Consider the following 72,089-nt stretch of genomic DNA (forward strand, 5'->3'; position numbering starts at 1 on the left):
TGCTCAGATGGCAGTGGTAGAGCTGCAAGAGTACCAGAAGACCGCCGATCCGAGTGAATTGTTGCGAGCCAAGAAGCCTGCTTCAGAATCAGCTTTTCAGTCGTCCGGCGAAACAAAGACGGCCCACATTCACCCGACCGACCCCAATGCTGCCCCGACTCACATCTCAACGACGCTCGACTCCAAATAGGAAGAAGTGCTCGTCCAGCTCCTCCGTGAGAACTGGGACATCTTCGCATGGAAACCCTCTGACATGCCTGGAGTTCCCAGAGAGCTGGCTGAGCACCGTCTACGAGTCGACCCAAAATTCAAGCCTGTGAAAGAACATCTTCGACGGTCCGCCGTCCAGAAGAAGCAATCCATTGGCGAGGAGGTGGCTCAGCTCTTAGCAGCGGAGTTCATCCGAGATATTTACCACTCCGAGTGGCTCGCCAATGTCGTCATAGTCCCCAAGAAGGACAAGTCACTTCGCATGTGCATTGATTTTAAACATATCAATCGGGCCTGCCCGAAAGATCATTTTCCTCTCCCTCGCATCGACCAAATAGTCGACTCGACCGCGGGGTGCGAGAGATTATCTTTTCTAGACGCCTATTCCGGGTACCATCAGATCCATCTGTATGGACCCGACGAGATCAAAACGGCTTTCATCACTCCATTCGGATGCTTCTGTTACGTCACCATGCCGTTCGGCCTCAAGAATGCCGGAGCCACGTTCATGAGGATGATTCAGAAGTGTTTACTCACTCAAATCAGTCGGAACGTGGAGGCATACATGGATGATATTGTGGTCAAGTCACGGAAAGGTTCCGACCTGCGGACTGACCTTGCTGAAACCTTTGCCAACCTCAGAAGGTATGATATCAAACTCAATCCGTCAAAGTGCACATTCGGAGTTCCAGGTGGAAAGTTACTCGGTTTTCTCGTTTCCGAACGGGGGATCGACGCCAATCCTGAAAAAGTTGGTACCATACTCCGGATGAAGCGTCCTGTGCGTGTGCACGATGTCCAAAAGCTTACGGGTTGCTTGGCCGCTTTAAGTCGATTCATTTCCCGTCTCGGTGAAAAGGCGTTGCCTCTTTACCGACTGATGAAGAAGTCTGACAAGTTCGAGTGGACTCCAGAAGCTGATGCAGCATTTGCAGAGCTCAAAGCTCTGCTCTCCACCCAGCCGGTGCTTGCTACCCCAATCAGCAAAGAGCCTCTGCTGCTTTACATTGCAGCCACAGGACAAGTTGTCAGTACAGTACTTACGGTCGAGCGGGAAGAAGAAGGAAAGGCCTTCAGAGTTCAGCGCCCAGTCTATTATGTGTCTGAAGTTTTGACCCCTTCAAAACAAAGATATCCTCATTACCAGAAGCTTGTATATGGGATCTATATGACCACGAAGAAGGTTGCGCATTACTTCTCTGACCACTCCATTACAGTCGTCAGCGACGCCCCACTGTCAGAGATTCTGCACAACAGAGATGCAACTGGTCGAGTGGCTAAGTGGGCGATTGAACTCCTTCCCTTAGATATCAAGTTTGAAGCAAAGAAGGCTATCAAGTCCCAAGCAATCACAGATTTCGTCGCCGAGTGGATTGAACAGCAACTTTCGACCCAAGTTCACTCGGAGCACTGGACCATGTTCTTCGATGGATGTAAGATGCTAAATGGTTCCGGTGCTGGGGTAGTATTAGTCTCCCCCGGAGGAGATAAGCTCAGATACGTTCTCCAGATTCACTTCGATTCCTCCAATAATGAAGCAGAATATGAAGCACTTTTGTATGGGTTGCGCATGGCCATTTCACTCGGCGTCCGTCGCCTCATGGTCTATGGCGACTCAAATTTGGTGGTTAATCAAGTGATGAAGGAGTGGGACGTCAGAAGTCCGGCAATGACTGGTTATTGCAATGCAGTGAGAAAGTTAGAAAAGAAATTCGAGGGGTTAGAGCTTCATCACATCCCCTGACTGAAATATCAGGCGGCTGACGATTTGGCAAAGCTAGGCTCCAAGAGAGAAGCCATTCCCAGCAACGTGTTCCTGGAGCACATCCACTCACCGTCAGTCCAAGAAGATCATTTTACAGAAGAAGCCCCGCAGCCGAAAAGTGCCACAGATCCGACTGAAGTTGAAGTCTCTACTGTGGTCGACCTAATCATGGAAGTCTTGGCAATCACTCCCGACTGGACGATACCGTACATCGCGTATATCCTAAGGAAAGAACTCCCGGAGGACGAGGAAGAGGCTCGATAGATTGTACGCCGATCCAAGGCCTTCACAGTCATAAAGGGACAGTTGTATAGAGAAAGCGCGACTGGAATCGGTCAGAAGTGCATAACGCCAGAAGAAGGTCAGATAATCCTTGATGATATCCACTCGGGGACCTGTGGTCACCATGCGTCCTCTCAGACCATTGTGGCTAAAGCATACCGAGCGGGATTTTATTGGCCAAAGGCAAACGAAATGGCAAAGGAGATAGTCGACAAGTGTGGAGGGTGCCAGTTCTACTCCAACATGTCACACAAGCCTGCGTCAGCCCTGAAGACCATTCCACTCGTCTGGTCCTTTGCTGTTTGGGGACTGGACATGGTTGGTCCACTGAGAACAGGCAGGAGCGGTTTCACACATGTGCTTGTGGCAGTCGACAAGTTTACCAAATGGATTGAAGCTAAGCCTATCAAGAATCTTGATGCTTGCACTGCTATCAGTTTCGTCAGGGGGTTAACATTCAGATATGGAGTCCCGCATAGCATCATCACTGACAATGGGTCAAACTTTGATTCGGACAAGTTCAGAGCTTTTTGCGCCTCTCAAGGCACACGAGTCGACTACGCATTGGTCGCCCATCCCCAGTCGAACGGACAAGCTGAAAGGGCAAATGGTCTGATTCTCAAAGGACTAAAGCCCCGGCTGATGCGTGATCTCAAGCACGCAGCGGGCGCATGGGTCGACGAGCTTCCGTCAGTTCTGTGGGGATTGAGGGCCACCCCAAATCGGTCGACTGGAAGAACTCCGTTCTTTCTGGTTTATGGAGCCGAAGCAGTTCTGCCGAGTGATCTTCTTCACATCGCACCCCGAGTCGAACTTTATACCGAAGATGAAGCGGAACAAGCCCGGCAAGATGCAGTCGACCTCCTAGAAGAAGAAAGGGAAATGGCCATGATCAGATTGACCATTTATCAGCAAGACTTGCGTCGATTCCACGCCAGAAATATGAAGAGTCGAGCCTTCCAAGAAGGAGATTTGGTCCTCCGAGTGGATCAACAGAAACCACACAAGCTTGCTCCTACTTGGGAAGGCCCCTTCATCATCACCAGAGTCCTCCACAATGGAGCGTATCACCTCTACAATGTTGATCGCCAGATCGACGAGCCGCGAGCTTGGAATGCGGAACTGCTCCGCCCCTTTTACACTTGAGTTCTCCCTTGGACGAGATGTAATAAGAAAAATTTCTGCAGTTCATTTTTATCAAAGACAAGAGTGTTCCAATAATTGCTGTCACTTTTGTTTGTATACGAAATCCCCTAGTGGGTGACTTAGCTGCGAATCCGTTTCGCCTAAGTCCGAAAAATCCTACCGAGTGGCGAGCCAGACTCCCACTCGGGGGCTTAGCTGCAGCCCAGTGCTCGCCTAAGTGTTCAAAAATCCTACCGAGTGGAGAGCAAACCTCCCACTCGGGGGCTTAGCTGCAGCCCAGTGCTCGCTTAAGTGTTTAAAAAATCCTACCGAGTGGCGAGCCAGACTCCCACTCGGGGGCTTAGCTGCAGCCCAGTGTTCGCCTAAGTGTTAAAAAATCCTACCGAGTGGAGAGCAAACCTCCCACTCGGGGGCTTAGCTGCAGCCCAGTGCTCGCCTAAGTGTTTAAAAAATCCTACCGAGTGGCGAGCCAGACTCCCACTCGGGGGCTTAGCTGCAGCCCAGTGCTCGCCTAAGTGTTTAAAAATCCTACCGAGTGGCGAACCAGACTCCCACTCAGGGGCTTAGCTGCAGCCCAGCGCTCGCCTAAGTGCAGAACACAACCAATCCGCAAGGACGACGAGGCGCAAGTCAACTTCTACCTTCTCCTTCGGAGTTACGCCACAAATACAAGGTTATTCCGAGTGAAGATCAAGTTCCACTCGACGGACCAAACCATGAAGATATTCAACGAGAAATCAAGTTCAGATAAAGCCTAAAGGTCCCAGACCTCAGATCAAAGTACTCGAGCCCTCGGCTCGGCAGAGTTTAACGGTTACAAATCCACTCGGCATTCCGAGGCAAATTTAAAGTGAAGCATAAAAGTTTTTCATTCCTCAGGTGGAGGACTGGAAGGGGCGACGAACTCGTCCAAGTCGATCCCGTCTGCAATACGAGTGGCAGCAGCGATGAAAGTCTCCATGAAGTCTTGAAAGCTGTGCTTCCTGGTATTGGCAACTTGGATGGCGGCCAGCTTTTCTTCTCGCGCCTCCTTGCAATGGACGCGGACCAGAGATAGAGCGACATCAGCACCACATCTAGCAGAAGATTTCTTCCACTCCGCCACTCGACCCGGGACTTCATTCAGTCGAACCATCAGAGACTCGAGGTCGTTCTGAAGTGTCATCCCAGGCCAGAGTGATGTGTCGATCCGCGACATCGCAACCTTCAGTTGAGCAAGATAGTCAACAACACTGGTAACACGAGACTCCAGTCGGAGCACGTTCATAGCAGCCTCGTCCTTCACGAGAGAATTGGCGGGGTCCAAGCCTGGCTCCACTCGACTGGTTTCCTCTTCGAAGCTCTGGCAGAATTCTGCAAACACGATTCAAGAATAAGACGGTGGCCCTACACAGGCTTGGTAACTGCAAGACAGTCGGGTCGGAGTAATTACCTTCGAGCATGAAGAACAGCTTCTTGGCGAGTCCACCGAGATAAGCCTCCAGATCGTTCCTCTTCCCCGCCAGCTCACCCGCCTTGTCGTGCAGAGCCACGTTGTCGTTCTTCAGTCGGCTAACCTCTTGATTGGCTACCTCGAGAGAAGCTTTCAGTCTGGAGTTCTCCTGCTCAAGAGTTCCGACCGAAGCCAGTTTCTCTTCAGCAAGCCTCGTTTTGTTCAAGACCTCCTTCTGTGCTTCTGCAAGATCTTGATCCTTCTTCTTCAGAGCTTCTTCCAGTTTATCTGCGACACGTCGAGTGAAATCAACATCAAGGATGGACAAGAAAGAAAAGTCACTCGTCAAGAATGGGGAACCTCACCAGCCATACCTTTTGCTTCTTCTTGCGCCTTCTTCAAATTCTCTTGAGCAAGCTTCAAGTTAAGGTTGAGCTGGATCTGCTGATTCTCTAACTCAGTATAGCGAGCTACAAGTTCGCAGGATTTCTAAAAAAAAATCAGTCGACAGACGTCCAAGATAAGTTGCTTCCGAGTAACTAAGAGACAATGATGGCGTTTCTAAGACTACAGCCGAATCAAAAACATTCGACAGTAGTCTCGGGGACTACACCCAGTGGGTGCACTCAGCGTGCCCCCACTGTAAAAAAAAGTCGACTGCCCGCAGTCGACCGGATACAGTTCCATTCGACATGGCCTGACCAGACTGAGTGAAGAAATACAGCTACAGCAACACAATATAAAGACTACAGTCGACTGCCAGCAGTCCACCGTAGTCTCGGGGACTATACCCAGTGGGTGCACTTAGCGTGCCCCCACTCGTCCAAGAATTGGCAGACACACCCAGTGGGTGTACAGATATAAAGATCTTCGGAAAAGAAATTCTTCAAATAGCATATCATAACAGACCAAGTGTTGAGTCGACTGACCTGGACGTTACTCTGAAGAGCCGAACTCGCGTCATAAGCTGCTTGGTTGGCCTCCCGAGCCACTTTCACTTGTTCCATCATGATCCCCGCCTGGCGTATAGCCTCTTTTGCGGCAGCCGCTTGGTCCTCAGGGACGGGGTACGTGGCGAAGAGCGAAGGTGGATCCGCAGTCGACGTCGAGGGCCGCACACTCGTCAGAGGAATGGCGAAAGTCACAGAAGCCCGAGTGGTTTCACCACCGTCTCGAGCCACGGCCTCAGGCGCCGTAGTGGATTGTGGGGTCTTGCCAGCCAACGCCCCCCTGTTCCTTCTCACTCTCAGCGGCGCGTCGTCGTCGTCAGGGAGGTTAATGACATGAGAAGGAGCTACAAGGAAAAATTCAATCGACCAGAGTTGCAATAAATGTCCAGTCGACTCAAGGCAGAACATCAGTAATCGTACCAGGGTTAGAGGTAATAGCATCCTCCATCTCTTGATCGTCGTCCTTGGCGGAGAGCTCAGAAGTAGCAGCACTGCAAAACTCGAAAGTCAGTCAGTTGGCTCAATGAATCGACCAAGGATCTGTCCACGGTCGACAATGGAAAACAAGTTTTATTATTACCCAGAAATGGTGGGGACGGTCATCTTCATCTTGGGCAGAGCCTTGGGCGGCTTGGACGGCGTCGCGCGTGGGTGCTTGGGAGCCTTTCCGGTTGGCGTAGGAGAAGAGGTCCGAGGGCGTTTCGACGACTGCCCAACAGGAGCAGTCGCCTTACCACGTTCCCGCGCTGGATCGTGTGTGAGGTTGGATCGCCTCTCCGGGCGGGGGGGTTCAACCTCCTCCTCCTCCTCTTCGCTGGAGTCGACGTCGTCGTCTCCCTCTCCTTCGCCATCGAACTCCCACTCGCCTTGATCGTATCCACTCTCACCTCCGCTCGCCTCCCCTTCCTCAGTTGGCTCCTGTGCCCCGTTGGGTGTCGAGTACATCTCAGTAGTTTCCTGGAAAACAACAGACAAGACAAAAGTCAATCGACCAATTCAAAGAAGACCAATGAAGAAAACAAGATCTCAGTCGGGAGCATAAAGTCAGACCTGGTCCACTTCGTATGTGTTGTCGAGTGGAGAAACCCTCCTGGCTCCTCGGGGGTTGTCTTTGTTTCCTGTGATGCTCGTCAGCCACCCCTCCAACATCTCATCAGTGACCTCCTCCGGGTGGATCCGAGTGGTGTCTTTGAGACCCGAGTACAGCCACATTGGGTGGTCGCGAGCCTAGAGCGGTTGGATGCGCCTCCGAAGGAAGACCTCCAGCAAGTCCATGCCAGTCACGCCATCGCGGACAAGCTGAACCACTCGACCAACCAGCACTTTGACTTGGGCCTTTTCTTCTGGCGTCACTTTCAGAGAAGCAGGTTTCTGATCTCGGTCGAGAGAGAAAGGGGGAAGCCCAGTCGACTGTCCTGGGGTCGCCTGGTCTTTGCAGTAAAACCAGGTCACCTGCCAACCGCGGACCGACTCTGGGAAAGTGACAGATGGAAAACAACTCTTTCCCCTCGTCTGGATCGCCAGGCCCCCGCACAGCTGGATCACCTGCGTCCTTTCGTCACTCGACTTGGCCTTCTTGACCGATTGGGAACGGCAAGTAAAGATGTGCTTAAAGAGTCCCCAATGGGGGCGGCAACCCAGGAAACCCTCACACAAGTAAATGAAAGCAGCAAGATACACGATAGAGTTGGGAGTGAAGTGGTGGAGCTGCGCTCCGAAGAAGTTCAGAAAACTCCGGAAAAAAGGATGAGGAGGCAGAGAAAACCCTCGATCGATATGGGTGGCGAGAAGGACACACTCACCATCACGAGGTTGGGGCTCGACTTCTCCCCCCGGGAGGCGCGCAGCTTCGTAAGGAATGACTCCCTCCTCAACCATATCGTCGAGATCTTCCTGCCGAATCACCGACGGCATCCAGTCGCCCTGGATCCAGCCTCTGGGCAGAGCAGTCCTTGAGGAAGATCCGCCCCGAGCGGACTTCTTCCCCTTCCCCTGCGCCGCCGCCTTCTTCGCGCGCTCCAGAGCAGACGTCTTGCCCTTCACCATCGTCGCCGGCAAATCTCGAACGGGCCTGCGGCGCTAGGGTGAGAGCGGAGGTGGCGGAGGACTTTGCGAAGGGAGAAAGAAAGGAGAGAGCACTGTTTGGAAACCCGAGCCGGCGGCTTATAAGGGGCCGCTTCTGAGTGGCTGACTGGTAGGCCCAGGCTATCCCGTCAAATCCCGCAGCAGACGTGTGCGCAGTACGTGGCGAAAAAGGTGGCGCAGAAATCGAGGAGCTTCCGCCTTATCACATCCGATTACTGCGGCCGCGCCCGTCTCGCTCGCTTCCCGATGTTCAAAACCCGCGAAATCCGCGGGCTGCGGAACAACTCATCAAACAGAAGATCCCTCTCGCGCCGGCACTCGGTATTTCACAAGTAAGGAAATTCACTCGACGAGAGACCAAGAATGGATCAAGGTGACCGAAAGAAGTTGACAACGTCATCCGTGGCGATTGATCCAGTGCAAGACATTCATATGACGCTAAGAACCAGTCGAAAGGATCCCCAACTCCTTCCCCACTCGAACCTCGATCCATTCGGGGGCTAATGACGAAGCTATGTACCTAGGGTAGGGGCATGGACCTGTCCTAAGGGCCCTACCCAAGGACATCCCTGGAAGAAGTCACCTTTCAATCGACTTGAAGGTACCCACTCGACGGGTTCAAGACACTCGACCAAGAAGCTACCACTCGACCACGAAGCCAACCACTCGACTGCCAGGAGATCTAAAGTCACTCTGCAGGCAAACGGTCGGCTATTAAGTAGTCTTTATGGTCATTATAGCACTTTATTACCAGCGTTACCAGTAATGCCCCGCCTTAATGTACATTGAACCCTTGGTAACGTGGGCTGGCCGGGGTCCTAGCGCACTCTATATAAGCCACCCCCCTCCTCCGAGACAAGGGTTCGCACCTCTGTTATTCACACGCATATAATCCAATCGACCGCCTCCGGGCACCGAGACGTAGGGTTGTTACTTCCTCCACAAAGGGCCTGAACTCGTACACCCTGTGTGTTTACAACCTCTCCATAGCTGAGATCTAGCCTCTCCATACACACCCCCCTACATCACTGTCAGAGTTAGAACCACGACACACTGCGCGTCCGCCATGGAGGGTGGTGGCGAGGATCTGTCTGTCCCGTCTTGCGCAGGGGGCTTTGGATCCGGGGCAGCGGCCTCGGGTGGTGGAGCGACGCCGACCTCAGGTAGGGGCCGTCGCTGGTGCTGGCTGTCCCCCTTGGCCACCCGGGTGGCAAGGCGGTGGCAGGTGGTGGCTGTGGGGCGCGGTGGCCGCGGGGGCGCCCGCTCCGAATCTGACGCCTCTGCCCCAACCCTTTCGACCCCTGTCAGATCTGGTCTCCGGCCGCCCCAGGCCGCTGGCGTCGCGTCTGTGGCAGGGGTAGGGGAGACATGGGGCCTGGAGAAATCCAAGGCTGGCTCTGCCGGCCACGACAACGGTGACGCCTAAGGGCACCGTCTCCTACTTGTAGGCGCCGTTAAGGTTATCCCTTTCCCCCTTTGCCTGTCTCCCCTGCTCGTGCGCCGGGGTGAAAACCCAAATCCCTCTGGATTGGGCGGCAGCGATGCTTGCGGCACCGTCACCTTCATGGAGGTGCTGCCTTCGGTGAGCATGCGGTGGTGTGAGTTCGGTCTGATTGGTGGGCGTTTGGCGGCGACATGGTTGGAGTTGGTGGTGTCTTGGTGGTTCCCTATTCGCCTTCTGCAGTCATGGCGCCGTCTCCAAGTTCAGTCATGTGGCTTCCCTCCATTGTTGCTCTGTCATCAGCAGTCCCACCGTGCATTCTGCTTCTCCTTGCGTGTTGGTTCCTCCCAGTGCCATGTTTCCCTTTGTGGAGCTCAGCGACGCGTGTTGGTGGTGCTCTGGTATGGCTTTCCGGGTGGCAATGGCGTCGGTTGTACACCCATGCTCTTGGGAGAGCGTTTGCATCATCCAACGGATCTGCGCCTCGTGCCAGGCGAGGGGCTAGGGAGCCCCTTTCGGAGATGTAGGAGGTTGTCTACGATTCCGCCGGAGCCCATGGAGCTGTCAGCGTTACTCTCACCTGCTAGTTGGGTCTTCTCAAGGCCTGCTGGTGTCTCGGCGGGCTGGATTGCACTCGGTGGAGGGCTTCATCATCTTCAAGCTGTTCTTGTACTTTAGTTTCTTCATCTTTTCTTGTAGATGGTAGGAAGGGCCTATTAGCTGCTTGCACAACACTCTGTATCCTTTTAGCTGTTTCTTTGTTATGACTCTGTAAGTTGGTGGTTGCTGTAATCCTGACCGGTTGATGGCTTTGTTAATTCAAAGCCGGACTCGACTTGAGCCCTCGTTCTAAAAAAAAGATATACCATTCATATCTAGCGCAATCGGCCGGCTTTCCTATTTTCGAAACAACCGAACAAAAAGAGTCACTCCCCGCATGACTGAGTATCGCAGTGCCCCCCCCCCCTCCCAAACACAACTGCCTACCTCTTCTTGCCCCGCTACCCTCAACATTGAATCGAAACATGATCTAACAAAGAAAATAAAAAGTCACAACATCTATTGGATTTCAAGTTCAGTTAGTTGCCTCTTAAAAAATAGTAATGTTACATCTACAGAAGGTTATTTATTTATTTATTTATTACAAAGAAGCTGATGTGGGGGATTATGATTGGTAATAAGTGATGAAGGTACCCACTCTAGTTAGATTTTTTTTTGGGGGGGGGGGGGGGGGGGGGAGGTATAGTTTGGAAAGTTAAGTAAACTATTTGTAATTCTTTGTAGGTCTAACATTATTGATTGAAAAAGGATAACATGCAATTAACCTTCAAGCGTGGTACCCTTCTCGTAATTTGTCTACAACAAAACAGGCAACTACTTTCTTAAAACGGCTTTGCTAGTTGAGTTTTAGTTTGGCATCATTCACCAAATGAGCCGTTGGATGTTTTTGAGTCACGAGTCGTGCTTTTTCCAGTTGGTCAACGTTGTCCTTGTTTGGCGCGGTCCATGTTATTTTTTTTACTCGCGGTTGTTTTCTTCTGTGTTTTCATAGGCCCGTTTAATTATATAGTTGAGACGTTGTTAGGTGGTCTACGGATCTGGATGTAATTTTTATTATTTCTGGTATTTGTTATATTGTTATGATTGAAGATGAATATATCAGAATTTTCATGAAAAAAGAAAAGAAAAAGATGTTGCAGCCTTGCTCACATCAAAGCGTGGATAGATTCGTGCGGGATTGCTGAAATGACTTGCTCTATCTGTGCAGCCGAGACGGGCATGTGTATCGCTATTGTTATGTGCCTTTTCTTTCTACTTTATTTTCATTGTGCACATTAGTTTTTTCCTGGCTGAACCATGTTTTTTTGGCCATTTGCGAAGAGATTAGATGAGTTAGCCTATTGATTGATTAGCCAAACAAACCGTCCGTGTTCATCTTTTTATCATGCTGTCTTTCCCTGCCTTTTTTTTCTTAAGTCAATTTTTTATTTTTTGTTTTCTTGTTTCTCGTCTTTCATTTTTCTAGAAAAAAATCATTTTGTTTTCTACTTTTTTGAAGCAATTGCCAACCTATAAATTGTAAGAGTTGTTTTATGTTGTACTACCCGCTCTTATATTACTGTTAACTTTTTGTTCCAGTTATTGGATTTAATGACTAGTTGAGGAAGAATAGTATTTTATTTTCCATTTTCCTTATTTCTTTGAGTTTCAGATCTGGAGGGTAGCAAGACCAAACGCACACGCTTCTTCTTGGGTTCAACACTCTTTCTCATCGAAATACATGTACCTAGGACATTGAAGTGGCTAAATGACCACAAGCCTAAGAGCTGTGAATGATATGCATGAAGAATTCAACAACTTCACCAAAACTAAGTGTCGGACTTGGCGGAATGACAAGATGCTAAGCACATAGTCACTCCTCAAAACAAGCAAGGTGGAATGGGCAAGTTGTGCAAAATAAAGCTTGACTTCTTGCGCAAGACTTCAAAATGGTTGAAGGTTTGGACTTTATTATATTGATATAAGCACCCATAGCTAGACAATAAGATTTTAGAATCTTGTTTCTTATGACAACTGCCATAATACCATCTTAAAAGTGGATGTCAATATTGTTTTTCTATGTGGTAAAATAATTGAACTTGTTTATGTCGAACAACCAAGTTATGTTTCTAAACTTGACCATACGCCAAGCATTCCTTTAGAAGTTAGCCACAAAATTCTTCAATAGTGAAAGCATTAACCACACATCAAAGTAATTAATTTCAACTATTACATGTATGTGTTCTTTTCTTGGCACACTATTCAGGGTAATATGTGCAAAAGATTGTGAATCTTATTATGGTCCAAGATCGCCACCACATTTCAACCACTAATAGAATGATAGATATCTAGACATTGCTTGGTGTAGACAGTTGATGTTTCTTAATTGTGCACCCTCTTTCTTCTAAAATAAAAATGTGCATATCTCATGCTCTTAATCGCCTGTAGAAATCAGTAGTCATCTTTACTCCCTCCTAACAATGGAGATCACAAAAAGTGTTAGAATATTAAGTTTTAAAAAATAAATACTAAGTACATATAGTGAATCAATAGAAGATGACGTAACAACCTTGAGTGACACTATTGGTTTGTAACCAAGTTGTTGAGCAGCATTGTTGCAGTTGAACGTTCTATTCAGCGTCGCATACTTAATGCTTGCGGAAGTTAGCATGCCAGGTTGACGCATTCCATAGTGAGAGAATATATTATGGTAGCTCCAATCTACCAGATATGTTATTGGCTTGAGAAAATACGAAGGTATTCTTAATCTGAATCGGCTGCAAAAGGAATGTCATGAACTTAGCTTTCTATGTTGTCTGTTATTGTCGTGTTAGAAATAGATAAATTAGTGTCCTAACTAAAATGTAAATGTAATGTTACATTATGTTGGTAATAGTAATATGTATATGGCCAATAAATATAGATAACAATGAAGAAATGTGGCTATTTATTCAAAAAATGCAAGACAATACATGTACTATTTTTTACAACCAATCCACAAATATAATTTGTCCACACATTGTTCGGAAAACCATAATTTAGAGGGATAAGATAATACAAGCATGTCTCCACCTATTTAAGTTGCTTAGGTATGTTGTTGATAAAAACTGTAAACTAGGAAAGTAAAAGGGAAGTATTACCTTTTGTATCCAAGTTCTTCCAAAATCATATAAACAAAGTCCCACATATTTACAGGCTCCATATTTGTTATAAAATAGGCCTGTAAACAAATAAAAGATGTCACGAGAATAATAAGGTGAATTACATATTTGTAGCTCATTGATAAATATATTTACTTTGCCTCCACTTCTCTTTGCACCGTCTATGGTAGAAAGAGTTTTTTCAGCACATACATGACCATGCGCTACATTCTCAACATATACAAAATCATCACAATTCTTGCCATCACCAACAATGATCTGCACCAATAAACACTAGGTCATTTACTTCAAACCGAAATACAACAAACTTTATTATACTTAAAGTTTTCTTCTAAACATTATTTTCTTGATAAGTTATTCAAGTAAAAACCTTTCCCTTCAATATTGTATATCCTATTACAAAGGCGCCCTCCAGTATTGGACCCATCTCTAGAGGCATTTGCTAAAAAGCTTAATCCAGTTCAGTAGCCTAGAGGCCCAGATCCACTGCCCCTTGGGACATGCCTTCTCCACCAAGTGTTTGTGGTTAGGTAATCGTGGCTTCCTCCATCCCAGCTGGCATAGAGGTGCATGCTCAGTGTTTCCCTACAGTGAAACTGAAGTAGCTGGTCGTTGCTGCAATTGGTGGTGTGCTACTTGATGGGATGTATCTAAGTGTGTATGGGGCATTTGGTTGGCTTCCACAGAAAGCTGCCTGACTCAGGCATTGGATTTTGAAGGCCTGAGGTCAGGAATGTTGCCTGAGCAAGGAGCTGCCTATTAGGACTCCATCCAAATAGCCCCTATGTGTGCTTGTAATTTTGATGGCCAGGTAGTTTTCATTTGACTATGCTCACGGCCTATTTACCTTGGTAGATTGCAGTTGCCTTAGTTTTGACTGGGTCCTTCCAATGAACCAAATCCTATATACTTAAGAGAGTGATCATCAATAACTTATTTATCTCAACATGCAAGCATGCCACATCACCATATAATTATGGATGGGATAAGACCCACCGCAACATGCAACCATTCATTAAAAAAGACTCACCAGCACATGCAACCATGCATTGGAACATATATTTTTATCACATTATTTTGCTTCTATTCAATAAATATTTTACAACTATACATAATCAAATATAACATGTCATATGTATTTTTAATTTTGGGTAGTCACATGTTATAATCTAAATATTTATATTCCACACAATCAAATTCATTGAAATGTATTGCAATAGGTTACTGCAGAAATGCGCAGGGTATCATCTAGTTTTGTAAGACTTTCTACCCACTTTTCTTCATAAAAAGGCTAATGCCATTCCATGGCCCTTTCTCCATTGTTCTTGAACAGAAGTATGGTGTGTGTGCTTATTCGACTATGTCCTATCTCAATGCGTGAGGTAACTGAATTTTTCCACCATATTCATGAGGAAGCTACAACTAAGGTTGCACATCGCAAACTTCTGTTTGTGTCCAAGACACTCTAATTAACAGAGGTGGTACACAACAAAGATTGCTGCAAATATTTAGTTTTAGAACTATGTATTCAGTGATTTTCTTATATTATGTGCAATAACATGTACTTACCATCATTCCTCCATAAGATACTAAAATTGGCACTATCGTGTCTCCAGGACCAAAAATGCTGCCAGGACGTATACAGCAAGTGACAAGCTCATTTCTTCCGTTGGACTTTATCACCATCTTTTCTGCTTCTGCCTTTGTCTCTGTGTATGCGTCGGGAAACTGATAAACAGAAAACCACATGGTAAATGTAAAAGCAAAGAATAATAAGTGATATGTATAAAGTTGATGATGAAGTAATATGAAATGGACGCAGTAACAAGCAAATCGACTAAATTAAACTGACTTGTTCAATTATGTGGGGGCAAAACCATACCTTATCTGGATACGGTGTAGATTCGTCTACGCCAAAGAGGCCATGAACTCCATCGAATACAACTCCACTGGAACTAGTATATATGAGTGTTTTAACCTTGCATGTGTTACAAGCCTCGATGACATTCCTTGTACCTGTGCTAAAATAAGATGTTTAATTTGTGAGTGAATTGAATCTAACAGCCCCCCTGCTCAAAATAGGATTACTTCTACTCATGACGTACCCTCGACATTAACCTTGTAATGAAGTTGGAAGTTGTTGTTGGTATGATCCGCCGCAGCAGTGTGGAAAACAGTATCTACCCCTTCCAAAGCTACAGGGCATAAGATCAACTAATTGGCACATAGGAAAATGTCACTCGTGTAGCCTTGTTGTCAAAACTCCATGAAAATTACGTCTTGTTGGAGTTCAAGAAAAATACATTTTTTAACACGCTTGCATTTGGTAGTGCCTTATAAAGATGCTATCAACCACAAGTATACGTTCGGAAGCAAAAACAGGGTGTCTGCCGTATCTCTCAAAAGATCGAGTGGGCGTTCAAGAAAAGTAGAAGTAAATAAATACTTCTTCCTAGGATGTGTGTGTGTGTGTGTCAAAATAATACGAGTACCTTTTGTAAGCTGGGCTAATTCGCAGACGTCGACAGAGACGTAGGCGGCGCGGCCATCGCGGAGGGCAGCGCCCAGGAGTCCATCACTCTCGGCAGGAGACAGGGCAGCCTGGGGGCCAAGGTCGGTGATCCGCACACACCAATCTCCCGAGCCGAGCAGCGCCGTCACCAGGTGACTCGCCATGAATCCCCGCCCACCGGTCACCGCGCACAAACGACGTGGTTCCCGGCGGTCGCAGCCGCCAACCGGGCACATATCCATGGATGAGCTAGCTAGTGGGCAGTGGCACTGCTAGCTACCGTTAAGTACTTGCTTCCCTCTGTCTTGTGTATTTAGCCGCCTTAGCAGCCAATGTTAGCCGAAGGCCTAGAGCCGGAATTCCACAGGGAAAACACCAGTGCAATATAACAGCTGCTCGCATTTAAAAAAAAGGTGGATTACCTCGGGCCTCTGCATCACCATGATACACACAGCCATCTTTATTAATTATTCATCAGAGTTTGACAAAATTAATACAAGGATCAAACTGAAGCCCCCTTCGAGGCGAACAAAGTCGGTACACCTACACCAATACAGATGTGCCTTGTCCGCATAATAGACACGATCTAATCCACATTAATGTTCTAGATGCGAGGAATATAATAGCCCACATTAGCTCAATGGATTTCCCAATTTTCATTTACTTTTCCTTTCCCTGTACATTCATTCTTTACAAACTACAAAATTAATAAAAATGCACGTAATAGGATTCTCCTGCTGTTTTACAGTAAAAAAAAATGGCCACCTTAGCTGGAGCCACGTGTAGATTGATACTCAATTCTATTAAACTGGAGCTAGTAGTCAAATTACCAAACAGTCTATCTAAATGTGCCTTAATTATTGCACATCTAAGCGAATCAATCAAACATAAAAAGAAAAGAAAAAAATACTCGTACAAATATCCGAATAAAATTAATGACATAAGACTTAGTGCAATACTTAGGGCACTTGTAGATGTGTTTTAACAAGACCGTACGATTGAGAATCCCACAACCAGCGCAAGCACAAATTGGGTGCTCGAGCACCCGTTTATTTCAATCCCAAAATATCTCCTGAAATTCCATAGTGCTTCTACTACTTCAACTAATCCACTACTAAGACTTCCTGTAGTAAGGGCATCATATATAGGTATTATTGGTGGCAATTGCATAGTATTAATTTAGAAAAGAGAAGATGCTAGTACTCGATACTAACGTGGAGATAGAGATAACTACTCAATAAAACTTGACGTAATGCCGGGAGGCAATTTGTGGCACGCAGGTGCTGGGAAACCGAACCTATTTTTTCTTTTGACTTTCACATTTGAATCTATTATATCACTTAAACCAAAAGTCCAGTTTAAGTTTCGGTTGCATATTCGTACTCCTTGTGACGAGGGATTTGAAATGAGACCACTTTGGGTATGTTTTGAGAAGTTTTAAAAACTTCATCAGATATCAATTACTGAAATCTAATATAAACAACAAATTAATTAAGTTTAAAAAACTAAAACTTAGAATCGTGCAGGGTATCAAACAAGTTTGCAAATCGTGAAGCAATCATGCAGCCAGGCACGGCTAGGCAGCTGACTGCCCTTGCGGATTAACTGTGTGCCCTTGCGGATTTCTGTGTAATGTCGCCCAATTGTTATACTGTCTCATGCTTGTGTGCATTGATGTTCATATGGTACTCCCTCCGTCTAGGTGTGTAAGCCATTTTACGAAAACCAAATAATCCCAAAACACTTAGGCACGATACATTAACTCTCATCTCGTTTCTTTTTTCGTGACATATCAACTAATAAGAGATGCGGACAATGCATGCTTTAAATGACTTGGGACTACCAAACACGACATGCAATGATTAGTTCATTGCATGCAATGTTATTAATTAGCAAAAAAACATTAAGTTATCTCGTTTCCCCCCTCCACCTTGTCGCGGTGCGCAACCTAAGATGACTTACATACCTAGACGGAGGGAGTATAAGATTTGCTATTATATTGTGCTTAGTTGGTAAATAAAAGTGAGGTTGATTGCTAAATACTAAAAGTTAGACGTGGGTCTAACGCAGAAATAGTCAGCATAATTTTCTTATTAGCAGCCCACGTGGTCTACAAAGTCAGCAGCCACATCCCTCTCTGTCATGATCGTGGTCTGTGTACCGAAGATTTATTTGTCGCACTCGTGGTTACACGAGATTCTCCAGTTAGGTCGCACTCGTGGTTGACCCATGCATGGACTGCTATAGCATGGCGTAATTTTCTACTCACGGCACGAGCGAGGAAGCTACACGCGCGTAGGATTTTCCAGTTTGAGCTTAGACTTAAATGCATGCAAGCTACTCTTTGATGGACTAAAAGTAGACATAAGGCAGTTTCATTGCATGTGGGGTTTGTATACTTATCTTTCTTAATTAAAAATAAATAAATAAAAGAGAGTTGCAAGTCAAGTTTGTATTGAGTGGGAAGATGCTTTCAGGCATCTCCAACATTGACCCGCAAATTTGCTCTAGTATCCGTCCGTGGACAGTAGGACCAGTCCGTGAAAGCGGATACGCACTAGTAGAAAACAGGGCTATGGTCCAGGCCGGCTCAGCCCATTAGTCCCGGTTCAGTCTAGAACCAGGACCAATGTGGGCATTGGTCCCGGTTCGTGAGCCCAGGGGGCCGGCCGGGCCACGTGGGCCATTGGTCCCGGTTCGTCTGGACCTTTTGGTCCCGGTTGGTGCGACGAACCGGGACCAATGGGCCTCGCTCCTGGCCCACCACCATTGGTCCCGGTTGGTGGCTTGAACCGGGACCAAAGGCTTCCCTTTAGTCCTGGTTCAAGTCATCAATCGGGACCAATGAGGTGCCTATATATACCCCCTCGCGCAAGAGCAGAGCACAATGCTTTGTTTTTTCTGGCCGAGGGGGAGAGGGCTTTGCGGTGCTCTAGCTCACCTCCTATGCACATGAGGTGTTCGATGGAATGCCCGAGCCACACTACTTAAGCTTTCTCCTTTCGAAGCTCGACCTCCAAGCTCCATTTTCCTCGAGATTTGTCTAGATTTAGCGGTTCGTCACGCCCCGTCCCCATCTTCACCGCCGTCGATCACCCGCGCCGATCTCATCACCGACACCACCGTGGTGAGCCTCTTGTTCTTATCTTCTTTCTGAAAGGAAAAATATTCTTACTTGTATGTTTAGATAGATACTTGTATCATTTTCTTACATTTATTATTGCATCTTATATAGTGCAATGGTTTTGGTATCCGCCCCCGTCGGCCCTCGTCCTGTCTATGATTCGGATTTGGTATGTATATTATCTTTATAACTATTGGTTCATTTATTGTTTATGAAAATTATGCCGACCAACGTGACATAGATTTTATTTATCTAGGATGTATGTGAATCGGAAATGCCAACCGACCCTATTGTCGAGAGGTTAAATTTAGTTGAAGAAGAAAACAATTTGTTGAAGGAAAAAATAAAAAAATTGAGGAGGAGAAGATGATATTGGAGTTGCATGTTGCGGATGTCGTCGATGATCACAAGATCAAGATGGATGCAATGCGCTTGATGATTAGAAAGATTAGAAAATATGCCATTCATACCGAGGCTTGGTATCATTATGCCATTGGATCAATTGTTACCTTGGTTGCGATTATGATCGCATTTGTTTTCGCATTGAAATGTTTTACATAGTTTCAATGTATGGTTTAATTAATTAGATGCTCTGGAGAGCTATATGTTATTAGATGAGAATTATGTATGCACTTTGGTTTTAATGTGATGATGAACTTCTATTAATTTGGACACTTAATTATATATAATCCACGCAGATGAACCGGCAATGGATGTACGGTGACAGACACACCCAATTGCGAAGAAGCTGAAGTTCGATCGCATGTTAGAGGATCACAAAAAAGGGTTATACCCCAATTACGAAGATGGCAACACAAAGCTCGGTACCGTACTGGAATTGCTGCAGTGGAAGGCAGAGAATGCTGTGGCTGACAAAGGATTTGAGAAGCTACTGAAAATATTGAAGAAGAAGCTTCCAAAGGATAACGAATTGCCCGACAGTACATACGCAGCAAAGAAGGTCGTATGCCCTCTAGGATTGGAGGTGGAGAAGATACATGCATGCCCTAATGACTGCATCCTCTACCGCGGTGCATACAAGGATCTGAACGCATGCCCGGTATGCGGTGCGTTGCGGTATAAGATCAGACGAGATGACCCTGGTGATGTTGACGGCGAGCCCCTCAGGAAGAGGGTTCCTGCGAAGGTGATGTGGTATGCTCCTATAATACCACGGTTGAAACGTCTGTTCAGAAACGAAGAGCATGCCAAGTTGATGCGATGGCACAGTGAGAACTGAAAGAAATATGGGAAGTTGAGAGCACCCGCTGATGGGTCGCAGTGGAGAAAAATCGAGAGAAAGTACTTGGATGAGTTTGCAAAGGACCCAAGGAATGTATGGTTTGCTTTAAGCGCGGATGGCATTAATCCTTTCGGGGATCAGAGCAGCAATCACAGCACCTGGCCCGTGACTCTATGTATGTATAACCTTCCTCCTTGGATGTGCATGAAGCGGAAGTTCATTATGATGCCAGTTCTCATCCAAGGCCCTAAGCAACCTGACAACGAAATTGATGTGTACCTAAGGCCATTAGTTGAAGAACTTTTACAGCTGGGAATGGAAACGGTGTACGTACGTAGGATGAGCACAGACAGGAGGAATTTAACCTTAAGGCGTTGCTGTTCGTGACCATCAACGATTGGCCCGCTCTCAGTAACCTTTCAGGACAGACAAACAAAGGATACCACGCATGCGCGCATTGTTTAGATGACACTGAAAGTATATACCTGGACAAATGCAGGAAGAATGTGTACCTGGGCCATCGTCGATTTCTTCCGACCAACCATCAATGTCGAAAGAAAGGCAAGCATTTCAAAGGCGAGGCAGATCACCGGAAGAAGCCCGCCATGCGCACCGGTGATCACGTGCTTGCTATGGTCAATGATTTACACTACGTAATCTTTGGAAAGGGTCCCGTGGACTAGCTGTTCCGAATGACGCTGAGGGACGCGCACCCATGTGGAAGAAGAAATCTATATTTTGGGACCTACCCTACTGGAAAGACCTAGAGGTCCGCTCCTCAATCGACATGATGCACATGACGAAGAACCTTTGCGTGAACCTGCTAGGCTTCTTGGGCGTGTATGGGAAGACAAAAGATACACCTGAGGCACGGGAGGACCTGCAATGTTTGCACGAAAAAGACGGCATGCCTCCGAAGCAGTATAAAGGTCCTACCAGCTACGCTCTTACGAAAGAAGAGAAAGAAATCTTCTTTGAATGTCTGCTCAGTATGAAGTTCACGACTGGCTTCTCGTCGAATATAAAGGGAATAATAAATATGCCAGAGAAAAAGTTTCAGAACCTAAAGTCTCATGACTGCCACGTGATTATGACGCAACTGCTTCCGGTTGCATTGAGGGGGCTTCTACCGGAAAACGTCCGATTAGCCATTGTGAAGCTATGTGCATTCCTCAATGCAATCTCTCAGAAGGTGATCGATCCAGAAATCGTACCAAGGCTAAGGAGTGATGTGGCGCAATGTCTTGTCAGTTTCGAGCTGGTGTTCCCACCATCCTTCTTCAATATCATGACGCACGTCCTAGTTCATCTAGTCGACGAGATTGTCATCCTGGGGCCCGTATTTCTACACAATATGTTCCCCTTTGAGAGGTTCATGGGAGTCCTAAAGAAATATGTCCGTAACCGCGCTAGGCCAGAAGGAAGCATCTCCATGGGCCATCAAACAGAGGATGTTATCGGGTTTTGTGTTGACTTCATTCCTGGCCTTAACAAGATAGGTCTCCCTAAATCGCGGTATGAGGGGAGACTGACTGGAAAAGGCACTCTTGGAAGAGACTCAATAATATGCAGGGACGGATATTCTTGGTCTCAAGCACACTACACAGTTCTACAGAACTCTACCTTGGTGACCCCGTATGTCGATGAACACAAGAACAGTCTGCGCTCCAAACACCCGGAGCAATGCGACGACTGGATTACATGTGAACACATCAGGACTTTCAGCAGTTGGTTGGAAACACGTCTCAGAGGTGACAACACTGTTTGTGATGAGTTGTACTTGTTGTCCAGGGGACCATCTTTGACTGTATTGACTTACAAAGGATACGAGATAAATGGGAATACATTTTACACGATCGCCCAAGATCAAAAGAGCACCAACCAAAATAGCGGTGTCCGCTTTGATGCAGCAACCGAGAGCGGAAAGGATACATATTATGGTTACATAGTGGACATATGGGAACTTGACTATGGACCTGATTTTAAGGTCCCTTTGTTTAAGTGCAAATGGGTCAATCTGTTAGGCGGCGGGGTACAGGTAGACCCACAGTACAGAATGACAACAGTGGATCTGAAAAATCTTGGGTACACTGACGAACCGTTCGTCCTAGCCAATGATGTGGCACAGGTTATCTATGTGAAGGACATGTCTACCAAACCGAGAAAAAGAAAAGATAAGGAAGCGAAAACATCATACGATGAGCCAAAGCGCCACATAGTTTTTTCAGGAAAAAAGGACATCCTGGGAGTGGACGGCAAGACAGACATGTCTGAAGATCATGAAAACTTTCATGAAATTCCTCCCTTCAATGTCAAGGCTGACCCAAGCATCCTGATAAACAATGAAGATTATCCATGGTTACGGCGCAATAAGCAAATAACACAAGCGAAGAAAAAGTGAAGACTTTCTCCTGCAACTATTATGATGATACCATGCCAAATTTGTAACAGACGAACATGCTACCATTGTCCGTTTTGTACATGCACATGCTATGTGGGTGAAATTATGATACCATCCCAACTTTCAACTTTTTCAGAGTTCATTTGAAATGCTTTCATGTCTTATGGTTCGAAACTTTGATACTTCGAAAGTGATTGTCCAATTTGTACACGAAGTGCATCAAGTTTTTGTCGTAACCCTCTCTACTTTTTGGAACATGCTATGTGGGTGAAATGATGATACCATGCCAACTTTCAACCTTTTCAGAGTTCATTTTGAAATGCTTTCCAATTTCAGAGTCATTTAGCTCAAAGAATGAATTAATAGCAAACAGAATAAACTACAAAACTTTTATGAAAATAAAAACAATCAATTAAAATGTTATGTTATGATCAACTAAAATAAAACTATAATATCCTTCAATAGCAAAAATAATATAATTTTTGTGACCTAAAATCAAACTATAAGTATTTAATTGTAAGTATAAATAAAAAATAAATAGCAAAGAAGAAAAAAAATTCTATTTTTATAGTAAAGTTATTCATAAACTAGTGATTCACACAAATTTTTAAAAATTCAAATTTAAACTATTCAAAATTTAAAACTAATGGCACTAACAGAAAGTTTATAATTTTTGTGACCTAAAAGCAAAAAGAAATCACTAAAAAACTATAAGTATTTAGTTGTAAGTAGAAATAAAAAATAAATAGAAAAAAAATTCTATTTTTATAGTAAAGTTATTCATAAACTAGTGATTCACACAAAATTTTAAAAATTCAAATTTAAACTATTTAAAATTTAAAACTAATGGCACTAACAGAAAGTTTATATTTTTTGTGACCTAAAAGCAAAAATAAATCACTAAAAAACTGTAAGTATTTAGTTTTAAGTAGAAATAAAAAAATAAAAAACCAAAAAAATTTAGAAATAAAAAGAAAAAACCAAAAAAAATGCCACCTACTGGGCCTCCACGGCCTGAATACGACTAGAAACCCTACATGGGCCAGGATTCAGGCCCGCAGAAGGTCCAATAGGCCCACAGGCAGTAGCAAGTTTAGGCCCGAAAGCCTGCATTAGAGAGGAGCTCGAATGGGGAGGCACACCAGCGCTTATAAACCAGTGCCGACGCCCTTCAGCTAGCGATGTGGGACTAAACTTTTGGGCGCGGGGCAGCACAACACTAGTAGAAAAAGGGTCAATCCTGAAGCACATTAGTGCCGGTTTATATTTGAGCCGGCACTAATGTATACATTAGTGCCGGTTCCAACGGCTAGCCGGGCCGCTTTCATTAGTACCGGTTTGTGGCGAACCTTTAGCACCGGTTCGTGGCGAACCTTTAGCACCGGTTCGTGCCACGAACCGGTACTAATGAGAGTGGTGGCAGGATGTTGTCAGACAGGCGCCCCTCCAGCCCCTTTAGTACCGGTTCTTGGCACGAACCGGTACTAAAGGTCGTCCTATATAAACCCTTCGTCCACCAGCACTCTGTTCTTCCCCCTTTCCCCTCTCCGGCCCTCTCCTCTGTTCTTTCCTTCTTCCTCTCGAGTTCATCACAAAATTTGCCCAAAATTTGTCAAGATTTGAAGACCCTCATCCATTCAAATGATCACAAAGGTTAGCAACTTTGTCCTTTCATCTCTCATTGCTAGATTAGCTCTTGCATTGGTTTATATAGTGATTAATTTGTGAGTTTAGTAATTTGGGAGGATATATATATATATATATGTGCTAGTATTTGATTTATATGCAATTTGAGGTCAAAAATAACACTTAGTTTGCATATGTAGGTGTGGTTTACTTAGTGCCTTCTAAATCTGCATCGTAGCCACCGTCGATCGCCCGCACCATCCCGTCGCCGGCACCACCTTGTGGTGAGCCTCTTGTTCATGAAATTTTATATAAAAATTGATGTGTGTGATTTGGATATATAGTTACTCGTATAATTATCTTACCCGTACGTTGTTTGTTATACATATAGTGCCATGGTTTTGATATCCGTCCCCGTCGGCCCTAGTCCTTTTTATGATTCGGATGTGGTATGTATATTCTCTTTTAAAACTAGTTGCATTTCGTGTTTATGACAAATTATGCCCATCAAGTTGACATAGAAATTTTTTCTAGGAGGTATCTGAACCTGAAATTCCAACCGACCCTATTGCCGAGAGGTTAAATTTAGTTGAAAGAGAAAACGAGTACTTGAAAGAAAAATTGAAAAGAATTGAGGGGGAGAAGATGGAATTGGAGTTGCATGTTGCCGATGTCGTCGATGATCACAAGATCAAGATGGAGAAAATGCGCTTGAAGATTAGAAAGATTAGAAAATATGCCATCGATAGTGAGGCTTGGTATCATTATGCTGTTGGATCCATTGTTACCTTAGTTGCGATCTTGATCGTATTTGTTGTTGCATTTAAATGCTTTAGCTAGAGAGTTATTTGTTTGTTGCATTTAAGTGTTGTATGAACTTTATGTATGAACTTGTATTAATTTGGTCTATTCGGTGTTGTGTAATGAAGATGAGCCGGCAATGGATGTACGATGACCGATGCTCTCCCCAGTTTGTTGAGGGCGTGCGTACTTTTCTGCTTGCGGCTGAGGCAAACAAGCGGGCGGATGGTTTTATGCCTTGTCCATGTGCTCGCTGTAAGAATGGTCACAATTACTCTACGTCAAGAACCATTCACGTCCACCTGTTTAAGACCGGTTTCATGCCCCATTATAATGTTTGGACCAAGCACGGAGAAAGAGGGGTTATGATGGAAGACAATGAAGAAGAAGAGGACGACGACAGCTATCCTGGCCATGGGTTCCCTGAATACGATGATACAACAATGGGGGAAGAAGCTGAGCCGGTAATGCGGGAAGAAGCTGAGCCGGCAATGCGGGAAGAAGCTGAAGAAGAGGCATCAGATGAGCCCGTTGATGATCTAGGTCGGGCCATTGCCGATGCAAAGAGAAACTGCGCAAGTGATTTGGAGAAGAAGAAGTTGCAGCGCATGTTAGAGGATCACAAAAAATTGTTGTACCCGAATTGCGTAGGTGACAAGAAAAAGCTGGGCACCACACTGGAATTGCTGCAATGGAAGGCAGAGAATGGTGTATCTGACAAGGGATTTGGAAAGTTGCTGGTAATGATAAAGGATATGCTTCCAAAGGACAACGAATTGCCCGAGAGTACGTACGAAGCAAAGAAGGTTGTCTGCCCTCTAGGGTTAGAGGTGCAGAAGATACATGCATGCCCTAATGATTGCATCCTCTACCGCGGTGAGTACGAGGATTTGAACGCTTGCCCGGTATGTGGTGCATTGCGCTATAAGATCTGCCGTGATGACCCTGGTGATGTCGAGGGCCGACGCCCCAGGAAGAAGATTCCTGCCAAGGTGATGTGGTATGCTCCTATAATACCACGGTTGAAACGTTTGTTCCAAAACAAAGAGCATGCCAAGGCGATGCGATGGCATAGAGAAGACCGTACGAAAGACGAAAATTTGAGAGTACCCGCTGACGGGTCGCAGTGGAGAAAAATCGAAAGAAAGTACGGGAAGGAGTTTGCAGATGACGCAAGGAGCGTATGGTTTGGTCTAAGCGCAGATGGCATTAATCCTTTTGGGGAGCAGAGCAGCAACCATAGCACCTGGCCTGTGACTCTATGTTTGTATAACCTTCCTCCTTGGTTGTGCATGAAGCGGAAGTTCATTATGATGCCAGTGCTCATCCAAGGCCCTAAGCAATCCGGCAACGACATTGATGTGTACCTAAGGCCATTAGTTGAAGAACTCTTACAACTGTGGAATGGAACAGGTGTACGTGCGTGGGATGAGCACATGGGGGAAGAATTTGACCTAAAGGCGTTGTTGTTCGTGACCATCAATGATTGGCCTGCTCTCAGTAACCTTTCAGGACAGACAAACAAGGGATACCGCGCATGCACGCACTGTTTGGACGATACCGACAGTATATATTTGGCTAATTGTAAGAAGGATGTGTACCTGGGACACCGTCGATTTCTTCCGAGCAGGCATCCCGTAAGAAAGAAAGGAAAGCATTTCAAAGGTGAGGCAGATCACCGGACGAAGCCTCGCCACCGTACTGGTGCTGATGTACATGATATGGTCAAGGATTTGAAGGTGGTCTTTGGAAAGGGTCCTGGTGGACAACCTGTTCCGAATGACGCTGACGGACGCGCACCCATGTGAAAGAAGAAATCTATATTTTGGGACCTGCCCTATTGGAAAGACCTCGAGGTCCACTCCACAATCGACGTGATGCACGTGACGAAGAATCTTTGTGTGACCCTGCTTGGCTTCTTGGGCGTGTATGGGAAGACAAAAGATACACCTGAGGCACGGGAGGACCAGCAACGTATGCACGGAAAAGACGGCATACATCAGGGTCACGCAAGCTACGCTCTTACCAAAGAAGAGAAGGAAATCTTCTTTGAATGCCTGCTCAGTATTAAGGTACCGTCTGGCTTCTCATCGAATATAAAGGGAATAATAAACATGGCAGAGAAAAAGTTCCAGAACCTAAAGTCTCATGACTGCCACGTGATTATGACGCAACTGCTTCCGGTTGCATTGAGGGGGCTTCTACCGGAAAACGTTCGATTAGCCATTGTGAAGCTATGTGCATTTCTCAATGCAATCTCTCAGAAGGTAATCGATCCAGAAATCATACCAAGGTTACAGAATGATTTGGTGCAATGTCTTGTCAGTTTCGAGTTGGTGTTCCCACCATCCTTCTTCAACATCATGACGCACGTCCTAGTTCACCTATGCGAAGAGATTAACGTTTTGGGTCCTGTATTTCTACACAATATGTTCCCCTTTGAGAGGTTCATGGGAGTCTTAAAGAAATATGTTCATAACCGTGCTAGGCCAGAAGGAAGCATCTCCAAGGGCCGTCAAAATGAGGAGGTCATTGAGTTTTGTATTGACTTTATTCCTGACCTTAAGCCGATTGGTGTTCCTGGATCGCGGCATAAGGGCAGACTGGATGGAAAAGGCACGCTAGGAGGGGAACAAATAATATGTATGGACGGACATTCTCTCACTGAAGCACACTACACAGTTCTACAGAATTGCGCCTTGGTGGCTCCGTATATGGATGAACACAAGAATTTGCTACGCTCCAAACACCCGGAGCGGTCTGATGACTGGATTACACGTGAACAAACCAGGAGTTTCACCAGCTGGTTGCAAGCACGTACCATGCATGACACCTCTATTGAAGATGACCTGTACTTGCTGTCCCAGTTACCATCTTCGAATATAATGACTTTCAAAGGGTACGAGATAAATGGTAATACATTTTACACGATCGCCCAAGATAAGAAGAGCACCAACCAAAACAGTGGTGTCCGCTTTGATGCAGAAACCAAGACGGGAAAGGAAACATATTATGGTTATATACAGGACATATGGGAACTTGACTATCGATGTGGTTTGAAGGTCCCTTTGTTTCGGTGCAAATGGGTCAATATGACACGAGGCGGGGTAACGGAAGACCCGCAGTACGGAATGACAACAGTGGATCTCAACAATCTTGCGTATGCAGACGAACCATTCGTCCTAGCCAATGATGTGGCACAGGTTTTCTATGTGAAGGACATGTCTACCAAGCCAAGAAAAAGAAAAGATAAGGAAGCGAATGCATCGTACGATGAGTCAAAGCGGCACATAGTTCTTTCTGGGAAGAGAAACATCGTGGGAGTGGATGACAAGACAGACAATCAGAAGATTATGAAAAGTTTGATGAAATTGCTCCATTCACAGTGAATATTGACCCGAGCATCCCGTTAAATGATGAAGATTTTCCATGGCTACGACGCAAAGGGACACACGCGAAGAAAAAGTTTCACACCCAAAGATCTGGGATGTGATCGGCTTAGCTATCATCACTTTCTTCTGTGTTTCACACCCAGGAGGGAATCTCTGTAATAGTTAGGGTAGCTAGTTATGTGTTTTGGCATTTGAAACGCGAAGAAATTTTATGTGCAAGCAAATTCTTTCATGCATTTATTGATTTTTTCAGCTAAATGACTCTGAAATTGAAAAGCATTTCAAATGAACTCAGAAAAGTATGAAAGTTGGCATGGTATCATAATTTCACCCACATAGCATGTGCAAAAAAGTAGAGAGGGTTACCGCAAAAACTGGATACACTTCGTGTACAAAATGGACAATCTGTTTCGAAGTATCAGGGTTTCGGACGAAAACTCATCTGTTACAAAGGCATTTCATTTTTAAATAACTTAAGCATTACCAAATTGAATATAATGATAAAACACACTAATATTAAACATAAGAAAAAAGAATCACTGGAAAATGTATTTTTAAAGTTAAGTTATTCACAAACTAGTGATTCACACAAATTTCAAATAATTCAAATTTTAAACTATTCAAATTTAAAAACTACCGGCACTAACTGAAAGTTTCTAAAAACTATCAAAAATATTCACAAAGAAACTCTAAATACAGCAAAAAACAACTAAAAATAAATAAAACAAAATAAATAAAGAGAGAAGAAAAAACTAAATGAAAAAAGCCCACCTACCGGGCCACAGCGGCCTGCATACGACTAGAAACCCAACCTGTTGTTGGGCCAGGATGTAGGCCCGCAAGCCCAATAGGCCCCACAGGGCAGAGTAGAAGAGGTAGGCCCAGAAGGCCTGCTTTAGAGAGGAGCTCGAGACAGCAGCGGCGGCGGGGCTTATAAGCAGGTGTGAGCGCCCTTCGGCTAGCGAGGTGGGACTAAACTTCTGCGCCCCTCGCCTGGCAGCGCACCCCCTTTAGTACCGGGTCGTGGCACCAACCGGTACTAAAGGGGGGGCCTTTAGTACCGGGTCGTGGCACCAACCGGTACTAAAGGGGGGGCCTTTAGTACCGGTTGGAGCCAGTAACCGGTACTAAAGGGGGGTGCTCCCCCCCCCCCCCCCCCCGCTTGGCCTGGCCAAAACAGGCCTTTAGTACCGGTTGGTGGCTCCAACCGGTACTAAAGGTGTCCCCTATATAAGAAGCACTTCGAAATTTTTCAGTTTCTCATCTCCCACTTCTCTCTGCCGCCGCCCCGTCCCGCGCCGTCGCCGCCCCCGTGGCGCCGTCCCCGTCGACTCCGCGACGCCCCCGTCCTCGTCGCGTCGTCCCCGTCGACTCCGCGGCACCCCCGTCGCCGTCCCGGTCGCCGATCCCCTCGCTTCGCCGTCGCCGTCGCCTTTGGATCGACCTCGCCCTCGCCGTCGCCGTCGCCTCGACCTTGCCCGCGCGCACTGTGAGCCCCTCCCCCGGCCCCTCTCCTCCCTCCAATCGATCGTAGCACGCACCGGCGCCGGCGCCGGCGCCGACCGTAGCGCACACACACGCGCGCGCGCACACACACACTACATGCACACACACTCACACACACACACACACTACACACACACTAGACACGCACACACACACAATTTTTCTGTTTTTAGCTTTTAGTTTTTTCTGTTTTTCATACAAAGTTTTAGATGAATTAATTAATTAGATTAGATTAATGTCAAATAGTATGTAGAAATGTTAGTTATAATATATATAATGTCAAATTTTATAGAAATGTTAGAAATTTTGGAAATGTTAGTTTTAGCTAGCTAGATGAATTAGATTAATTTCAAATTGTTAGACGATGATCGATGTTTTTTTATTTTCTTATATTTTTAGTTATAAAATTTAGAATTTGCATATATGAAATCATCACAATCCATCATTTAAAAAATGTTACTTTACTTTTGCGGCATATAGTGTTTTGTTGTCGACGATGCCCGGCCCGCATCCTCGCCGTCGACACGTCCGCGACGACGTCCTGCTTCAAAGGACCCATGTCCGGGACTGGGCTCCGCCGGGCTGGCACTGGGAGGTGCTACCTTCAGGGGCGCGACGCTTGGTGAGGAACCCGGCCCCGGGTCCCGTCGTCGACCCTCATCTCCTTTGGTGGCATTCACGTGGGCCACTTTCGGTGCGGAGGGAGCCGGCCCCGCCGGAGGTGGTACGTCGCCGTGTCAGGGAGGAGGACGAGCACGTCCATCACTACATGGCTGCTATGGACGTCAGGTTCTCCAATACCTGGCAGGTTCTTTGGGGAGATCACCCGAGCTATGATCCAGTGATGGTTCCTTCTCTTTGGGTGTCCACCGCCCGCACCTCAGGAAGCGCGAGTGGCCTAGATTACTCTGTACTATTCGATCTTTATTAGCTTGCTAGCTAGCTAGCTAGTGATGTATTCAATATTATATCTATTATTCGAGATGATGTATTCGAGATTATATCTATTATTCGAGACGATGTATTCGAGATTATATCTATTATTCGAGATTATACTAAATTGTTTTATATTTCTTTTGGCATAGTTAAATAAAAGCTATGGCGGACAATACCGACAGAGAGAGAGAACAAACCATGCTCGATATCATACGCGGGCCAGATGATGATCAGAATGAAGAAGATTTTGACGGCTCCGAATTTCTAAACAACACCGGAGAGGGTGATATGATATTCGATCGCGACGACCGAGAAGATGAAGTCATGAACTACGACGAAGAACATGTTGATCCTTAAACAACAAACACCGGCGAGGTATATATATATATATTTATATAAGCAGGAATCTGGTGATCATCGCATGTTTTAAATGAGTTGAAGATATATTAACGAATCGATCTTTCTTCTTTCAGTCATCCGGATCGAGCAAATCTTCAGGCAAAAGGACGAAACGAGGCCCGAACAAAAAGTTGAAGGAGGGCGTAAAGTACAATATCGAGGCAATCAGACCTAATGGCGAACCATTAGCGCCTAAGAAGATCGCGGACAAGTTCTTTCGTCAGTGCGGAGTTATTGTGAAGGACCAACTCCCGATCTCCCTTCAAGAATGGAGAAAGCCAGCAAATCCACGTCCAGATGTTACTTTTGTCGACGAGAATCAAAAAAATCTGCTTTGGGATACTCTCATGGAACATTTCACCTTACCAGATAATTTCATAGAAGCAGACGTGCGGAAAGTCAAGGACGCTGCTCTTAGGAAGATGGCGGTTGCATTCAAGAACCACAAGAGAATGACGTGGGAGAAGTACGTCAAGGGAGGAAGGAAGACTCCAGTATTCAAGGGGATAGTAGAGAATCAAAGTGCTCATTGGGACGATTTCGTGAAATTCAAGGATTCAGAATTAGCTAAGGAACGGTCGAGAATAAACAAGAAGAATGCCGAAAAAAAGGATAAGTTCCATAAGCTGGGGCCAGGTGGCTACGCGGTGGCAATGCCTAAGTGGGATAAGTCTGAGAAAGAGATGGAGGATGCAGGTGTCACTCCGGTTAGTAAGAGATGGCCCCCCAGGTGCAGGACTTGGTTCTATGCGCATGGGGGGGAGTTGGACCCGAAGACAGGCAATGTTTCGACGAAGGCATGTCTGAACGGAGCCGACGATGCGCTACTTGTTGCAATAGAAGAGGCTCGATCGGGGGTGTTCCAGCCCAACAGAGAGAACGACGAGCTTACGCGTGCCCTGGGAAATCCTGAACACCCGGGAAGAACACGAGGCAAGGGCGCTATTCCATGGTATGAGGGGTTTTCGGACTGGAACGCCGACTACAGAACCCGTGCGAGAAAGAAGATTGCGGAGGAGAAGAAGAGGAAGATGGAGGAGGAGCAAAGGAAGCTCGACTATGAACGCCTTCAAGGCCTAGAAGCAAGTCAAGCGGAATTGGCAGCTAAATTCCAGCGGCAGCAGGAGCAGATCGACTCACTTAGCCAGCAAAGGGGGTCTCAGCAGCTGCAGCAGCTAGCGGATGATCCAGCATTGGATACCACCGCCCCATCCATGCCGAGAAGCAGCGTGGGTTCCGCCCCGGGCGACGCAGTAGTGCTGGATAGATACCCCGTGGATGACATCACGGAGAACACTAACTGCGAGCTACACTTCAAAATGAAGAACATATCCATGAAGGTGGCGGACGCCGTTGCTTTTTCAAATTCCCCCGAGGCAACCTTCCATTGCAACCCGATTCCAGCGGGCTATGCTCGTGTCTTGGTTGATGAGGTGGTGGACCAATATTCGGGGCTAGAGCTTGACATTCCTGGAGGTGATGAGGAGCACACACTCGGAGATGCCAAACATCGTATCATCCTATGGAGAAAGGATTGCATTATTTTTCGAAGGCCACCGACACCGCGTCACCCGACTCCTCGTCAAAGTCTGCCACCGAGTCAGCAGACTCCCGCTCCTCCAAGTCCACCAACGCGTGAGGCCACTCCTCCTCCAAGTCCGGCAAAGTGTCAAGCCACTCCTCCTCCAAGTCCGACACAGCGTCAGACGTCCACTCCTCCTCCAATTCCGGCACAGCTTCAGGCCACTCCTCCTCGTCCAACTCAGCCCCGTCAGCCGTCTCCGCCGCCTCAGCAATCGCAGAAGAGACACCCCGCAGCTATGGTGCGTAGCGGTACCAGTCGAGGTCATAGTACAGGAAGTACAGGCGGAGGCAAGCGATATAAATATGGTCCAAACCTCACTACTCCTCTTCCTGTGAGGGCTTACGACAGGACCGAGGAGCAAACCAATGCCATAGTGCGGGCAGAAGTCGACGCCCATTTTGGACCGAAACCACCACCGCCGCCAAGGGAGAAAGTGCCTGTGGAAGTAGTTGACCACTTCATTCGTATGGCTCAACCACCAGCTCCTAAGCCTGTTGACACAGACTATGAGCGCCACATCAGGAAGTTACATCGACAACGTCTACAGAAGGAGGCGAGCTCGAGCTCGAGCAAACAACAAGCAGCTGTCGAAAAATGCGGGAAAACCGTTGCCCAGCTGGGAGAACAGGCGGCGCAATCGACCCCCCCCGCTTGTTGTGCCGACAACACGTGACAGTACGCGCGCCCAATATTATTGTGGCCAAACAGTTTACGTTCCCGAGGTGGGTGATGTGGTAATAACCCAGGAGCATATAATGCAGGCTGAAGAACTCAAGATCACTGTTGGACAACTCCTCGAGATCGAGGACATGCCTGTGATTACAGAGGAGGAAATAAAACGGAAATATGTCCGGGGCCAACCTTTGGTCAAGCCAGAAGATGTCAAGAAGCTCCCAACGAGAATGTATGAATTGCATCAATGGTACATGGACATTACCAAGAGATCCAATGGAGAGTCCCTCATGGTGTATGTCAAGAAGGATGATTACTACCATGAGAATGCTGTGGCCGTTGAGTATTCTGAACTGTTTCAGTTATACAATCAAGACGCACTCGACAAATCTATCGTCAGTTGCTATTGTCTGTAAGTGATTTCTTTCTGTAATTTAAGTCTCAAGCTAGCTGTAGTGATCCTTTTGATCAATCATTACCTGTAATTATCCTCACTATATTCTTTTCTGTGGTATTATGCAGGATGAAGATGTATGAAATGAGAAAAGGTGGACGCTATGGCATTGGGTTCATTGACCCAAACACCGTTAATCAATACACATGGAAAATGAGCAAGTATTATGAAAAGCAGGTAGAGGACAGCATGCTAGAGTTCTTGAAGCGCCTCAAATACAATGAAGATATACTACTTCCTTACAACTTCGAGTGAGTCACACTTTCTTGTACTACAAATTCTCTGTTTTTGCCTACTAGCTAGCTACATGTTTTTGCTTACATATGCCCGCTTAATTAAGACATGCAAACGTGTGTGCATGCAGATTTCACTGGATCTTGTGTATCATTAAAGTTGACGCCGGAATAGTTGAAATACTGGACTCGCTACTCAAAGCAAATAGTGACTACAACATCTTGTATGGGATAGTCAACATGTAATTTCAATCATTATTAACTATATATCTCGGCCTATTTACTTCGTCATTTCATGATATGAACTATTTAATAACCCCTTTATTCATTTTCTTTGTCGGCGGGCAGGGCTTGGGCAAGGTTCATCAGCGTCACGGAAGGCGAATGGAAACCACAGCTGAAATGGTTTCGATCCAAGGTAAGTAATTAAGTAGTACTAGCTAGCTAGCTAGCTAGCTGCCATCTCTTTAATTATCATGCTTGATTAATTATTATCTGATCAAATTAAATTCCATTCTCGTAATAAAGGCCCTGAAGCAGGTGCAGGGGACTAATCTGTGTGCATACTGCGTTTGCGAGAACATTCGCATGATGGCGTCCGAAAGGAGCAGATCTCAAAGACAGGAATGGGTACGCTTGTCAGAACACTATTCACAATTTTTACACCATTATCGATATCTAGTCACACAACTAATACACATGCATATTGATCTCCTTCTTAACAGTTCAAAGAGGTGCGGGACAAGCTCCTAGAAACGGAGCGTGTAGAAGCACTTCAAGAGGAAATAGCGGGATTTTTGCTCGACCAGGTCATAAATCCGAAGGGAGAATACTATTGCCCGCTACCGCCCCCATCGAACATGTCATGAACCACTTCCAATTGTCATCGTGTGCTCCGAAGGCACCAATTAGGCTAATGCCACTGGCTCCGAAGGCAACATGCATATGTAGGAGAAATTGTATATAGCTATACATGTGTGTATGTGTAAATTAATATGGTGGTTTGTGAGACATTGATGATATATATATGATTGGTTCTACTAGAAATTCTATTTATATATATATGCATAACGTGTACAATGTGTAGTACCGTAAAATACCAGCAAACGAAAAAGAATTAAAATGGAAAACACAAAATTAAATGAAAAAGAAATCATAAAACCAAAAATCCCCCAAACATTTTAGTACCGGTTGGTGTTACCAACTGGTACTAAAGGGCTCCCGGCCCCCGGAGCTGGCTCGTGCCACGTGGTTGCCGTTTAGCAAAGGTTCGTGCTGAACCGGTACTAAAGGGGGGGGCCTTTAGTGCCGAAATGTTAGTGCTGGTTCCGAAACCGGCACTAAAGGGCCTTACGAACCGGTGCTAATGGCCCCTTTTCTACTAGTGCAAGGCCATTGGTCCCGGTTGGTGGCACCAACCGGGACTAAAGGGGGCATTGGTCACGGTTCGTGGCACCAACCGTGACCATTGCCCCCCTTTAGTCCCGGTTGGTGGCACCAACCGGGACTAACGGGGGCATTGGTCACGGTTCGTGGCACCAACCGTGACCATTGCCCCCCTTTAGTCCCGGTTGGTGCCACCAACCGGGACTAAAGGGGGCATTGGTCACGGTTCGTGGCACCAACCGTGACCATTGCCCCCTTTAGTCCTGGTTGGTGCCACCAACCGGGACCAATGGCCTTCGCTTCCCGCCCTTTGGGCTGCCGAAAAGAGGCCTTTGGTCTCGGTTGGTGGCACCAACCGGGACTAATGCCCACCTTTGGTCCCGGTTGCTGCCACGAACCGGGACTAAAGGCTCTGCTATATAAGCCCACACTTTGGAAATTTTCGCCAACTGCTCGTCCTCCTCGTCGCCGTCGCCGCGCCCTGCCCCGTCGCCGTCGCTGCGCCCTGCCCCATCGCCGTCACCGTCGCCGCGCCCTGTCGCTGTCGTCGTCGTGCCCTCCTGCCCGTCGCCGGCCGCCCTGCCCCAAGCTCGCTGCCGTCCGCCCTGCCCCGAGCCCCACCACCTCGATCGTCCCCGTCGCCGTGTGCCGCCCCGAGCCCGCGGCCGTCCCCGTCGCCGTGTGCCACCCCGAGCCCGTCGTCCCCGTCACCACGTGCCGCCCCGCGCACGCCGTCCCCGTCGCCGGCATCCCCGAGCCCGCCGTCCTCCTTTCCCGTCGCTGGCCTCCTCTCCCTGTCGCTGCCCGCCCCCAGTGAGCTCCCCCCTTTCCCATCCCCGTCGCCGACGATGCCACCCATTGCCGCCGCTGCTCTTTTTTCATATATGGAAAAGTTACATTTTTAGAAAATCATCTATATATGTTCAAAAAAGTTCTATATGAATGTGGCTATATATATATGTTCAGAAAAGTTCTATATGTATGTGGCTATGTATGTGTATGTGGCTATGTGAATATGCAAAGAAGAGGAGATGAAGAAGATGATATATTTTCTTATTCGTGGGTGTGTCGAGAGGGTCATCGATAACTTTAGTGAATTTTAGGTTATTTTCATTTTAGGTCATTTTAGGTCGTGGGTGTGTCGAGAGGGCGGCCAAGTGGTCGAGGGTCATCGAACATGAGAGGGAGGATGATAGATGATGATGAGGGGGGGAGGGGGGACGTCGGACATTCATGAGAGAGGCGGGGAAGAAGGGGAAGAAGAGGGAGAAGAAGAGGGGGTCGAGAGGGGGTCTAGGGTCGCCGAGGGGTCGAGGGTCGTCGAACATGAGAGGAGGAAGAGGATAAAAAAAGAAGAGGAATAAGAAAAGAAAAAAGAGGAGAAGAAAGAATAGAGGAGAAGATCTCCTCTATTCTTTCTTCTCCTCTTTTTTTTCTTCTTCTTCCTCTTTTTTTTATCGGGAACGAGGGTCGTCGAGGGTCGTCGAGCGGTAGAGGAAGAAGAGGATAAAAAAGAAGAGGAAGAAAAAAAAGAGAGGGGTCGACGGTCGCCTAGGGGTCGAGGGTCAAGAGGGGGTCTAGGGTCGCCGAGAGGGGAGAGGAAGACGAGGAGAAATAAATAAGAAGAAGAAAAAAGAAGAAAAAGAAGAGGAGAAGAAGAAAGGAATAGAGGAGAAGAAGAGAAAAATAGAATATATATTCTATTTTCTCTTTTCTCCTCTATTCCTTTCTTCTTCTCCTATTTTTTTCTTCTTTTTTTTCTTCGACACGTGGGGGGGGGTCAAGAACGTCGGACATTCATGAGAGAGGCGAGGAAGAAGGGGAAGAATAGGGAGAAGAAGAGGAGAGGAAGAAGAGGATGTCTTCTCCTCTATTCTTTCTTCTCTTCTTTTTTCTTCTTCTTCTTCCTCTTTATTTTATCGGGAACGAGGGTCGTCGAGAGGGTCGCCGAGCGGTAGAGGGGAAACCCTAAATAGAAGTATCGTCGGTGTGAGATACATGTACCGTCGGTGTCGGACACTACATCCACATCCCACAAGTGGCGCGGGCTTCGACGCCCACGTCACTTGTGAGACGTGGATGTAGTGTCCGACACCGACGGCCACATGTATCTCACACCCACGATACTTGCTAGCTATTTAGGGTTTCCTCTACCGAAAAGAAGAGGAGAAATAAATAAGAAAAAGAAAAAAGAAGAAAAAGAAGAGGAGAAGAAGAAAGGAATAGTGGAGAAGAAGAGAAAATAGAATATATTCTATTTTCTCTTCTTCTCCACTATTCCTTTCTTCTTCTCCTCTTTTTTTTCTTCTTTTTTTTCTTCGATCTTCTCCTCTAGCCATTCCTTTCTTCTTCTCCTCTATTTTCTTCTTCTTCCTCTTCTTCTTCTTCTTCTTCTTCTTCTTCTTCTTCTTCTTCTTCTTCTTCTTAATTTTTATCGGGAACGAGGGTGTCGAGGATTGCCGAGGGGTCGAGGGTCGGGAACTAGGGTAGAGGGTCGAGGGTCGTTAAGGGGTCAAGGGTCGAGGGTTTTAGGGTCGAGGGTTCGAGGGTTCTATAGGGTCGAGGGTTCCAGCAGGGTCGTCTAGGGGTCGAGGGTTCCAGGGTCGTCGAGGGTTCGAGGGGTCGAGGATCGCCGAGGGGTCGAGAGAGGTTTCCTAGTGTCAAAGTATTAAAGAAATCCATGCCTTCATCATTAGCCGGAAGTAACCAGGGCATGTTGGTACGAAGTTCTGCAAAGTTGTTCTGGAATGGAGTCCCGGATAGAATAATCCGCCTTTTGGTACGAATTCAGCAAAGGCCTTCCAAATAGCGATATTCGGAAGGCTCTTGCTGAACTTTGTACCAAAAAGCGAATTATCCTATCTAGGACTCCGTTCCAGACCAACTTTGAAGAGCTTCGTACCATCATGCACATGTTACTTTCGCCTGATGATGAAGACATGGTTTTGTTGAATCCTTTGACACTACGCAACCTCCCGACCCCTCGGCGATCCTCTCGAACATGAGAGGAAGAAGAGGATAAAAAAAGAAGAGGAAGAAGAAAAAAAAGAGGAGAAGAAAGAATAGAGGAGTTCTTCTCCTCTATTCTTTCTTCTCCTCTTTTTTTCCTTCTTCTTCCTCTTTTTTTTATCGGGAACGAGGGTCGTTGAGGGACATAGATGTAGTGTCGTCGTTGTCGATATATACCCCCTCCCGGTAGCTTGCTATGATTAGGTAGCTAGTTGTACGTTTGGCACTAATATATCCATCTGTCATGTTTGAATAATAATTGCCATGTTGTAAATATTTGTAGGGACTATGGACATCGCTCGAGACGAAGCAAAAGAAGCGTTGTTGAGGGAGATAATCGCAGAAGGAAGTGATGCCGTCTCGTTGTTTCTCAACGACACCGATGGTCTGGAAGGAGAGGGTGAACAAGCTGGCTACGGTGACCTAATGCCGGTGTAAGAAGAACATGAGGACGGCTCCGGTGACCCAATGCCGGTGCAAGAAGGAGACCGTGATGACGGCTCCGATGACCGAACCGAGTCCGGCCAGGTATATATATTAGTTAAGCCTATGCTGACTAGCTGATTGATGCATTCATTGTTTTGGTATGTACACATATTAATTAAGTCTTTGTTCTTTTTTCTAGCCCTCTGCATCGAGCACAACTTCGGTAAAGAGACGAGGCCCGAAGAAAAAGTTGAGCTCGGATGAAAAGCTTGAGATCACAGCAATCGCGCCCGACGGCCAACCTATTGAACCCCTCCGGACAAAGAGCGCATTTGTTGCTCAGTGCGGGGTTCTGGTTAGGGACAAGATCCCGATAAGCATCCAGCAATGGTTTAAGCCGGCTACAGAAGACCCTGAGGTGTCTTATGTCAATGATATGCAGAAAAATGATCTTTGGACTGAGCTGAAGTCAAATTTCACCCTACCGCCAGAGGATAATCCAGAGAACCCAGTTAAAGAGAAATTAATCAAGTCTTTTGCTCTGAAGAGGATGGCAAAACTATTCAGGAGGTGGAAGAAAGAGCTAAATAAGTTTGTCGAAAATAATGAGACACCAGAATTCAAGGGAAGATATGAGAAGATCAGAGATCACTGGCCCGCATTTGTGGCCCACAAGACATCGGAAAAGAGTAAGAAGATGTCGGAGACAAACAAGCAAAATGCTGCGAAGAAGAAGCTTCACCATCGCACGGGGTCAGGTGGCTACCTCGTAGCCCGGCCTAAGTGGTCCAACATTGAGAATGATCTGGTTCATAAAGGGATCGAACCAGAGACAAATGACTGGCCAGACCGTTGCCGGACTTGGTTCTTCGGGGCTGGCGGAACCTTGGACCCTGAAACAGGGAAGTGCATTTCGATGAACGATCAAATGGACATACCAGTCAGTAAGCTTAAGCAGTATATCGAAGCAGCGCAGGAAGGGACGTTCTTTCCAGACAGAGAGAACGACGGGCTCACAATGGCCCTCGGGAATCCTGAGCACCCTGGATGGACACGAGGCACGCCAGGCTCCATTCCGTGGAAGGTTGGGTTTCCGGACGCAGGCGGTTACAAATCCCATGAGAGGAGGAAAAAAGTGCAGCAGACCCAAATGCAGGCGCTGCAAGCAAGGGTAGACGCGATAGAGGAACGAGAAGCAAATCACAGCAAACGTACTGCCGAAGCCTCCCCCGAAGCTACCCCGCCATCTCAGCGCAGAAGCAGCGTGGCTTCCACCGAGCTGCTTCAGCCGGAGCATGCCTTGACGGCTCCTGCCAGCTATCCCGTGGATGCTATCACGGAGTCTCAAAATTGCCACCTTATGACGCAATGGATGAATTTGAAGGTCAAGGCGGCTGTTGGCTCTGTTTATCCTACTGAACCCGGCGCAACTTTTCACTGCCGGCCGATTCCAGAAGGATATGCTAGGGTGATGGTGGATTAGATAACGGAGGGATTTGAGGACCTCCAGCTTGACCACCCTATCGGTGAAGGGGAGACTCGGCTGGGGTCTGCTCTGAAGACTCCATGCTTATGGCGGAAGGAGCTCATCAACCTTCCGAACTGGACGCCTCCGCCTCCTCCTCCTCCGGCGAGTCAGGGCACTCCGCCTCCTCCACCGCCTCCTCCTCCGGCGAGTGACGACTAGGGCCCTCGGCTGGCTCCTTCTCCGGCGCGTGGCGGCACTCCGCCTCCTTCTCCGCCTGCGCCGACGCGCCCGAGCAGCCAGCCTCCTCCTTCTCTGCCTCGTCAGCAAGGGCGGAAGAGACCTGCCGCCGCTCCAGCTGCTCTGGCGCGTCGTAGTCCTTCTCCTCCGCCTCTTAAGAAAGTAAAGAAGACAACCGCTCCGTCTGCTCGGTCGGCGTCTAGCAGTACAACCAGAGGCGGGAGGACATACAGATTCGGTCCTTCTCTGAAGACTCCAGAGAAGTTACCATACGAGAGGACCCAGGAGGAGAACGCCGAGATCGCGCGAGAAGAAGTGAGGAAATTCTTTCAAGGGGTGAAAGCAAAGAAACATCCACCTCCGGAGGAGAAGGTAGATCAGGTGAAAGTGAAGCGCACTCTGGCTGCCCTGACAAAACCACCGAAGTCTGATCCGCCGAAAGGAAACTATGACCGCATTATTGGAAAGGAATTTGCCGAAGCGGAGCGGTCTGGAAGTACTGTCAGTGATCAAAGGCTGAAAGAACGACGAGCTGGGAAACAAATTGCCCGGCTCGGCGAACAAGCGAAGCAATCATGCCCCCCGCTCAAGGTGCCTAGCCACAACGTCGCTAATGATCCGAGGATGGTGCCCGGTTATAGCAATCTTGCAGATTACCTGCCCGACGAAGTACATTATGAACCCATGGAGATGCAGATACAAAGATACGAGTAAGGGAAGCCTCTCGTCAAAGATGAAAGATCTCTATCAACAATGATGCGAAGATTGCATGATTGGTACTTGAAAATCTGCAGAGACTCTGGGGGGAGGAGTACTTTGTATTTGAAAGTTAAAAAGGAGCATGACCTCGTTGGAATTGATCTGTTGCCTGTTCCATTTGAGGAGTTCTATCAGTTTTTCAATCAATTGGCCCTCGATAAAACAACGGTCGCCTGCTACTGTCTGTAAGTAGTACTACTTCTATCATTAAGTTTCTCTATATAGCTTAGCTCTTTCATTGCATGTATTTATAATCATCCTCACTATATTATGCAGATTGAAGATCGTCGAATTGAAGAAAAGACAAGTCGGTGATATTGGGTTCATTAACACATATCTCATAGATGCAACTCAGGTTAAATTTCATGCCGCAGATACCGAGGCCAGCATGCTACAATCGTTGATAATAAATGAAAACAAAGATATAATACTCTTTCCTTACAACTTCAAGTGAGTGTTACTGTCTTGTGCGTATTCGATTTCCCTTATATATTAGTCAAGGTTATAGTAATGTAATTGATGAGTTATGCATGCGTGTGCAGTTTCCACTATATTCTCCTACATATTAAGCTTGAGCAGGGACTAGTAACCGTCTTAGACTCAAGACGAAAAGATCCCAAGGACTATGCAGACATGACTCAAATACTCGAGAAGTAAGTTAAATCGATCATTATCCACCATATCAGCAACTTTGTTCATTTCCTAATATATCAAGTAATTGTTTTCTTTATCCGGCAGGGTTTGGAGAAAATTCACCAGGAAAGCTCCGGGACTGCCGAAGGAGCTGCAATTTAGACACCCGAAAGTAAGTACTAGCTATAGTAGCATTTTAAGCGCATCCACTAGTCATTCAAGCGCTAGTTTCATCAATACCATTTGGCATTCTTGCTTATCAGTTTGATTAACCTCTATTTCTTGTAAAGTGGTTGTGGCAGGAACAAGGGAATGCTTTCTGTGGATACTATATTTGCGAGTCCATCCGCCACACGACCTGTGAGCGGGGCTACACTGACGAACAATATGAAGTACGTAAATAACAACATTCACAATTTTATTTTATTACCATCATTTGTGTTGAGTTTCATTCATTCATATATATATGTATTGACCCCCTTCTTTAAATTAGATGTTTCGGAAGCGGGATGAACTCCTAGCACCAGCTCGCATGCGAGCAATTCAAGAGGAATTGGCGGCATTCTTTCTTGACCACGTGATCCCTGAAGACGGAGAATTCTATGTTGACCCTGAGTCCGTATGATTATATTTGTAAGAGATAATTATTGTATATATGTAGCCGGTAGTGTCAGATAGATATACGAGAACTTGTTGTTCGACCAATCTCTCGGAGAAAGAGAGGTGGTCGATATCACTTCTCTCTGTACGCATATATGTTCATCATGATCTTCTGTTTTCTTCGTTTGCTTACTAGCTAGCCAGCGTGTCTAATCCTCTCTATACGTATGTATAGTACGTAGCGTCGACCAAGCACGGACATAAGAGAGGACACTTCTCTCTATTAATTATAGCTAGCTAACACAATATATGAAACACCTAAATTAACCCCCCAAAACCCCCAACCCCCCTCCCTCTTTCAAAAAAAAACAAAAACCCCAGCCACAGAAATGTTGACGCGTGGATGCCTATTGGTCCCGGTTGGTGCCACCAACCGGGACCAAAGGGTCTCCTGACTGGGCTCTGCGCACTGCCCACGTGGAGGCCCATCAGTCCCGGTTCTGGACTGAACCGGGACTAAAGGGTCGAGGCATTAGTACCGACACTTTAGTCCCGGTTCAGGAACCGGGACTAAAGGCCCTTACGAACCGGGACTATAGGCCCTTTTTCTACCAGTGACGGGAGTCGACCTTCTAACGCTGCCGCATACAATTCAACCATTGTTTGAACTAACCGGACGAAATTCATGCAAACACGACGGATTTCATCAATGTTTGGATAGAAAATAGCACAAATCATCCATACATAGCATGCAAATAAAGTCCAGTAAAATAATATTCAAATTAAACAAGATTAACCAAATATTCAACTAGCTTTTCTTGAACGAATCATGTTGTCCCACACATACTGCCCCTTCAGTTTCATCCAGCAGTGTATACATGTAAATGATTGTCCCTCTATCATGTGGTACATTACGACAACGCGTATGGGCTGCATAATGTGTAGAGCAACATTGCAAGAATGAATGAATCAACACGTTGAGTAAGAAGAAGCAAAACTTACGATCTCTTCGGCTGCTGCGCTCAATGGCCAGCTGCCCTCCAACATATCAACGGTGCCACAAAACTTGGTGACTTTGTTTGGATCATGTACCATCGATACAATAACGATCTCACATTGCGATCATGGATGATGTGTATGTTGTAGGGTCCAATGTGCTTTTGCGCGTGAAACGAATCATGCATGCACTGCCAGAACGGCCCCCTCTGCTCCTGCCTACAAAGTCCGCGAATATGGCCAACCAAGCATCGCACAACAACTCATCCATCATGGTCGAGTAGCCCGCCATCCTTCGTACTCTAAAATAATGACATGGCGTCCGAAAATAAGCTAAATGGCATTTGACCAAACATCTATCGGGTGTGATGACTGCTATGGATGAATCCGAAGGGGGGGGGGTGGGTGGTGTACCTGCCTACAAACAGGGTTCTGGGTGGATGATGCCGTCGTAAAAGGCGAGCGGGCGCGTCGGTACTTGTTGCGGAGGTCCGGCAATGCCTGTGTGCCGGCCGAAGAGGTACAGTGGCGCGGCGGAGGAGGATGATGCGGATGCAAAGTAAGGGGAAGAATGGCCGGATTGGAAGAAAATAGGACCGGGAGGGGGGATTTAGTGGCCCGGGGGTGTCAGAGTCCTAGGTGTATGTTGTACGGACTCCAACAAAGCCACCAACTCTCTATTTTGCGGAAAAAAATGCGTCTAGACCGGTCGGTGGACCGACACAGGCCCGCGTTGGAGGGCACCACACGTTTGGACCATGCAGTCCGAACGTACGCAGGCAGTTTCAGGGTCAATGTTGGAGATGTCCTCAGTTAGTGCACAATCTAGTCAATGGTACTATACTTTCTACCATGCAAATTTTATTAATAGTACTAACTGGGCACAATTTTCTACCCTTGTAGACACGGCACGAATCAAGAAATTCATGTATCTGAGATTCGTTTCAAGTTTAAGCTTAGACTTACACGCATGCATCCTAGTACTATTTTGTGGACTAAGAGTAGACACAAGTCAGTTTCACTGCACGTGGCATTGCTTGACATACCTTTCTTAAATAAACAAAAGAAAAGGTCGCATTTGTGGTGATTGAGAAGATACTTTGAGTGTGCAGCTAAGCTACTAGGCGAGAAAGCAATCTGGTCAATACACGGCACAAGCGAGGAAACTCGTGTACCTAGGATACGTTTCAAGTTTGAGCTTAGACTGGCATGCATGCAGGTTACTCTTAGTCTTTTCTTTTGTGGACTAAGAGTAGACAGAAGTAAGTTTCATTGCATGTGGCCTAACAGTGGGCATATTATTCGTATTGGTTTCACATTTAGTCACTGCCAATATTCTGATTTTAGTCAGTGAATGATTGGTCTATATTCTCTGCACTATTCATAATGCACGTGACCATGTAGAGGCTGCGCCATTTTCGATTGCTACTCCAGTGTACAGAATGTCACTTTGGTAGACGACCTCTAGTGAGCCCTATATTTTAAATAGTGTCAAAATAGTTTTCTTTTTAAGTTTTAAAATATTCCGAAAAAAATCAACCTTCATATGGATGTACATTACACACGCAAATTCTGATGATGATGACATAAGTTTTTGTTTGACATGGATAGCCATATGAGTTACACAAAAATGACAAAATCCATGATTTTGAAAAGAGAAACGGTGCATGCATTATTCACTATTTAGAAATCACCATTGTGTTATTTTTATATAGCTCACATGTTTACTTATTTCATATCAACAAATTTAACACGTGTAATATACATTCATGTGTTCATATAGAATTATTTTTGGAATATTTTGAAACTTTAAATCTTTTTTTAATTATTTAAAATAAGGTCCTCCAATACACCTGTGCTTTAAAAATCAACTGTCGATTCATGTTTTCAACATGCATTGCTACTAATCGTGCCCGACTTGGATTAGTGCTACTCAAGTGAGTGAGACCAAGACTGCGAGTGACAGCACGTGAACGACGACTTGGCTTGCTCTTTTCTTTCTTTCTTTTTTAATGTTCTGATTGCTCATTACTGCTACTCCAGTGTCGTTTTCGATTACTAAGACATGCATGCGAGTGTGACGTCCTTGTCTCCTGTATCGACTTCACGGTCAACAATGCCGCCGCAAAGAAGAAGGTCACAGAAGAGGCCGAAGCCGCTGCGGCCTTAGCCTGGCCTATTGAAGGATATAATTTGTTCATCCACTATTTGCTTATTCATATGCTAGCCGTATATGTTATGCTCATAAATGTTTTGGTTCTATGCTATATACATACACACTCGGTGTGAGTTGCATACCGTGAATGTCATATTTATTATCTATTTGTGAATTAGATTAATGAAAAATGTGCTAATATAACCAGCACCTTGTATATATGGATGAAGGGAGTAAATAAGAGAGTTTGTAGTGAGTGGGAAGATGCTTTCAGTGCACAGTTGGGTTGTAGGTGGATAACAATCTAGTCAATGGTACTATACTTTCTACCACGCAAATTTTATTAATATTGCTAACTGGGCACAATTTTCTAGCCTACTAGACACGTCACGAGCGAAGAAACTCGTGTAACTAAGTTCCGTTTCAAGTTTAAGCTTTTTTTTTTAAACGAGGCAAAAGATTTGCCATTTTCATTGATTAAGCAGAAGAGAGTGGCGCGGTTAATTAGAGGAAAACCGGGCAAAACCTAGATTACAACCCCCACGGGGCACGCACGGACGACCTGGCCACAAATGCCAAACAATCGACCGAAGTGTCGAGGACATGGCAGCTCCGATTTTGCTGAAGAGCTTCACGTGGGAAAGTTGCAAGCCTCGCACCGACCTAGTCCAAAGCAACACCAGGGGAGCACCGCCCGCTGAAAACCACCCTCATGGAGTCATTGTTGCCGCCGTGGCACCACCAACCGCAGCTCCGACTTCTCTGTAACAGCGCGAAACCAGCATAGGCGCACCCATTGGCGCACTGGACCGTCGACATCAGAAGGACAAGCCGCGACCCAGCTCTGCTCTCCACCATCGTCGTCGCCACACGAGTCGCAACGCCAAACCACCCACATCACCGGACGGACACCAGCCGACCGCAATGCTGTGCACGTCCAGCCCGCGGGAAGCACCAAAGGAACCAATATCTTCAAGACTGCGCCCTAAAGAGGGAAAACAACGCTGAAGACGACGCCGCCGCCCGACCCTGCAGCAGGATCATGGCTTTCACCTGAAGATCTTGATTCGGGAGTTGAGGATGCGCAGATCTCCCCGACGACGCCTCCAAGGAGGATAGCGACGCCCACAGGCGCCGTCGCCGCCGGCCGGCAAGCACCGGCTAGGCTTTCACCCAGAGTAGCACAACCACCACTCCCACGCAGTACCTCCGCTGGTCCACGCACCCCAACGCAGCGAGCACGCCAACGCTACACCGGGCCACCTCCTTCCTCGTCGCCGACAAACGCAGACGAGCCAGAATAGACCAATCCCAGTCAGATCTGGCACCCACACTCGCTGCACCGCTGTGAGCCGCCCACAACCATCGTATCACCTGAGCCGGAGGGGAGGGCTGCCACCCCGCCCCTGATCCGCCAGGCCGAGCCGCCGAACGGCCCCACGAAGCCCTCCACACCGAGCCACCGACGCAGACGAGCCGGATCCAGCCGCAGCCGGCCAGATCCACAGGCCGCCACCTCCTGCACACGCAACGCGCTGAGACGGCAGGAACCGAGAAGCGCAAGGAGCGCGTGAAGCCGATGCGACTCGACGCCCAGGCAGACCACGGCAGCGCCGGAGCAGCCACACGGCGCAGCAGAGAGGAGCCGAGCCTCCCCCACCGCGAGACCCCACCGCCAGGCAGAGAGAAGGCCCCGCCGTCGCCGTCCGCCGCGCGGGCTTAGCCCGGCGGCGTCCTCCGGCGACGGCGAGGTGAGGGAAGGGGGCGGGGAGGGGGCCGGCGGCGCTGGATCTGGGATTCCGCCCGAGCCGCCCAAGAGGCGACGCGGCGGACCTTTCTCTTTCAAGTTTAAGCTTAGACTTACACGCATGCATGCTAGTACTGTTTTGTGGACTAAGAGTAGCCACAAGTCAGTTTCACTGCATGTGGCATTGCTGGACATAACTTTCTAAATTTAGTAATTAAACAAAAGGAAGGTCGTGCTTGTAGTGATTGAAAAGATGCTTTCAGTGTGTAGCTAGGGTACTATTGGAGAAAGCAATCTGGTCATCACGAGCGAGGAAACTTTCAAGTTTAAGCTTAGACTGACATGCATGCAGGTTTACTCTTAGTCTTTTCTTTTGTGGACTAAGAGTATACAGAAGTATGTTTCACGGCATGTGGGCTAAGAGTAGACATATTCTCCTTATTGGTTTCGCATTTAGTCAGTGAATGGTCAATATTTCCTGCTCTAATAATTATGCACGTGAGAGCAGCTCTAGCAGACCTTGCAAAAGCCGCAAACCCGCATAATTAATATACGGGTTCGGCCCAATTTTAAGGCCAGAACAGATCCCACATACGAGCTTGGGCCGTAAAAATATTTACCGTGGCCCGTAAACCGCCCGCCCCGACCAGTATATCTACGGGTTTGCGACGCGCTTGCGGGTCGAAACCCTATCCCCCCGCCGCCGAGCTCCGCAATTCCCCACTCCCCTCCTCACATATCTCGCCGCCGGCGAGCCCCTTCCGCCTCCAGCCGCCATGTGGGCCGCATGAGGACCTCCGGGCGCGGTTCCGGGAGCAGATCCGGCGGCGGCAGCGACCCTGAGCGTGAGCGGCGCGTCCGGTTGGACGGCGCGAGGAAGCGCAGGGCGAGGAAGTGGATCAACCGCGGCCTCTCGCTGCCGCCGAGCTTCCGCGTCCGCGAGACGGACGAATACGACCGTCGGCACGGCCATACGCCGTCCTCTGCCGCGGGCTCGTCCTCCGCGGCGAGATCTTCCTACGCCGGGAGCTCCTTCTCTTCCGGCACGGGCCTTCTCCCCGTGAAGAGGGACTGGTCGGAAGAGCCGAAGGGGATGGAGTTCGACCCCGTCAAGGAGGAGCCCGAGGAGCTCGGCCGCCGCGGAGTCGTCGGGCCGGAGGACTTCGTCGCCGATGTCGATACGGTCGCGGCCGCCATTGCCGAGCGGAGCTTGCGCGAGGAGGCGGAGCGCCGACGCCACCAAGAGGAGCTCGAAGACCTTGTGTTCCAGCAGGCGGTTCGTGGTCAACCTCGCCGCCAAGGAGAAGGATGACGAGTGGCGGCGCATCCGCGCGGAGCAGAGGGAGAAGTACATCAACCTCAGCAGCTCCGGGGAGGAGGGTTGAGCTCCTCCACGTGTCGTCCATGGCCGCGAGCTCGCCGCCATGAGATCCCCACCCCCCTCTAGTATTAGTAATGATGTAGTATGTAGTATGAACTAGTGTTTGTAGTGTTTGATCATGTAGATATATGTAGTATGTGATGAACTAGTATGGTGCAATTTCTCCCGCGAAATTGTTTTTTCAAATTATGCAGCTTCATCTACGGTTTCTGTTCGGCCGTGCTCGTTCTCGACCCGCAAATGGGATGCTCGTCAAACTGCAAACGTGTTTTGCGGGTTGGGATTTTGTGGGATCTGCTAGAGTTGCTTTGACAACGTAGAGGCTGCGACGTTTAGATTACTACTCTCGTGTAAAAAAGTCACTTCGGCACACGACCTCTAGTGAGCCCTATATTTTGAATAGTGTGAAAATAGTATTTTGAAGTTTCAATAAAATCCAAAAAATCAACATTTATATGGATGTATATTACACACATGCAAATCTGGATGATGACACAAGTTTTTTCTACATCAATAACCATGTGAGTTACACAAAAAGGACAAAATCGTGACTTTAGGAAAATGAACAGTGCATGTATTATTCACCATGTACAAATAACCATATCACCATTTTTATATAGCTCATGTGTTTACTTATTTCATCACTAAACCTTACGCATGTGTAATATACATCTATATGTTCATATATAATTCTTTTTCGAATGTTTTGAAACTTGAAATATTAATTTTTAAATATTTAAAATAAGGTCCTCCAACGCATGCATGCTTCAAAAATTCACTCTCGCTGCCAGTCCATCCCCTTCGCTTCATATCGCTCTGATATCATGTTAGAAAGGATAGGCATGGAGATTGGTGGAATTGATGTATTATTGGTTGAGCCTTGTGGGAATATATATAGGAGTATATGGCCATCTTGGAGTACAAGGCAAGATAGAATAAATCCTACGCTATCGTACGTTTCCGAAATAACCGTGATACTCAACAAACTTTAGTATAGTTACGTCGTGTCCAGCTTCCCCATTTAATCAACAACTATTGATCGTATAATTAGTATTGAATTGACTATGTTAGCTACCTACCCGCTACAAAATATGAACAATTTATGATGACTTCTTCAAAAAAAGTCATAGATTGGCCTATATCCATGATGGTTACAAAAAAAATCAGAAATCAAAAATGGGCTCACAATACATATTAGTATTCTTAGTAGGTAGTTTTAGTATGCTTTTGATGAACCCTGACAGGATTGAAGTAAACAAGTGCCCCTTGACCCACTTGTACATTTCTGCAGAATTTCAGGGAAGACAAACGGGGAAAAGAGGCGTCGAAGAATGTTTTCATCCACTATATGGATGTACTTGAGCACTTCCTTTCGTTGGACCTCTCCTTTTTATTGAAGTTTCACAACTAAGCATACGTATTGACCATTAGGTTCAAGCTTGTCAGAATCATGACTTTATGATCCGAACTAACCCCTCTGATTCTATGGTTTTAGTTCATAGGATCTACGCTTTTACGATCCTGATAGTGAAGATTCTACGATTTGTGATCCTACCATCAGAGCTCCGATCCGATTCAAAATCGCGATTCTGACAACCTTGACTAGGGTCGTACTTGTTTACTTCCATCCTGGGAGGTATTTGTGAAAACATTTTGTTTTATCTATGAAATGTATGATCAATGAACGTTCGTATAATGCAATGCAATTGTGCTGCAAGAAATGTGTTTGTTTTGTCCTTCAATGTGTCCAATTGTTCTCAACGTGTAAGCTATAGAGAAACAAAGTGCTTGTATAGAAAAAGGGTTAACAGTGAGGGCCAACAAAGCAAATCCATAACATGTAGAGTTACCACTAACGAGTAAAATCGATCAGTACCCATCGAAGATAAACTTATCGCTGACGGGTGCCCAATCAGTGCCCACCAGTGATAAGAACTATAACGATTGAAGTTTCCCTAATGACGGGCTGGAAATCTATTAGTGGTAAGGGTTTTGGTCCTGACCAAACTGATGTTTCATATAGTATTGTTAAGCACTGGAGATAACCATTTCTTGATGGGTGGTACATTTGTGGAGCATGAACCTATCCAACTGGATTCAAATCCGAATGCTCATATTTACACACTAGTTCAATAGGAATAATTTAGTGAGTTTCACAGATTTTCCCTCTTGTCTCCATCATTTTAGCCTGTGATGATCAATGCGCTCGTGTGAGCGTCTGATGTTTCTTGTAATGGAAAAAATGAAGCACCAGTAGCAGATTTTTCAGGGATAGAAATATCAAAACCATTAGTGGAATATTAAATGAATTATAAATTGATATTTTGCATTTTCTTAAATATGAATAGGACCATGTTACTATGATTTTTTTCTTCGATTCATATACAATCCAAGTATCGAAGGAGTTGATTTATTCGTCCTCTGTAACGTCGCAAACTGGCATAGATTCACTGAACTAGATATGTGTCATACAACTTCTAATCAACATAAACAATATGATGACATTAAATTTTGCATTCAAAAAACTCATATTTTGCAACCTCTTGCTAAAATGATTTATGTTTTCTTAATTTTTTTTGTTGAAGCAGAAGTAAATTGTATTTGCATTTGCATTCATATTTGAGCACATCCTAGTACTATTTGTATATGTTTACAAAAATAAAATTCTTTATATTTGATCTGGTTTGCTATAAACCCATTAGTGACTGCAGTAGCTAACTGGACCATGAAATTTTCCTCGATGGCTAATACATCAAAATACACTAGTTGAATACTCCTGCATTACCACGGGAAAGATTCAATCATACAAGAAAAAACTCCAATCATGTTACCCTCCAGCCTCCATAAGAACTGATTACCAAAAAAACTTGTTTTGAGTTAGAAGAAACAAGGCTAACAAATTTAGGAACTACAAGAAAATCATATGATATATTTGCAAACCCTAAAACAAGATGTGTCGTAAAATTCATGGAGAGAATTATTTTGAAAACCAGAGTCCTTAGGGATCTATCCGTTAATTAAGAAAATAAGAGTTGCCAAGTCAACTAACGGAAAACTAGAGGAAAACCGTCGCAACCCGTTGACCAAGCACAAACTGATCCACTACTAAGACCTCCTGCAGTAAGAGTATCATAGGTATTATTGGTGGCAATGGTATAGTAATAATTTAGAATAGAGAAGATGTTAGTACTCGATACTGACATGGAGATACAGATAACTACTCGATAAAACTTGATGTGATGTCCGGAGGCAATTTGTGGCACGCAGGTGCTGGGAAACCGACCCCATTTTTCTTTTGACTTTCACATTTGAATCTATTATATCATTTGAACCGAAAGTCCAGTTTAACTTTCGGTTGCATATTGGTATTCCTTGTGATGAGGGATTCGAAATAAGACCACTTTTGGGTATGTTTTGAGAAGTTTTCAAAACTTCACCAAGTTTCAATTACTGAAATTTAATAAATGAACGAGAAATTGCGATTAAAAACTTAAACTTCAAATCATGCAAGGAATCAAACAAGCTTGCAAATCGTGAAGCAATGATGCAGGCAGGCACGGCAGGGACTGCCCTTGCGGATTAACTGCGTGCCCTTGCGGATTTTTGTGTAATGTCGCCCAAATGTTATACTGTCTCGTGCTTGTGTACGTTGATGTATAAGATTTGCTATTGTATTGTGCTTAGTTGGTAAACAAAAGTGAAGTTGATTGCTAAATAAAAGTTTGACGTGGGTCCAACGCAGGAGTAGTCTGCATAATTTTCTTATTAGCAGCCCACGTGGTCTTGGAAGTCTGCAGCCACATCCCTCTCTGTCATGATCGTGGTCTGAGTGTACCAAAGATTTATTTGTCGCACTCGTGGTTACACCAGATTCTCCAGTTTGGTCGCACTCCTGGTTGACCCATGCATGCAGTGCTATAGCATGGCGTAATTTTCTACTCACGGCACGAGCGAGCAAGCTACGCGTAAGATACGTTTACAGTTTGAGTTTAGACTTAAATGCATGCAAGCTACTCTTTGATAGACTAAGAGTAGACAGAAGGCAGTTTCATTGCATGTGGCGTTTGTATACTTATCTTTCTTAATTAAAAATAAATAAATAAATAAAAGAGAGTTGCCAGTCAAGTTTGTAGTGATTCGCAAGATGCCTTCAGGGCATCTCCAACATTGACCCGCAAATTTGCTCTAGTATCCATCCGCGGACAGCAGGACTAGTCCATGAAAACAGATATGGAAGTCGACCATCGAACGCTGCCCGCATACAATTCGATCACTGTTTGAACTAATCAGACAAATTTCATGCAAATACGACGGATTTCATCAAAGTTTTGATAGAAACTAGCAGAAATCATCCATACACGTAGCATGGAATAAATTCTGGTAAAATAATATTCAAATTCAACGAGATTAACCAGATATTCAACTGGTTTTTCATGAACAGATCATGTCGTCCCACACATACTGCCCCTTCAACTTCATCCAACATTGTATATACGTAAATGACCGTCTCTCTATCCTGTGGTACTTACGACAACGCGTACGAGGCTGCACAATGTGTAGAACAATATTGCAGAATAAATGAATGAATCAACATGTTGACAAGAAGAAGCGAAACTTATGATCTCTTCGGCTGCCGTGTGCAATGGCCAGCTGGCCTCCAACATATAAACCGCGCCACAAAACTTGGTGACTTTGGTCTGGATCAGGGGCGGAGCTAGGCTAGCACCGGGGCCCGGGCCTGCTTCATTGCTATAGTGAATAATAGTGATAAACAGTGTGAAAACGCTACAATCAACAAAGGAATAAATCCCCACGTCCCAGACCCAGCCCCCTGGCCTGGGTCCTGTCTCCGCCACTGGTCATGGCGTACCATCGATGCGATAACGACCTCACATTGCGGTCATAGATGATGTGCATGTCGTAGGGTCCAATGTGCTTTCGCGCGTGAAACAAATCATGTACCCCACTGCCAGAACGACCCCCTTTGCTCTTGCCTACAAAGTCAGTGAATTTTGCCAACCAAGCATGGCACAACAACTCATCCTCCATGGTCGAATAGCTTGCCATCCTTCGTACTCTAAAATAACGACATGGCGTCCGAAAATAAGTAAATGGCATTTGACCGAACACCTACCGGGTGTGATGACTGGCGTGGATGAATTAAACAGGGGGGGAGGCAGTGTACCTGCCTACGAACGGGTCCTGGGTGGATGATGTCGTCGTAAAAGGCGAGCGGACACGTCAGTGCTGGTTGTGGAGGTCTGGCAATGCCTGTATGGTGGCCGAAGAGGTACTGCGGCAGCGGCGGAGCAGGAGGATGCAGATGCAAAGTAAGGCGGAGAATAGCCGGATTAGAAGAAAATGGGACCGGGAGGGGGGATTTTGTGGGACGGGGGTGTCAGTCCTACGTGTCGGTTGTCCAGACTCCGGCAAAGCCCCCCAACTTTGTCTTCATTTTGCAGGAAAAAATGCGTCCGGATCAGCCGGCGCACCGATACAGACCCACGTTCGATGTCACAACACATCTAAACCATGCAGTCTGGACGTATGCAGGCAATTTGCGGGTCATTGTTGGGATGCCCTGTCAGTGCACAATCTAGCAATGGTGCTATACTTTCTACCACGCAAATTTTATTAATAGTGCTAACTGGGCACAATTTTCTACCCTACTAGACACGTCATGAGCCAAGAATTCATGTAACTCAGATTCGTTTCAAGTTTAAGCTTGGACTTGCACGCATGCGTCCTAGTACTGTTTTGTGGACTAAGAGTAGACACAAGTCGGTTTCACTGCATGTGGCATTGCTTGACATACCATTCTATATTTCTTAAATAAACAAAAGAAGGGTCTCATTTGTAGTGATTGAGAAGATACTTTGAGTGCGCAGCTAAGCTACTAGGCGAGAAAGCAATCTGGTCAATACACGGCACAAGCGAGGAAACTCGTGTACCTAGGATACGTTTCCAGTTTAAGCTTAGACTGGCATGCATGCAGGTTACTCTAAGTCTTTTCTTTTGTGGACTAAGAATAGACAGAACACTGGTAGAAAAAGGGCCTATAGTCCCGGTTCGTAAGGGCCTTTAGTCCTGGTTCCTGAACCGGGACTAAAGTGTCGGTACTAATGCCCCGACCCTTTAGTCCCGGTTCAATCCAGAACCGGGACTGATGGGCCTTCACGTGGGCAGCGCGCAGAGCCTAGTCAGGAGACCCTTTGGTCCCGTTGGTGGCACCAACCGGGACTAACAGGCATCCACGCGTCAGCATTTCTGTGGCTGGGGTTTTTGTTTTTTTTAAGGGGGGGGGGGGGTTGGGGGTTTTGGAGGGTTAATTTAGGTGTTTCATATATTGTGTTAGCTAGCTATAATTAATAGAGAGAAGTGTCCTCTTTTATGTCCGTGCTTGGTCGACGTTACGTACTATACATACGTATAGAGAGGACTAGACATGCTGGCTAGCTAGTAAGCAAACGAAGGAAACAGAAGATCGTCATGAACATATATGCTTACAGAGAGAAGTGATATCGACCACCTCTCCTTCTCCGAGAGATTGGTCGAACAACAAGTTCTCGTATATCTATCTGACACTACCGGCTACATATATACAATAATTATCTCTTACAAATATAATCATACGGACTCAGGGTCCACATAGAATTCTCCGTCTTCAGGGATCACGTGGTCAAGAAAGAATGCCGCCAATTCCTCTTGAATTGCTCGCATGCGAGCTGGTGCTAGGAGTTCATCCCGCTTCCGAAACATCTAATTTAAAGAAGGGAGTCAATACATATATATATGAATGAATGAAACTCAACACAAATGATGATAATAAAATAAAATTGTGAATGTTGTTATTTACGTACTTCATATTGTTCGTCAGTGTAGCCCCGCTCACAGGTCGTGCGGCGGATGGACTCGCAAACATAGTATCCACAGAAATCATTCCCTTCTTCCTGCCACAACCACTTTACAAGAAATAGAGGTTAATCAAACTGATAAGCAAGAATGCCAAATGGTATTGATGAAACTAGCGCTTGAATGACTAGTAGATGCGCTTAGAATGCTACTATAGTACTTACTTTCGGGTGTCTAAATTGCAGCTCCTTCGGCAGTCCCGGAGCTTTTCTGATGAATTTTCTCCAAACCCTGCCGGACAAAGAAAACAATTACTTGATATATCAGGAAATGAACAAAGTTGCTGATATGGTGGATAATGATCGATTTAACTTACTTCTCGAGTATTTGAGTCATGTCTGCATAGTCCTGGGGATCTTTTCGTCTTGAGTCTAAGACGGTTACTAGTCCCTGCTCAAGCTTAATCTCTAGGAGAATATAGTGGAAACTGCACACGCATGCATAACTCATCAATTACATTACTATAACCTTGACTAATATATAAGGGAAACCGAATACGCACAAGACAGTAACACTCACTTGAAGTTGTAAGGAAAGAGTATTATATCTTTGTTTTCATTTATTACGAACGATCGCAGCAAGTTGGCCTCAGTAGCTGCGGCATGAAATTTAACCTGAGTTGCATCTATGAGATATGTGTTAATGAACCCAATATCACCAACTTGTCTTTTCTTCAATTCGGCGATCTTCAATCTGCATAATATAGTGAGGATGATTATAAATACATGCAATGAAAGAGATAAGCTATATAGAGAAACTTAATGACAGAAGTAGTACTACTTACAGACAGTAGCAGGCGACCGTTGTTTTATCGAGGGCCAATTGATTGAAAAACTGATAGAACTCCTCAAATGGAACAGGCAACATATCAATTCCAACGAGGTCATGCTCCTTTTTAACTTTCACATACAAAGTACTCCTCCCCCCAAAGTCTCTGCAGATTTTCAAGTACCAATCATGCAATCTTCGCATCATCGTTGATAGAGATCTTTCATCTTTGACGAGAGGCTTTCCGTACTCGTATCTTTGTATCTGCATGTCCATGGGTTCATAATGTACTTCGTCGGGCAGGTAATCTGCAAGATTGCTATAACCGGGCACCATCCTCGGATCATTAGCGACGTTGTGGCTAGGCACCTTGAGCGGGGGCACGATTGCTTCGCTTGTTCGCCGAGCTGGGCAATTTGTTTCCCAGCTCGTCGTTCTTTCAGCCTTTGATCACTGACAGTACTTCCCGACCGCTCCACTTCGGCAAATTCCTTTCGAATAATGCGCTCATAGTTTCGTTTCGGCGGAGACTTCGGTGGTTTTGTCAGGGCAGCCAGAGTGCGCTTCACTTTCACCGGATCTACCTTCTCCTCCGGAGGTGGATGTCTCTTTGCCCTCAACCCTTGAAACCAGTCATCCACTTCGGTTCGTGCGATCTCGGCGTTCTCCTCCGGGGTCCTCTCATATGGTAACTTCTCTGGAGTCTTCAGAGAAGGACCGAATCTGTATGTCCTCCCGCCTCTGGTTGTACTGCTATACGCCAACCGAGCAGACGGAGCGGTTGTCTTCTTTACTTGCTTACGAGGCGGAGGAGAAGGACTACGACGCGCCGGAGCAGCTGGAGCGGCGGCAGGTCTCTTCCGCCCTTGCTGACGAGGCGGAGAAGGAGGAGGCTGGCTGCTCGGGCGTGTCGGCGCAGGCGGAGAAGGAGGCGGAGTGCCGCCACGCACCGGAGAAGGAGCCGGCCGAGGGCCCTGATCGTCACTCGCCGGAGGAGGAGGCGGTGGAGGAGGCGGAGTGCCCTGACTCGCCGGAGGAGGAGGAGGAGGCGGAGGCGTCCAGTTCGAAAGGTTGATGAGCTCCTTCCGCCATAGGCATGGAGTCTTCAGAGTAAACCCCAGCCGAGTCTCCCCTTCACCGGTAGGGTGGTCAAGCTGGAGGTCCTCAAATCCCTCCGTTATCTCATCCACCATCACCCTAGCATATCCTTCTGGAATCGGCCGGCAGTGAAAAGTTGCGCCGGGTTCAGTAGGATAAACAGAGCCAACAGCTGCCTTGACCTTCAAATTCATCCATTGCGTCATAAGGTGGCAATTTTGAGACTCCGTGATAGCATCCACGGGATAGCTGGCAGGAGCCGTCAAGGCATGCTCCGGCTGAAGCAGCTCGGTGGAAGCCACGCTGCTTCTGCGCTGAGATGGCGGGGTAGCTTCGGGGGAGGCTTCGGCAGTACGTTTGCTGCGATTTGCTTCTCCTTCCTCTATCGCGTCTACCCTTGCTTGCAGCGCCTGCATTTGGGTTTGCTGCACTTTTTTCCTTCTCTCATGGGATTTGTAACCGCCTGCATCCGGAAACCCAACCTTCCGTGGAATGGAGCCTGGCGTGCCTCGTGTCCATCCAGGGTGCTCAGGATTCTCGAGGGCCATTGTGAGCTCATCGTTCTCTCTGTCAGGAAAGAACGTCCCTTCCTGCGCTGCTTCGATATACTGCTTAAGCTTACTGACTGGTATGTCCATTTGATCGTTCGTCCAAATGCACTTCCCTGTTACAGGGTCCAAGGTTCCGCCAGCCCCGAAGAACCAAGTCCGGCAACGGTCTGGCCAGTTAATTGTCTCTGCTTCGATCCCTTTATGAACCAGATCATTCTCAGTCTTGGACCACTTAGGCCGGGCTACGAGGTAGCCACCTGGCCCCGTGCGATGGTGAAGCTTCTTCTTCGCAGCATTTTGCTTGTTTGTCGCCGACATCTTCTTACTCTTTTCCGATGTCTTGTGGGCCACAAATGCGGGCCAGTGATCTCTGATCTTCTCATATCTGCCCTTGAATTCTGGTGTCTCATTATTTTTGACAAACTTATTCAGCTCTTTCTTCCACCTCCTGAATAGTTCTGCCATCCTCTTCAGAGCAAAAGACTTGATTAATTTCTCTTTAACTGGGTTCTCTGGATTATCCTCTAGCGGTAGGGTGAAATTTGACTTCAGCTCAGTCCAAAGATCATTTTTCTGCATATCATTGACATAAGACACCTCAGGGTCTTCTGTAGCCGGCTTAAACCATTGCTGGATGCTTATCGGGATCTTGTCCATAACCAGAACCCCGCACTGAGCAACAAATGCGCTCTTTGTCCTGAGGGGTTCAATAGGTTGGCCGTCGGGCGCGATTGCTATGATCTCAAACTTTTCATCCGAGCTCAACTTTTTCTTCGGGCCTCGTCTCTTTACCGAAGTTGTGCTCGATCCGGAGGGCTAGAAAAAAGAACAAAGACTTAATTAATATGTGTACATACCAAAACAATGAATGCATCAATCAGCTAGTCAGCATAGGCTTAACTAATATATATACCTGGCCGGACTCGGTTCGGTCACCGGAGCCGTCATCACGGTCTCCTTCTTGCACCGGCATTGGGTCACCGGAGCCGTCCTCATGTTCTTCTTCTTGCACCGGCATTAGGTCACCGTAGCCAGCTTGTTCACCCTCTCCTTTCAGACCATCGGTTTCGTTGAGAAACAACGAGATGGCATCACTTCCTTCTGCGATTATGTCCCTCAACAACGCTTCTTTTGCTTCATCTAGGGCGGTGTCCATTGTTTCTACAAATATTTACAATATGTCAATTATTATTCAAACATGACAGATGGATATATTAGTGCCAAACATAGAACTAGCTACCTAATCATAGTAAGCTATCGGGAGGGGGTATATATCGACAACGACGACAATACATCTATGTCCCTCGACAACCCTCGTTCCCGATAAAAAAAAGAGGAAGAAGAAGAAGAAAAAAAGAGGAGAAGAAAGAATAGAGGAGTTTCTCCTCTATTCTTTCTTCTCCTCTTTTTTTCTTCTTCTTCCTCTACTTTTTTTATCCTCTTCTTCCTCTCATGTTCGAGAGGATCGCCGAGGGGTCGGGAGGTTGCCTAGTGTCAAAGGATTCAACAAAACCATGTCTTCATCATTAGGCGAAAGTAACATGTGCATGATGGTACGAAGCTCTTCAAAGTTGTTCTGGAACGGAGTCCCAGATAGGATAATTCGCTTTTTGGTACAAAGTTCAGAAAGAGCCTTCCGACTATCGCTATTTGGAAGGCCTTTGCTGAATTCGTACCAAAAGGCGGATTATTCTATCCGGGACTCCATTCCAGAACAACTTTGCAGAACTTCGTACCAACATGCCCTGGTTACTTCCGGCTAATGATGAAGGTATGGATTTCTTCAATACTTTGACACTAGGAAACCTCTCTCGACCCCTCGGCGATCCTCGACCCCTCGAACCCTCGATGACCCTGGAACCCTCGACCCCTAGATGACCCTCTTCTTCCTCTCATGTTCGAGAGGATCGCCGAGGGGTCGGGAGGTTTCCTAGTGTCAAAGGATTCAACAAAACCATGCCTTCATCATTAGGCGAAAGTAACATGTGCATGATGGTACGAAGCTCTTCAAAGTTGTTCTGGAACGGAGTCCCAGATAGGATAATTCGCTTTTTGGTACAAAGTTCAGCAAGAGCCTTCCGAATATCGCTATTTGGAAGGCCTTTGCTGAATTCGTACCAAAAGGCGGATTATTCTATCCGGGACTCCATTCCAGAACAACTTTGCAGAACTTCGTACCAACATGCCCTGGTTACTTCCGGCTAATGATGAAGGCATGGATTTCTTCAATACTTTGACACTAGGAAACCTCTCTCGACCCCTCGAACCCTCGACGACCCTGGAACCCTCGACCCCTAGACGACCCTGCTGGAACCCTCGACCCTCGACCCTATAGAACCCTCGACCCTGAAACCCTCGACCCTTGACCCCTTAACGACCCTCAACCCTCTACCCTAGTTCCCGACCCTCGACCCCTCGGCGATCCTCGACACCCTCGTTCCCGATAAAAATTAAGAAGAAGAAGAAGAAGAAGAAGAAGAAGAAGAAGAAGAAGAAGAAGAAGAAGAGAAGATAGAGGAGAAGAAGAAAGGAATAGCTAGAGGAGAAGATCGAAGAAAAAAAGAAGAAAAAAAGAGGAGAAGAAGAAAGGAATAGTGGAGTATTCTATTTTCTCTTCTTCTCCACTATTCCTTTCTTCTTCTCCTCTTCTTTTTCTTCTTTGTTCTTCTTATTTATTTCTCCTCTTCTTTTCCTCTCCTCTTCTTCTTTCTTTCCTCTTCTTATTTTCTTCTTTCCTATCCTTCTTTTTCAAAAATTGTAACTTTTGCATATATAAAACTTTTCTAAAATTGTAACTTTCTATATAAAACTTTCCTATCGGGAGGGGGAGAAGATCGAAGAAACAAAAGAAGAAAAAAAAGAGGAGAAGAAGAAAGGAATAGAGGAGAAGAAGAAAAAATAGAAATTTTTTCTATTTTTTCTTCTTCTCCTCTATTGCTTTCTTCTTCTCCTCTTCCTTTTCTTCCTCTCCTCTTCTTCTCCTTTTTCCTCTTCTTATTTTCCTTTTCCTCTCCTAAATATATAAAACTTTTCTAAAAATGAAACTAACCTAAAATGTACTAAATCAGAGAACATATATAGATAATCCTTTTCTAAATATATAAATCTAACTTTTTTGCATATATGAACATATATACACAGAGAACATACAAACATATATACATTTTTATAAAAAAGCAAAATACAAATCATCATATGTATGAAAAAAAATCTGAAAAGAAGCAGCATACACAATACATATACTCACATATATACATATATATAATCTAAAAAAAACAAGCATATAATATATATATATATATATATATGAAAAAAAGGAACAGGGGAGGGGCGGCGCCGGCCGGACCAAGGGAGGGGCAGGGGTGCGGCGTCGGCGGCGAGGACGGCGACGGGGCAGGGGGTGCGCGTTCGGCGGCGAGGAATGGGGCGAGGCAGGGCGACGGCGATGACGGGGGCGTGCGGGCCGGGGCGCGCGACGCGCGTCGGGGCAGGGCGGCGATCGGCGACGGCGTCGGGCGAGGGCACGGGCGACGGCGAGCGGGCGGCGACGGCGACCTCGGGCGGCTAGGGGAGGCGACGGCGACGTCGGGGCAGGGGCCGGCGTCGAGGAGCAGCGCAGCAGCCTGGCGGCGTTGGAGAGAAGAATGGCGGGTGGGGGAAATTTCTTAAGTGTTTGGTTATATAGAAAAGGCTTTGGTCCCGGTTCGTGGCTTCAACCGGGACCAATGCCCCCCTTTGGTCCCGGTTGGTGCCACGAACCGTGACCAATGCCCCCTTTAGTCCCGGTTGGTGCCAACAACCGGGACCAATGGCCTTGTGCTGCCCGCGCCCAAAAGTTTAGTCCCACATCGCTAGCTGAAGGGCGCCGACACTTGTTTATAAGCGCTGGTGTGCCTCCCCATTCGAGCTCCTCTCTAATGCAGGCTTTCGGGCCTAAACTTGCTACTGCTTGTGGGCCTATTGGGCCTTCTGCGGGCCTGAATCCTGGCCCATGTAGGGTTTCTAGTCGTATTCAGGCTGTGGAGGCCCAGTAGGTGGCATTTTTTTTGGTTTTTTCTTTTTTATTTCTACTTTTTTTGGTTTTTTATTTTTTTATTTCTACTTAAAACTAAATACTTACAGTTTTTTAGTGATTTCTTTTTGCTTTTAGGTCACAAAAATTATAAACTTTATGTTAGTGCCATTAGTTTTAAATTTTGAATAGTTTAAATTTGAATTTTTAAAAATTTGTGTGAATCACTAGTTTATGAATAACTTTACTATAAAAATAGAATTTTTTTCTATTTATTTTTTATTTATACTTACAACTAAATACTTATAGTTTTTTAGTGATTTCTTTTTGATTTTAGGTCACAAAAATTATAAACTTTCTGTTAGTGCCATTAGTTTTAAAATTTTGAATAGTTTAAATTGGTATTTTTTAAAATTTGTATGAATCACTAGTTTATGAATAACTTTACTATAAAAATAGAATTTGCTTTATTTTTTAATTCTCTATGCTTTTAGTTTTAAAAAAATTATAAACTTTCTGTTAGCTTTTAATTCTTTTGTTTTCTTTGTTGCTTTATTTATTTTATTTTGTGATTAACTTTACTATAAAAATAGTTTTTTCCTTTTTTTTGATTTGTTTTTTGCATTATTTATTTTATTTTGTTTTTTGCTTTAATTTTTAATTCTGTTTGCTTTTAGGTTAGCAAAATTATAAACTTTCAGTTAGTGCCATTAGTTTTAGAAAAATTATAAAGTTTCTGTTAGTGCCATTAGTTTTCAAATTTGAAAACACTTTTTTAGTTTTTTTGTTTTCTTTGTTGCTTTATTTATTTTATTTTGTGATTAACTTTACTATAAAAATAGTTTTTTCCTGTTTTTTTGATTTGTTTTTTGCATTATTTATTTTCTTTTGTTTTTTGCTTTAATTTTTAATTCTGTTTGCTTTTAGGTTAGCAAAATTATAAACTTTCTGTTAGTGCCATTAGTTTTCAAATTTGAAAACACTTTTTTAGTTTTTTTGTTTTCTTTGTTGCTTTATTTATTTTATTTTGTGATTAACTTTACTATAAAAATAATTTTTTCCTGTTTTTTTGATTTGTTTTTTGCATTATTTATTTTCTTTTGTTTTTTGCTTTAATTTTTAATTCTGTTTGCTTTTAGGTTAGCAAAATTATAAACTTTCTGTTAGTGCCATTAGTTTTCAAATTTGAAAACACTTTTTTAGTTTTTTTGTTTTCTTTGTTGCTTTATTTATTTTATTTTGTGATTAACTTTACTATAAAAATAATTTTTTCCTATTTTTTTGATTTGTTTTTTGCATTATTTATTTTCTTTTGTTTTTTGCTTTAATTTTTAATTCTGTTTGCTTTTAGGTTAGCAAAATTATAAACTTTCAGTTAGTGGCATTAGTTTTAGAAAAATTATAAACTTTCTGTTAGTGCCATTAGTTTTCAAATTTGAAAACACTTTTTTAGTTTTTTTGTTTTCTTTGTTGCTTTATTTATTTTATTTTGTGAGTAACTTTACTATAAAAATAGCTTTTTCTTGTTTTTTTGATTTGTTTTTTGCATTATTTATTTTCTTTTGTTTTTTGCTTTAATTTTTAATTCTGTTTGCTTTTAGGTTAGCAAAATTATAAACTTTCTGTTAGTGCCATTAGTTTTAGAAAAATTATAAACTTTCTGTTAGTGCCATTAGTTTTCAAATTTGAAAACACTTTTTGTGATTAACTTACTAAAAAAATGAGAATATATGCGCTTATAGAGAAAACTTGATGCACTTCGTGTACAAAATGGACAATCACTTTCAAATGAACTCTGAAAAAGTTGAAAGTTGGGATGGTATCATAATTTCACCCACATAGCATGTGCATGTACAAAACGGACAATGGTAGCATGTTCGTGTGTTACAAAGTTGGCATGATATCATCATAATAGTTGCCGGAGAAAGTCTTCACTTTTTCTTCGCTTGTGTCATTTGCTTATTGCGCCATAACCATGGATAATCTTCATTGTTTATCAGGATGCTTGGGTCAGTCTTGACATTGAAGGGAGGAATTTCATGAAAGTTTTCATAATTTTCAGACATGTCTGTCTTGCCGTCCACTCCCAGGATGTCCCTTTTTCCTGAAAGAACTATGTGGCGCTTTGGCTCATCGTATGATGTATTCGCTTCCTTATCTTTTCTTTTTCTCGGTTTGGTAGACATGTCCTTCACATAGATAACCTGTGCCACATCATTGGCTAGGACGAACGGTTCGTCAGTGTACCCAAGATTTTTCAGATCCACTGTTGTCATTCTGTACTGTGGGTCTACCTGTACCCCGCCGCCTAACAGATTGACCCATTTGCACTTAAACAAAGGGACCTTAAAATCAGGTCCATAGTCAAGTTCTCATATGTCCACTATGTAACCATAATATGTATCCTTTCCGCTCTCGGTTGCTGCATCAAAGCGGACACCGCTATTTTGGTTGGTGCTCTTTTGATCTTGGGCGATCGTGTAAAATCTATTCCCATTTATCTCGTATAAAATCCTTTGTAAGTCAATACAGTCAAAGATGGTCCCCTGGACAACAAGTACAACTCATCACAGACAGTGTTGTCACCTCTGAGACGTGTTTCCAACCAACTGCTGAAAGTCCTGATGTGTTCACATGTAATCCAGTCGTCGCACTACTCCGGGTGTTTGGAGCGCAGACTGTTCTTGTGTTCATCGACATACGGGGTCACCAAGGTAGAGTTCTGTAGAACTGTGTAGTGTGTTTGAGACCAAGAATATCCGTCCCTGCATATTATTGAGTCTCTTCCAAGAGTGCCTTTTCCAGTCAGTCTCCTCTCATACCGCGATTTAGGGAGACCTGTCTTGTTAAGGCCAGGAATGAAGTCAACACAAAACCCAATAACATCCTCTGTTTGATGGCCCATGGAGATGCTTCCTTCTGGCCTAGCGCGGTTACGGACATATTTCTTTAGGACTCCCATGAACCTCTCAAAGGGGAACATATTGTGTAGAAATACGGGCCCCAGGATGACAATCTCGTCGACTAGATGAACTAGGACGTGCGTCATGATATTGAAGAAGGATGGTGGGAACACAAGCTCGAAACTGACAAGACATTGCGCCACATCACTCCTTAGCCTTGGTACGATTTCTGGATCGATCACCTTCTGAGAGATTGCATTGAGGAATGCACATAGCTTCACAATGGCTATCGGACGTTTTCCGGTAGAAGCCCCCTCAATGCAACCGGAAGCAGTTGCGTCATAATCACGTGGCAGTCATGAGACTTTAGGTTCTGAAACTTTTTCTCTGGCATATTTATTATTCCCTTTATATTCGACGAGAAGCCAGTCGTGACCTTCATACTGAGCAGGCATTCAAAGAAGATTTCTTTCTCTTTTTCGTAAGAGCGTAGCTGGCAGGACCTTTATACTGCTTCGGAGGCATGCCGTCTTTTTCGTGCAAACGTTGCAGGTCCTCCCGTGCCTCAAGTGTATCTTTTGTCTTCCCATACACGCCCAAGAAGCCTAGCAGGTTCACGCAAAGGTTCTTCGTCACGTGCATCACGTTGATTGAGGAGCGGACCTCTAGGTCTTTCCAGTAGGGTAGGTCCCAAAATATATATTTCTTCTTCCACATGGGTGCGTGTCCCTCAGCGTTATTTGGAACAGCTAGTCCACCGGGACCCTTTCCAAAGATTACGTAGTGTAAATCATTGACCATAGCAAGCACGTGATCACCGGTGCGCATGGCGGGCTTCTTCCGGTGATCTGCCTCGCCTTTGAAATGCTTGCCTTTCTTTCGACATTGATGGTTGGTCGGAAGAAATCGGCGATGGCCCAGGTACACATTCTTCCTGCATTTGTCCAGGTATATACTTTCAGTGTCATCTAAACAGTGCGTGCATGCATGGTATCCTTTGTTTGTCTGTCCTGAAAGGTTACTGGGAGCGGGCCAATCGTTGATGGTCACGAACAGGAACGCCTTAAGGTTAAATTCCTCCTGTTTGTGCTCATCCCACGTACGTACACCGTTTCCATTCCAAAGCTGTAAAAGTTCTTCAACTAATGGCCTTAGGTACACATCAATGTCGTTGCCGGGTTGCTTAGGGCCTTGGATGAGAACTGGCATCATAATGAACTTCCGCTTCATGCACATCCAAGGAGGAAGGTTATACATACATAGAGTCACGGGCCAGGTGCTGTGATTGCTGCTCTGCTCCCCGAAAGGTTTAATGCCATCCGCGCTTAAAGCAAACCATACATTCCTTGGGTCCTTTACAAACTCATCCCAGTACTTTCTCTCGATTTTTCTCCACTGCGACCTGTCAGCGGGTGCTCTCAACTTCCCATCTTTCTTTCGGTTCTCACTGTGCCATCGCATCAACTTGGCATGCTCTTCGTTTTTGAACAGACGTTTCAACCGTGGTATTATAGGAGCATACCACATCACCTTCGCAGGAACCCTCTTCCTGGGGGGCTCGTCGTCAACATCAGCAGGGTCATCTCGTCTGATCTTATACCGCAATGCACCGCATACCGGGCATGCGTTCAGATCCTTGTATGCACCGCGGTAGAGGATGCAGTCATTAGGGCATGCATGTATCTTCTCCACCTCCAATCCTAGAGGGCATACGACCTTCTTTGCTGCGTATGTACTGTCAGGCAATTCGTTATCCTTTGGAAGCTTCTTCTTCAATATTTTCAGTAGCTTCTCAAATCCTTTGTCAGCCACAGCATTCTCTGCCTTCCACTGCAGCAATTCCAGTATGGTACCGAGCTTTGTGTTGCCATCTTCGCAATTGGGGTATAACCCTTTTTTGTGATCCTCTAACATGTGATCGAACTTCAGCTTCTCCTTTTGACTAATGCATTGCGTACTTGCATCGACAATGACCCGGCGGAGATCATCATCATCGGGCACATCGTCTGGTTCCTCTTGATCTTCAGCAGCTTCACCCGTGGCAGCATCATTGGACACATCGTCTGGTTCCTCTTGATCTTCACCAGCTCCCCCCGTTGCAGCATCACCGTATTCAGGGGGCACATAGTTGTCATCGTACTCTTCTTCTTCGCCGTCTTCCATCATAACCCCTATTTCTCCGTGCCTCGTCCAAACATTATAGTGTGGAATGAAACCCTTGTAAAGCAGGTAGGAGTGAAGGATTTTCCAGTTAGAGTAAGACCTCGTATTCCCACATTCAGTGCATGGACAACACATAAAACCATTCTGCTTGTTTGCCTCAGCCGCATCGAGAAACTCATGCACGCCCTTAATGTAATCGCGGGTGTGTCTGTCACCGTACATCCATTGCCGGTTCATCTGCGTGCATTATATATAATTAAGTGTCCAAATTAATAGAAGTTCATCATCACATTAAAACCAAAGTGCATACATAGTTCTCATCTAACAACATATAGCTCTCCAGAGCATCTAATTAATTAAACCATACATTGAAACTATGTAAAACATTTCAATGCGAAAACAAATGCGATCATAATCGCAACCAAGGTAACAATTGATCCAACGGCATAATGATACCAAGCCTCGGTATGAATGGCATATTTTCTAATCTTTCTAATCTTCAAGCGCATTGCATCCATCTTGATCTTGTGATCATCGACGACATCCGCAACATGCAACTCCAATATCATCTTCTGCTCCTCAATTTTTTTTATTTTTTCCTTCAACAATTTGTTTTCTTCTTCAACTAAATTTAACCTCTCGACAATAGGGTCGGTTGGCATTTCCGGTTCACATACATCCTAGATAAATAAAATCTATGTCACGTTGGTCGGCATAATTTTCATAAACAGTAAATGAACCAATAGTTATAAAGATAATATACATACCACATCCGAATCATAGACAGGACGAGGGCCGACGGGGGCGGATACCAAAACCATCGCACTATATAAGATGCAATAATATATGTAAGAAAATGATACAAGTATCTATCTAAACATACAAGTAAGAATATTTTTCCTTTCAGAAAGAAGATAAGAACAAGAGGCTCACCACGGTGGTGTCGGTGATGAGATCGGCGCGGTTGATCGACGGCGGTGAAGACGGGGACGGGGCGTGACAGACCGCTAAATCTAGACAAATCTCGAGGAAAATGGAGCTTGGAGGTCGAGCTTCGAGAGGAGAAAGCTTAAGTAGTATGGCTCGGGCATTCCATCGAACACCTCATGTGCATAGGAGGTGAGCTAGAGCACCACAAAGCCCTCTCCCCCTCGGCCAGAAAAAACAAAGCACTGTACTCTGCTCTTGCGCGAGGGGGTATATATAGGCACCTCATTGGTCCCGGTTGATGACTTGAACCGGGACTAAAGGGAAGCCTTTGGTCCCGGTTCAAGCCACCAACCGGGACCAATGGTGGTGGGCCAGGAGCGAGGCCCATTGGTCCCGGTTCGTCGCACCAACCGGGACCAAAAGGTCCAGACGAACCGGGACCAATGGCCCACGTGGCCCGGCCGGCCCCCTGGGCTCACGAACCGGGACCAATGCCCACATTGGTCCCGGTTCTAGACTGAACCGGGACTAATGGGCTGACCCGGCCTGGACCAAAGCCCTGTTCTCTACTAGTGGAAGTATAGTTTCATTGCATGTGGCCTAACAGTGGACATATTCTTCGTATTGGTTTCAAATTAGTCACTGCCAATATTCTTATTTTATTTATTTAATGAATGATTGGTCTATATTCTCTGCACTATTAATAATGCACGTGACCATGTAGAGGCTGTGCCATTTTCGATTACTACTCTAGTGTACAGAATGTCACTTTGGTAGACAACCTCTAGTGAGCCCTATGAATGTACATTACACACGTGCAAATTCTGATGATGGTATAAGTTTTTTTTTTTGTGACATAGATAACCCTCTGAGCTACACAAGAATGACAAGATCTGTGATTTTGAAAAGATAAACAGTACGTGTATTATTCTCTATTTAGAAATCATCATTGTGTTATTTTTATATAGCTCACGTGTTTAGTTATTCATATCACCAAATTTAACACAGGTGTAGTATACATCCATATGTTCATATAGAATTACTTTTGGAATTTTCTGAAACTTTAAATCTTATTTTTGAAATTAATTAAAATAAAGTCCTTCAATACACCCGTGCTTTAAAAATCCACTCTCGATTCATATTTTCAACATGTATGGCTACTAATCGTGCCCGACTTGGATTAGTGCTACTCCAGTGTACAAGTGGTGAGACCAAGACCGCGAGTGACAGCACGTGAACGACTTGGCTTGTTTTTTTTTTCTATTGCTCATTACTGCTACTCCATTGTGCATGTCTAACTAGGCTGTGTCGTGTTCGATTACTAAGACATGCATGCGAGTGTGACGTCCTTGTCTCCTGTATCGACTTCACGGCCAACAACGCCGCCGCAAAGAAGAAGGTCGCGGAAGAGGCCGAAGCTGCTGCGGTCTTAGCCTGACCTATTGGAGGATATGATTTGTTCATCCACTACTCGTTCGTTCATGTGCTAGTCGTATATGTTATGTTTATAGATGTTTCGGTTCTATGTTATATACATCCACACTTGTTTACGTATCAGTATGAGTTACATACCGTGAATGCCATGTTTATTATCTGCTTGTGGATTAGATTAATGAAACATGTGATAATATATCACACCTTGCGGATGAAGGGAGTAAATAAGAGAGTTTGTAGTGAGTGGGAAGATGCTTTCAGCGCACAGTTGAGTTGTAGGTGGATAACGATCTAGTCAATGGTACTATACTTTGAAATTTTATTAGTATTGTTAACTGGGCACAATTTTCTACCCTACTAGACTTACACGCATGCATGCTAGTACTGTTTTATGGACTAAGAGTAGCCACAAGTCAGTTTCACTGCATGTGGCATTGCTTGACATAACTTTCTAAATTTCGTAATTAAACAAAAGAAAGGTCGTACTTGTAGTGATTGAGAAGATGCTTTCAGTGTGTAGCTAGGCTACTATTGGAGAAAGCAATCTGGTCATCACGAGCTAGGAAACTTTCAAGTTTAAGCTTAGACTGACATGTTTCACGGCATGTGGGCTAAGAGTAGACGTATTCTCCTTATTGGTTTCACATTTAATCAGTGCCAATATTCACATTTTAGTCAGTGAATGATTGGTCAATATTTCCTGCTCTAATAATTATGCACGTGACAATGTAGAGGCTGCGACGTTTAGATTACTACTCTCGTGTAAAAAAGTCACTTTGGCAGACGACCTCTAGTGAGCCCTATATTTTGAAAAGTGTGAAAATAGTATTTTGAAGTTTCAAAAAAATCCGAAAAAAATCAACATTCATATGGATATATGTGGATGGGCTCCTAGCCTAGTGGCCAGCGAGCGGTTGTGTAACCTGGCAGACGCAGGTCTAATTTTTTTTATGGATGTATATTACACACATGCAAATCTGGATGATGACATAAGTTTTTTCTACATGAGTAACCATGTGAGTTACACAAAAATGACAAAATCATGACTTTGGGAAGATGAACAGTGCATGTATTATTCATTATATAAAAATCACCATATCGTCATTTTTATATATAGCTCATATGTTTACTTATTTCATCACCAAACCTTACACATGTGTAATATACATCTATATGCTCATATAGAATACTTCTTGGAATGTTTTGAAACTTGAAAAATATTATTAAAATATTTAAAATAAAGTCCTCCAAAGCATGCTTCAAAAATCCACTCTCGTTCTGAACATGGCTACTACTACTAGTACAAGTCTAGCCAAGTAGCCAGGCTGCTAGTAGTAGGAAACTTCGATTCATGTTTTCAACATGCATGGCTGCTAATCATGCCTGACTGACGTGGATTACTGCTAGTCCAATGTACAAGTGGTGACACCAAGACCGCGAGTGACAGCAGGTGAACGACTTGTGTGCATGTCTAACCGGGCTGCGTCGTTTTCGATTACTAACACAATGAGATTAGGTCCAAGTCTTACACTAGACTGACGTCCTTGTCTCGGATGTATCAGTTGCCAATCCACTTCGGTCAATCGGGGAAGGTAGCCAGGCAAAAATATTGATACTTATCTTTGTGGAAGCAGTCCATGTTCGCGGAACTGTCTCTGTCCCGCACATACAGAGCAATCGAATTTTCGTAAAGGCGTTTCGGTGCCCGGGTGCATCTGCACCCGGTCAAAAAACAATTCGTAAAAAATTCAGAAAACTTCAAAAACTTTCCAAAAAATTTAGGGTGGTAGACAATTTGATGTGTGAGGTACGCTCCAATTTTCAAAACATTTGGACTTCTGTGCAGCTCTCAGAAAAAAAGACAAATCAGACCAGAACAGTATATGAACAGTACACATTTTTACAGACCTCCGATTTGTCTTTTTTGCTGAGAGTTGCACAGAAGTCCAAATGTTTTGAAAATTGGAGCGTACCTCACGCATCAAATTATCTACCACCCTATTTTTTTGGAATTATTTGAATTTTTCTAGTATTTATTTTGATTTTTTTCATGAGCGCAGGTGCAGATGAGCTCGGGCCCAGATTCGAATTTTCGTAAAGATGAAGATCGGTGAAATCAATGTTTTATTGCTTGAGCTTCGTGAGCATATATATAGAAGTACATGGTCATTTTGGAGTATAAAGCAAGGTAGAATAAATCATACGCTATCCTACGATTTTCTAAATAACCGTGATACTCAACATATGCGTGGCCCCTTCAGGACGAAGCGCCGTGGCCCGCGGTCCACTCCGCTGTCATCACGCGTCGACTTCCCGTGGTATGCGCCGCGCCGCCTCCCTCGGTGCTGAAATACCATCGACCGTGCCGGTCTTCGTCACGTTGTTGGGTTCTCCTCGCCTATTTCGAGCACCGCTGCCGCGCTCCTAACCTAGCCGCCGCCGCCGCTCTAGTTCCTCGGCGCCGCTGCCGCTCACTAACCCGAGCTGCACCGCCAGTCCATCCCCTTCGTCTACATACCGCTCTAATATCATGTTAGAAAGGATAGGGATGGAGATTGGTGGAATCGATGTTTTATTGCTTGAGCCTCGTGGGAATATATATAGGAGTACATGGTTTTCTTCGAG

The 72,089-nt window shown here is 45.5% G+C and overlaps 2 protein-coding genes and 1 pseudogene across 2 annotated transcripts; all 3 read right to left on the minus strand.

Moving 5' to 3' along the window:
- Positions 1-4,128: 4,128 nt before the first annotated feature.
- LOC125548610 (uncharacterized) lies at positions 4,129-7,699 on the minus strand. Its single transcript, XM_087523111.1, has 5 exons — positions 7,588-7,699; positions 5,765-6,129; positions 5,210-5,324; positions 4,836-5,123; positions 4,129-4,756 (listed from the first exon to the last, which is right to left on the minus strand). Exons 1-5 carry the CDS (start codon positions 7,697-7,699, stop codon positions 4,272-4,274), a joined length of 1,365 nt encoding a protein of 454 aa, XP_087379237.1. The 3' UTR covers positions 4,129-4,271.
- A 4,348-nt stretch (positions 7,700-12,047) lies between these two features.
- On the minus strand, positions 12,048-15,888 carry LOC147967386 (3beta-hydroxysteroid-dehydrogenase/decarboxylase-like). Its single transcript, XM_087525270.1, has 8 exons — positions 15,505-15,888; positions 15,118-15,207; positions 14,895-15,028; positions 14,582-14,740; positions 13,148-13,270; positions 12,992-13,071; positions 12,421-12,628; positions 12,048-12,325 (listed from the first exon to the last, which is right to left on the minus strand). The coding sequence occupies exons 1-8, from the start codon at positions 15,764-15,766 to the stop codon at positions 12,278-12,280; spliced, it is 1,104 nt and encodes a 367-aa protein (XP_087381396.1). The 5' UTR covers positions 15,767-15,888; the 3' UTR covers positions 12,048-12,277.
- Positions 15,889-47,967: 32,079 nt separating this feature from the next.
- Positions 47,968-48,666, minus strand: LOC147967387 (uncharacterized; annotated as a pseudogene).
- Between the last annotated feature and the right edge of the window lie 23,423 nt (positions 48,667-72,089).

The sequence above is a fragment of the Triticum urartu genome, chromosome 5A, assembly GCF_056163025.1.
Source record: "Triticum urartu cultivar PI428250 chromosome 5A, HENAU_Tu73, whole genome shotgun sequence".
Classification (NCBI taxonomy): domain Eukaryota; kingdom Viridiplantae; phylum Streptophyta; class Magnoliopsida; order Poales; family Poaceae; genus Triticum; species Triticum urartu.

What these genes read in the sequence shown, in the direction of transcription:
- LOC125548610 (XM_087523111.1), bottom strand. Translation starts at nt 7,699, where the DNA reads ATGCCGTCGGTGATTCGGCAGGAAGATCTCGACGATATGGTTGAGGAG. An exon ending in GGCGCAAGAAGAAGCAAAAG is followed by an intron (nt 5,124 to 5,209) that starts GTATGGCTGGTG and finishes GACGTGTCGCAG; the next exon opens with ATAAACTGGAAGAAGCTCTG. An exon ending in GCTGTTCTTCATGCTCGAAG is followed by an intron (nt 4,757 to 4,835) that starts GTAATTACTCCG and finishes TCGTGTTTGCAG; the next exon opens with AATTCTGCCAGAGCTTCGAA.
- LOC147967386 (XM_087525270.1), bottom strand. Translation starts at nt 15,766, where the DNA reads ATGGATATGTGCCCGGTTGGCGGCTGCGACCGCCGGGAACCACGTCGT. An exon ending in TATCTTATGGAGGAATGATG is followed by an intron (nt 13,271 to 14,581) that starts GTAAGTACATGT and finishes TTATTGGTGCAG; the next exon opens with ATCATTGTTGGTGATGGCAA. An exon ending in CAAAGAGAAGTGGAGGCAAA is followed by an intron (nt 13,072 to 13,147) that starts GTAAATATATTT and finishes ATTTGTTTACAG; the next exon opens with GCCTATTTTATAACAAATAT.